This window comes from Cryptomeria japonica, chromosome 9, assembly GCF_030272615.1.
Source record: "Cryptomeria japonica chromosome 9, Sugi_1.0, whole genome shotgun sequence".
NCBI classification, from domain to species: domain Eukaryota; kingdom Viridiplantae; phylum Streptophyta; class Pinopsida; order Cupressales; family Cupressaceae; genus Cryptomeria; species Cryptomeria japonica.
In genome coordinates, this window is record NC_081413.1 from 326403520 (window position 1) to 326475608 (window position 72089).

Consider the following 72089-nt stretch of genomic DNA (forward strand, 5'->3'; position numbering starts at 1 on the left):
AAATGTAATGCCCCACCAGGAAACCCCGAAGGGATTTAGCCATAACTCAAGAATAGAGTGCAAAATTTTATTTTTTTTAAAGTTACAACACATAAGATGCAACAAGATAACAAAGATTCAGATTACATAGCGGAAGACATCAACTAACACCTAAAGAGTTTCCCAACGAGATTACTTAAATTTCACAATTCACTTAACTCACACAATTAATCCAAAAAGCTGAATATCTTAATAACGAGATAATTCATAATCAGGATAATTCCTTTCAAAAGAGGGAAATATAAATCACAAGCGAAGATTCATCATTAAGATCCATTCATAATCTTCATTCAAGCTTTTCATTTAAAATTACAAACCATACATATATCATTCTAATACACTAGGATTTCATCATAACATAAGAGATCTTTCCAAGCATATTTAAATTCCTTAACAACAACTGAGTATAATTCATTACTCTAAGTTACATTCTTTCATATTCCATCATATTGCATTTTAAAAGATGATTACATACATGCATCTATGATAATTCTCATCTAAACCACTTACGCATTCGATCAACATGGCATTCAAGAAAGAACCGCATAAAACATTTAAAGTTAATTCCATTTATCCACTTAACCATTCTAACATAAGCTAATCATACGTGATAAAGCTGATTAAAGGAAACATAAGAGAATACATCACATAACACCATAATGATCTCGGAGTTCACCCCTAAGGGGCTACATCTCTAGGTCTGCTCAACTGCAAGACCCCTTTGATAAATAATAAAGTTAAGAATACAAGAGGTTACACTATACAATCCAGCCATCAAGGTGATACATAAACAATATACAAACGACCGCATCGGTCAATTAATACATAAACGATCCTTGAAAAGAACAGGATCCAGCTAAACATAATCAAAGCTAATACAAAGGTCCAGAAGAGCATCCACGAGGCTGAGCCATCACCACCCAAGGTCTAACATGAAACCGACACTCACAAGGGCATAAACAAAAGGATGACCCAAAAAGGTACTCTTAATAGGACAAAACGACTACACACTAGCGAACGTAGGGACAAGTGTCATCACACAACCTGGTATGGTTACCATGGCAAGTCTTCATAGGTTCTGGCCCCATACACTGGGTCACCCTGGCAACCTAATCCGAGCTTCCAGCCCATCCAAGCCTCATGTGGACCCACACATCCTCTCGTGAAGACAAGGATGGTGGTTTGCCATTTCAGGCCTTCCCACAGCATGTCGAGTCTATGATAGCACTCATCCCATGTGCGAGGCACATTTATCTTAATTAGAGATTACATTCTAATCTACTTAAAGGTTATCACTTATTAGACTCACTTTCGACAGGTTACCCAGCAGCCACTTTGGGCGCGGCCTCCAATCGAAAGCCACTTTCCCATACAACACTAGACTAAACTCAGACGAACTCAAAACCAAGGAATAGACATGGTCAGACGAATGGAGTTCAAGAAGAGAGAAACAATCATCTGGTCAAACACGACTCAAGGGTAATCACTTACTGACGGTACTCTAACTAGAGACCCGACCAACAACGGTCAACCACAATCATCATTCGACTCACACACAAGGAGGATATGATCAAAACAACACTACCACAATACAACAGTCAACTCGAAACAGAGGTCTGAATCAGGTACCCCAAGTCAAGCCATACGACAGGGTCCTATCAAACAAAGCAAAATATGCCATTTCATAATTAAAGGCGAATACAAAAATTAAACTCGCAAGGCAATAATCAGAAAAGACAATATTTCCTCAAATTGATTTAATCATTACAAGTCGATCAAGTTTTCTACAAGATCTAAATCAGATTACAGTTATCTACCTCAACTAGGGATAAGTTGTTCTTGGTTTTCTAACTCTCTAAGGTTCAAAGCATCAAACAGGCAAATTAAGCCATAATGAGTTTTTAAACCAATTCATATTAATAAAATTCAGACAACCATTAATCAACTAAAATAAGATATTTAATCTCCAACAAAACATCATTAACATACTGGTCTAAAACCGACCTCTACAGTTTCATATTATTTCTCAAGCCCAGATGCATTATACGGATTATGGAAATAAAAATGTAGAAAGAGAATCTAAATGGAGATAATCATTTCCAAAGCATATCGTTTCAATTCAAATACCCAACGATGAATATTTCACTCACTTCTCAAATACTCAAATGATATGTTCTAAGATAATATTTAACATCATTAGATAGTAATTACATCGTATTTCAACGATTTTCCAATAACACATTATTTTATATTATTTTTAAACAAAACTGCCTCAATTAGCCAAATGTTCAAATCAGCTAGAAGGTACGATCTAGATTTATAAATCCAGGATCAATAAGACTATAAACAACAATATTCAATTGCGAAAATTCACAATTTCAGAACTTAATCAGGAAGAGAGTAAAAATCATGAAATGAGATTGAATAGTGATTAACCTATAAACTCCGTTATAAAATTAATCAATACCAAATTTACATTTGTCATGATATTGCCTTCTTAATCAAAATTAAGAACAATTAAAACTTAGCATTACAAACAACTCTCATTAAAATGATATTAACACCATATGCATTTTTTTTGAATACTAAAAAAATACATTAAAAAAAATACCATTAAAAAAAAACTATGTTTTAAAACAAAACGCATGTTTTGAAACAAAACGCATTAAAATCAAGAGGCGAGGGCGGGCCGTGCCCTAGCCGCAGCGCCGGGGAACAACTCGTGGGCGGCGCTCACGGTGGTGCCCGCAGGTGCCGCGACGCCCTGTGGCCACCACCGTGAGCCGCGGCCAACACACACGCGGATCACCGAGAGGACGGGGAAGGCGGAGTAAGGGGGACATGCTAGGGAGGGGAGGAGGAGCGGGTGGAGCTCCGCTCCCCGCCCTCCAACCCCAAACCAAGGTTTTAATAACAAACAACACACAGTTCGTAAAAAAACAAAATACGTTTAAAAATTTCGTTTGGACACACAGTTCGTTCGAACAAAAAAACGCACAGTTTAATAATAAAAATAAATGTTTTCATTTTCCATTTAAACACAGTTCGAACTACTAAAAACAAAACGCCCACTACAGAGCTTGCTAATGAATTTCGATTCAATATAAAATTCGGTTTAAACGAACTGGGTTAGATATCATATTTTCTTGATGGTTTTCATTCTTTACAACATCCAAAGGGTTTCAAACACCCAAGAGAAAAGAGGAATTAACCACACCACAATTACACTTCCAGCCAAGCTAATTAATTTACTAAATCAATTCATAAGCATGGCATTCGATGGAGAATCCAAAACCAAGATAGCAAGAAAACATTCAAAACCCCCATTTCCATTTATACAATAACTAAAGTTGAGGAATAAATCCTACCTGATCTCGCGTTCCTGGCAAGATCTGCTGAAGAGCCCCCAATCTCCAGCTACCAAAACCTTCCTTCTCCATCCAAAATCCTCCAATTTCATCTCCCAAAATCTTTTCCAACCAAAAATTCTCCAAAAATGTCCATATCCCCAATTTTCCCCAAATTTTGGGTTATATGGAAGAGTTGACCAAAAATTCCATTTTTGGAATAAAAATTCTTATTTACAAATAATTCTCAACATTTAATCCTTTTCTAATTACAACAACAAATCGACTTGCCTTTTCAATTAAAAATTGATTTTCTCATTTAATCAAATTTAACCTTTCTAATTCCAGAAGCCAACAGAATACAATCAATCTATTGCGATAAAATACAAAACTTTCTTTTTCAACAGCATATATAAAATGCATTTAATATTCAAAATCAGTCATTTAATCGAATTTACTCCCAATTAAAAACGAGCAATCCAATCAACGAAAATCGCATAACGAAATTCTGATTAATCTAGCCCATTAATCTCTAATGCACAAATACATATTTAATCAAAATAATCACTAAGGACTAATTAATCAATTTAACCAAACACACCAAGCACGCAAATCGAGAAAGTCAACCAAACAGATGACTCGCAAACCCAAACAAAAAGGGATTACTGACGACGACTGGCGATGCTCACTGGAGCATGACTAAGGTCAACTAGGGTCTTACGACCACCTAATCCAACTCTAAGGATTAAAAAGGTACACTCAAACCTGCGCATCCAGGTGAAGACGAACCTCGCACTCATGCGGTGTTGTACCTGAAATTTCCTGCAACCAAGAATCATACATGGATACATATATAAAATTTAATGAAAGCGTTAGCCCGATATTAATACCAAGAAATAGGTACACAAAACAACTTGCATACAACTAGTGTGAAACCACATGAACAGCTATGCGTAAAATCAATCATCTGACTGTAACATAATATTACGATAAACTAATCAAGATTAAACCAAGGTTAGAAATAGATTATGGCAGGGGTACTACATCAAATGATGTTGAATCTTGTAATGCCCCGCTAGGAAACCCCTAAGGGTTTAAGTGAAAAACACTCAAATAGAGTGTAAATATTTTCTTTTTCTAATAATAGTTAAGAGTATTACTGATAAGTTACAACCTCAAGATAAACTAGAGTTAGCAAAACTTAGATAGCACAGCGGAAGGCTAAACGATCCTAAGGAGTTTCCCAATGCGATTACATAACCTTACACCTACTCAACTTGCGTCATTTGATCCATTAAACTGGATGTCTAAATTGCGAGATAATGCATAAGACATGATTATATATATGTTCAATAAGTTTACAACATAGAATTTTAGCAAGTGTGCATTTACTTGGGGTGGTTAGGAGGCCATCATGAGGTTATTTACTCAATGCACATTAACACCTAATTATTTAAAGAGGCCTTCCTTAAGGTTCAATGCGATTAATATACAAAGTTCATTCATTTGGGTTTAAGGTATCCATTCGCAATTGATATCATCCTTTAATATTAAAAGTATGGCTAATAAGATGAGATTCGTTCATTAAGGATTAAACTTCCATTAATAGAGTGAGGTTCCCTCATTTGATTTCAAACGTAACCAACTAATGAGTCATAGTTCTTTTATGGAGAATAAAATGTAATTAGCCATAGGGTTCATTCATTGAAGATTTAATAATGCTAATAGAAGAACTAAATTCGTTTAGGTGGAAATGTAAATAGGAACACATGAGAGCATCCTTTAAATTAAAATATAGTTAGCAAGATGAAATTCATCATTACAGGATTAAAATATAAGTTCATAGTGACGTTCTTCCATTAGGATTAAAATATAATTATCTTATTGCATACCACTCCTTTTAGTTAAATGGAGTTAATATGGAAATATACATTTACTAAGATTAAGATATATACAACTATACAAAAGCTTCCCATTTTAGTTCAATTTTTGCAATCATAAGAGATTCTTTTATTAGAGTTATAATTATGGATAAATAGTCGAGTTAACCCAATTTTCAAGTTAATTTTGGTAAGGATTATTTGTTAAGGTTAAAACGTGAAATAGCTAAACAAATTCATCCAATATAGTATAACATAATTAACATGGCGTTACTCATTTACTAAGATAAAAAGGTAAATACCTATATGATGTTCATCCTTTAGATTTCAATCTAGGAATTATAACATTAATTCTAACTTTTTTTTCCATTCACATTCGTTCAATTTACATGGTTAATAACAAGTTTATCCAATGATGTAACCCAACAAGATTCTTTCCACTATTACTACTTTTAATTAACATTATCAAAATACTTTTCCATAATCTTAATTACAATCTTTTATGAACCTGATTACTACACTTGTCAAGATGAATAATTTTATGCACTTTGATTTAAATTCGTTAAATTCCTCACCATACACTTATACAAGAATGCCACCATCCATGATAATTTAAAGCATGAAACAAAGGAAGCTAAAACATTGCATAACACAGATATGATCTCGGAGTTCACCCCTAAAGGGCTACATCTCCGGGTCTGCTCAACTGCAAGACCCCTTTGGTATTATATCGTTAGGAATACATAATTTATAAGTCTTTTACATCTTTGCCTCTTAGGCGAACACAACCAATATACAATAGACATTTCGGACGGAATTTACATAATGATCCCTTCTAAAGCGGATCCAACTGAACACTCCAAAGCAAATACAGGTTCTAATGACTAACGATACTCTGACTAGGGGCGTAACCCAACTATGACCAACACAAGTAGCTAGATGATAGGGTCTAAAACAAATACATCAAGGTTTGCCGCCACTCTAAACAAGGCAAATACGGAACTTAAACTTACAACTTTTTTTTTAAAACGATACGATATCAAAACTTACATGCATCCTACTAGCATATCGTTGAAGTAATAACAAAATATATGAAGATAAATTTAGATTCATATTCCATGAAAACTTCTCATTAGCATGTATTACCAAACGTTAACCAGAGTATAATTATTTCAAATATCTCCATCTAAGACCATATTTAATCTTTGTTCCAAAGAATACTCCCCGATTAGAATTGGTCCCCAAAATTTAATGTTAACTAATATAAATCTAAAAATCCATGATAAAGGAATACCCCTTTTTTTTATCCACAAATTTAAATATATATATATATATATATATATATATATATATATATATATATATATATATATATTTGACATTTAAAATCTAATTTTCAAATAAAATAGGTCTTCCTACAAATATATTACAACTGCTTTTAAACTTCCCCATGACATTTTTTTCTTTCATTTTATAAATATCAATATTATCTATTATCTTATTTTTTTTTTAGCAACAAAAAAAATATATATAAAAAAAATAAAACAACCTTTATTTCTATTTTATTTTTTTGCAAAAACCTAACCTAAGACACAGGTCCCTGCGTCCCACAGTGTGGACATAGGTTTTGTGGCCCACACTGTGGACGTAGCCTGCGGCCCACACTGTGGACGCAGCCTGCAGCCCACACTGTGGATGCAGCCTGCGGCCCACAACGTGGTCGCAGGTTTGCGGGCTACAGCAGCGCCGCGGGGAAGGGGGCGGGTTGAGCTTCGGCTCCCCCCCCTGAAACCCTAAATTTTATATGTTTTTTTTTTTTTCTTGTTTATTTATTTTTTATTTTTTTTAATACAGTCCAGCTCGACTCAAGCAAAAAAATTTTTTTTTTAAAGTCACAAAATGAAATAACTAAAATATCATAAATCCTCCATTAACCATTTATCACAGATCCATTCATTTTCCAGATTTTACCAAAAACTTCATTATGGGAAAAATATATTTCCTCATCAAGAATAAAAACCACAAAATCTATTAAGAAACAAAAGTTTGATTCAAGAACAACCAAGCTTAAAAGAAAGTTGAAACTAAACCTCAAAAACATTCATGGAAATACCCTTTTTTTTTTATTCAACAAAAAAATAAAAGAGTAGATTTGAATCCTACCTCATAACGCATTCCGGGCAAGAATTTTGATGAACAGCTCCACCTGCAACTCAAAGCCAATCTCCCATTTTCCAAAATTTCCCCCATCTCCATTTTTTTTTTCCCAAAAAAAAAGCTCTCTAGAAAGAAACCCCCAAAAACATTTCAAAACTAGGTTAAAAATGAGAAACCCTATTTTTGCCCCAATTTTCAATTTCAAATTTAGGCATTTTTATTTTTAAAATAAAAGAGAATGAAAAATGGAAATCATTCCTTTCCATTATTCAATATTTCTTATTCGTTCTTCTTTTAAAATTAAAAAGCTTCCATTTCTTATTTAACTCTAATTTTAAATTTCTTCATATTACTTTAGCCAACACTTTATATTTTGAACTATTAACAAGGGTGAGGTATCTAAATTAATTTAAACTTCAAAAATCAATCCTTTATACTATATCAATTTTGCAAGTAAAAAGAATAATAATTTTCTTTTAAATAATAAAATTTATCCTTTCTATTCCAAAATGTGAAAATGATGAATTTATTTCTATCTCCCAAATGACTTTAAATCTTTCCTTTCTGAAACGCATAACTCATTAAATTCGTTATTTTAAAATTAGCTATTAAATTAACTCGCTATAACATAATAAAGCGACCTTTTTAATAAATGACTAATCTTATGAAAGAAATCTATTTATTTTAATTCCTCAACTTTTAATGCATAAATGAACACATTATTTCAATTAAAATGCTTTAAGCTTGCTACAATTATAATTAAAGCGATCTCTTTTTAAATTAACGATTATTCATATAAAGAAACTACCTATTTTAAATTTCCAAAATACTAGTGCGTACTTCTACTCATTAAATTGAATTAAATACTTAGGGTAACAAACTCCACTTACCCCACGCAAGGCATGCAAATCGAGGAAGTCCACCAAATCACATGACACGCAACCCAATGCAAGGAAAGCCCCACGAATCCACACATGATGCTCACCTGACCATGGCTAAGGCAAGATGAGAGTTTAATGACCCCCAAATCCAAATTCTAAGGATGGAGGAGGTTTACTCAAACCTGCAAACCCCGAAGGAGATGAACCTTGCTTTAGGCAGTGTCGTACCTGCAATCTTCTGCACCCATGAATCATACAAGCATACATATACATATACATATTCAATGAAGGCGTTAGCTCAAGATTTATCACAAGGGTTAGGAACAATTACGTTTACACAAGAATCAATGCAAAAGCACAATAATAAGTATGCACAATTATTTATATTATCTAAACTACACATTGCATCACGGTTAACCTACCATTCAAGACTGCCACATAGGAAGTCAACCAAGGTCAAATGGGTTTTACAAGTCTGACTAGGGTATGGGCATTACATTCTCCCCCCCTAGGCTCCGACTTACTCCTGGAAGTCGCAAAGCTAAACGGAAGTCATCCAACACGCATTAGCCCTTAAACTCAATTAACAATTATCAATTTGCACAACCAACTATTTTGTCATCATTTTAGAACATTATTTATAAATCCTCTACGAATGTCATTATCCATTAATAGAAGGCATCTAACATCATTCACATCTTAAAATATTCTAGAATTTACACACAATCATAGTAGAGAAACGAGAATTTTTCCCTTTTTTTATTACACCAAATTTAAAGCAATTAAAATATATAAGCACAATTATCATACTCATTTATCAAACACGACAAGAAAATATGCTCTCAAGGTCAATTTCTTTCACCAATTCATCTCTTTCACAAAACTTTATCGCATAGAACCAGCTTCAAATATCAATTTCTACCACCAAGTTAACTTTCGTCAAATAAGAGCAATGTAAGAACTCAATTGATTACACTTTTCAGACATACAAGAACCTTTCCAATGACTATGCCCCATAACATAGTGACAAGTTAATTCCATTTAATCCATGATTACACATAATATCCATCCACAAGACTGGTTTGCACAACACAATAGGCCACATGTGAGCATGTCTAATGCTCGGTCAAAGGTAACATATATGATCCACATCTCTATGCCTGCTCTCAGAATAGATACATGATCAACAAATGTCCAACATCTCACTTGAGGGCTTGATGGTGCTAGGGTACACCATAGTGGTGCTACCTTCCATACAAGTCCCTCATGAATATCCCTTGTTGTGTAAGGTGTTTAGCCTCCAAGAGATAGTCACCACTCATAGGTAGGTAGTGGATCCTAGCTGTTTCATAGCCTCACATACCTCCATCCTCAAGGTTCCCTGCGTCTACTTCCTCGTATACACTCATCCAAGACTGTCTCCTACGTTCTTGGAGAGGAATTCACATTGCAACACAAGACTAGCATACGAAAACAACAAGGATAAACCGGTTTAGCCACCAAAGTACAAAAGAGTAAACATAATATTTGTCAATTCCAACAATAAAACAAGAAAATAATTTCCGGATTTGCAACATCAAATCAAGTAAGATCAAGTTTGCAAGATCATGGCTAAATTGTCAAGGTCAAAGTAAAATAAATTGCTAGCCCACAAGGAAACAATTAAATAAATAAAAGAAAATCATAAGTGCACATTACATCACTACGTGACTAGTAACTAGCCACCAACGAGGAATGAAGGAACAATCATCTAGCTGTCCTAGTAGCTCATCATGTGGTGTGGCCAAGTCACACATCTGCATGGCATGGCAGTGTGCACCTCGACATCACCCCGCATCACGTCGTCACGTGGCATGGCTCTACCCTATGCCTATCGGTAGGCCGCATGGAAATGTCTACTACATCCCGCATCGTGTCTTAGCATGGCATGGCAATACTCCAAGCGGACAAAGCATGCAATGGACGTATCCCGCATGGCAGTGTACCTAGTGGATAAGGCACGTGCCGGTCACACTTCGCATAGCGATGCTCCTCTCAGGATACTTGCCATAAGCCAGAGGTATACATGGCTAAGGTCTACCCACAAGTCTACCAACACTAGTCAGTTGGCAACTTATGTAAGAAAATAACATGCCTCTCATGAAGACAAGGCCACATATGCTCCAAATAAATTCATCAATATGCTCAAGAATTGTCATCTATATGCTCAAAATAAAGGATAGGAATTAGGCTGGCACACATGAACCTCGTAAATTGGTCCATCACAAGGGGAAGTATAGAGTACACCTATGTTACAGTTCATTACAAAACTATACTTTTCCTCAAAATAGGGAAGCTAAAGTCGCTTCGCGTCGACATTACTCGTACGATGTTCATACTATTCAAGGAATGGTGACTTCTACTACTACCCCTTCACATACTGACTTATCAACAACCCGTGGGTTGGCACTCAGTAAGGAAACAAATAAGAAACATCACATAGATAGGTATGGTCTTCCCCATACTCATAAGCAACATATTCCCCATGGTTGATTACTTCACCATCCCATGGGCACACATAGCAAGTACGGGTTCCTTACAACACACACAGAAAAGCACCATTACTGGTTTAGTCACATTTACAGGGAGTACTTTACATTATGCCAACATATACTTAAGGGAAGTTTTAATTATGCTTTACACATGAATCACCAACAAAGTTTACTCTAGATACACATTCTGAAATCCTCAACAATTCAATTTTACACAAAGAAATTACATCATTCTGATACCTTTCTCAAATCTCACTAAGCATTTTCATTCACATTACTAACTATGCAATTTCCCTTTCCAAGATGAAAAACTTTCCCCCTTTCAATTAGAAGCCCAAAGCAACATACAATTTCATATGCGTTATAAGAATTCCTTTAAATCACTGCATTCTAAATAGTATTTCAAAAACAACAAATCCTATATTTTAGACAAGAGGAGGAAGAGGGTTGGAAAATCAACTATTTCCTATGAATACACAAGAATTTCAAGATCACACCATATGCTCGGATATAATTCTATCATTTTAGTTGCACGGTTTTCATTTCGTTATCTTTTTGGAAGGTGCCAAAGCATCCTAACATGACATTTCTACTCATTATTGCTGCACTATAATGTTCTAGTTTTCCGATCAAGAATTCAAGACAATCAAATTTTCTTTTGTAATACAAGTCTTGTTGAGAACAATCACTATTCGTAATACAATACAATACAATAACACATCAAATTTAACATTGAAACTTCATAATACGACACGGAGGTAAATGAAGAGCTATCTACTAGATTTTACACATTTAATGCATACAAATTAACAAGTCTTTCATTTACTCTTTCTTAAACACAATGAGACAATTATCTATATCCAAAGCAAGTTAAATGGTGTGTCACTTAATAGGTCCTAAATCACACTAGTTGATTAAGCACATAAAACAATCTTTCGAGGAGCACACTAATACACTCCTAAAGCTACTACAACATGTCCTCTTTTGGTATTCCTTTCACATCAAGCAATTTTCACAAAATCTCTATGCGCATTTTATTGCACCTTACTTAAGATGGAATTTAATTATATTACTCCTACCAAGTACATGGAGAGTCCTTAATGCAAACATACAATTTTCTATCATTACCCAAAAATTAACTCCCCAAACCAATCCCTTTCACAATTTAAAACACAAAACATTATGAGGCTCACACAAGGGCTCAAGATATATCATCCTTTCTCTTGCAATAAGAAAACTTAAATAAGAGATAACTACACATATCAATTCCTTTTAATTTATTAGAGAGAGAATAGGAAGAGTCATAATCACTCAATTTACTACATAACAAACATTAATATTTACCATACTAGTCTTTCAAGTGGACAATCATTAAAACTGATCAATACCATAAACAAGCACATATCGTACTTTTAGATTCAAGACATTAACAACCAACCCAGATGGATTAGTCAAAAGAGTAAAATAAATCAAGAATGAAAGTACATACAACTCCCTTTCAAAGTAAGAGAAATCGTAGACCAAGACCTCAATAAGCAGACAAAACACCTACAATTATTCCCAAAACACCCACATCAATAAGGTGAAAACAAGGTGTGAACACATGCGTTACACACAAGTAGGGTTTGTTAAATCACACCCTCACATCAAGGAGGACAAGCATACAACCTAAGTGTGAGGCCCTACCCCGACTCAGTTTGACATTTCCAGTTATTTGCATATTGAGACTATTATGGATGCTTTATTTTATGTTTTATGGACTTAGAACTTATATGATTCCATGATTTGGATCACATTGACATATGATGATGCTTTATTTTATGCATGATGATTATGAAACTATAGATATGTTGCTAGAATAGAATTACATTGTTATGGTGAATGTCATTATTGGAATTTGCAGGACTTCATTTTGATGATGGAAAAAATGATGCTTATTGTATGAATGGTTCAGTTTTGAGAATTACGTTAATTGCTTATGTGAAATCGAATTTAATTGAAAGAGATATTGAATTATTGTTGCCAAATGTATGAGTGTTTGATGTGCAATGAAATCCATGTATTTGATTTTGTATAATTGTGATTATTTGGAATTACTAATGTGTTAATTGAGATGCGCAGGAAAATTATCCATGTGACCATGGAATTTATATGGAGAACCAAACCTAGACCAATGTACGTTTGTTAAGCCGGGAGTTGTCTATTTGGAGAGACAACACCCCATTTGTAATGTATTTTATTTGTTAAGTGTATGATGCTTGAGTGTTAAAATTAATTTATATGTATATGTGTAATCCTACAAGAGACAAATTCCATGTGTGATTTTTATATTGTATTTTTATTGTGTCACTTGACACATGTGCTGATTAGTGTCATTGATTTTGACTTGTCTCTTGGAGGGAGTTTTGTTTCTACCAAAGTCATTCAAAAACATGAGTGTGGTCCCAAATTTGCCTTGGGTAGGGAGTCTTGGGAGTGGTCAACTCAAGTTTGACCCGTAGGTAAATTTCAGTTGGGTTTCTAAAGGGTTTAATGGACTCCTAGGGTCAATTTTAAGGCTTTTCCAAAGGTCCAAAGGGTATACCTATGGGTTAGGGGTATTTTGAAACATGTGACTTCTCCCATGTGACTGTTTAGTCACCTCAAAAAGTGGTGTTTCCAAGGTGAACGAAAATTCAACTTAGAAAGTTCCTCCTAGGATAGACAACCCTCCCTTTTGATGTCAAACTCTCTTCCCCATCTTCTCTCACCTTTTCCCTTTCCGGATTTAGTAATGTGTAAGAGTTTGGGAAGAGAAACCAATGGGAAACTCTCACTTCACCCAAGGGGTTGGGAAGTGTGTGAGAGGCCTTCTTAGGCAAGAATTGGAGACTTAGTGAGTAATCACCCACTCTCCATTTTTGGAGATTATGCTTTGTTTTGAAAAATTGGTAGTAGAATAGAATTTTTGGTGGAATTTGGAGAAAAGTTTGTGTGGAATTGGGCAGCTCATCCCCAACTAATTTTAGCATACCTATTGGCAGAATAAGGTTGGTTTTTATCTCCTCTTGTTGATGTTGTTTATGTTAGTTTATGTTGTTTTGTTGAAGGAAAGAGATGCTTGTAAAGAAAGTGTTTTATGAAGTTTTTGTTGAAGTAAAGAATGTGTAGTTTCATTTCCATGTGTTTTGTTTTGTGTTCTTGTTGGTTTTTTGGGAGTGTCCAAGATCTCCTACTCTTGGGAGGGTAGGAAGATCTTGGGGTGGAAGGAGTATGACAGCCTTGGGTGAGAGGCTCTCCTTATGGAGAGTGATCTCAAGGGTGTCCTTTGTGACCCTTGTTGCATAGCCTTGTGTATGCATTTGGGGGTCATAAGGGGAGTAAATATGGCCTTGAGCCTTTTGGGGGGCATAAGGAATGTGGAAGTATTTTGTTGCATTTGTATTGCCATGAGGTGGCTTGTGTTGTATTTGGCTTGCAATCTCCCCATTGGTACTTGGTCCACTTCCACCCATGGAAGAATCATCACGAATGTGGTGAAAGTGTAGCTTGGGATGGGAAATTTGTATGTTGAGTGTCTTCCTATGTTGTTGTGGAGTTTGCTTGTTTGTAACCCGTCTAGTGCTTGGTTCTCTAAGCTCGGGGGTGGCTTCTAGTAAGCCTAGGCTGGGAGGTGAGCTCTCCATGGTCAAAGATGTGTTTTATTGCAGGTTGCATGGGATGGGAAAAGAAGGATTAAAGAACTATGTTGTTGTTTTGTGTTGCAGAAAAGTGTTTAAAAAAAAAAAGAGAAAGGGGATAGATTCAATGTTGTAGTTGTATAAAAGAAGAAATGTGAGCTTTTGTTGTATTTACTTTCAAGAAAAGAAAGTGTTGTATTACATTCAAGTTACTATGAAGAGAAAAACATTGTTGGGTTTTCAAACCCATTTGTATTCATGTTTATTTTGTATCTACATCTGCTAATGAAATGCACATTGTATCTCCTATTTTGGTAGTTTTGCAAAAGAAGAAAGAAATGTGTTAGTTTGCATTTAAAATCTGCATGTTGTACATTAAAAAAAAATGGGGAAAAATATATGCACTTTTGTGTAAACTGAAATTTCAAGTTAGATGTTACTCCATATTTCCTTAAGTTAAATATGTTGTTGTAAATTTAAGTAAAAATAGTCATTTATTTTCCCATTTATTGCAGAAAATGAAAATTGTAGTTATAGTCTATCCTTTCCAAAAGAAGACATTTAGCTTTTAGTTTTAATATTTTGTTGCAAGAATAAAATAAAAAATACATATTAGGAAATCCTTCAAAAGCATTTTGTGGTTATACAAAACAATATTAAACTCACAAAAGTCTATATGAGTTATAGGTTAAAAAAAGGGATCAAATAGCAAAATACATATATATATATATATATATATATATATATATATATATAGATATATATGTAAATACTTATTTAAACATTTTATTTCTCTATCTAGTATTCTGATATTCAGTTATTAAATAAATAAAAAAAGAGAAACAGTGATGTAAATTTCAGAGTTAATAACACAAAATAAAAAGGGAGAAAACTGATTTTATGCTAAGTCTTTCAATATATATATATATATATATATATATATATATATATATATATATATATATATATATATATATATATATATATATATATATATATATATATTCTTTTTATGAGAAATCTGCCAGTTCCAAAAAATAAAACTTTATGTATTTTATTTTTACCAACATATATACTTATAAATATATATACTTATATATATATATATATATATATATATATATATATATGAAATCATTTTAAAAAAAAACCTAATACAAAAAAACCTCCCCACGAAGTATTTTGTTTAAACCAAAAAACAATGTTTTGTTTTAAAAAACAAAGAGCATGTTATGAAGAAGCACGGGGGCCGCAGCCCTTGGGCGGTGGCGCCCACAGCCTACGGCACCCGCAGACTGCGGGCGGCGACGTCCGCAGCTTGCGGGAGCCGCATCCTGCGGGCGGCGCCGTCCGCAGCCCGCGGTGCCCCGCAATGTTCCCTCCACACGCCGCGGCAACAACAAAAGAAAAAAAACGGCGCTCGGTTTTTGGTTTACTCCGCTCGGCTCCTCCTCTCTCCACCCTCCTCTCTTCGGCCCGGCCAAGGGTCGAGTTTGGGCTGTTGCGTCCGAACCTGCACACGCACACACACACCACTCACAAACACAAAAAAAAACAAAAAAACATACACACACAGCTCACACACTCAAGAGAAATAAAGAAATATGAGAATGATGTTTTCTCACACAAGCCCTAACCCTATTTTCGGGTTAGGGCAAACATGTTTAGTTTCTTTTAAAAAAAAAAGAGAGTAGATAAGTGGTGGGAATATTTTTTTAAGGATAACTTAATATAATAAATTTAAAAGCTCCACCCCCTTCTTTAGAATACAATTATAAACTATTGAATAAAATTCAGAAGTAAGTAAATATATATATATATATATATATATATATATATATATATATATATATATATATATATATATATATATATATATATATATATATATATATATATATATATATATATATATATATATATATATATAGATTAATTTTAGTATTTATTTGGCATTAAAATTGTTAGTTTAAAAAAAAATAAGTTTGCATTTTTTTTTAAATATTGGGCAAATGTAGAAGAAATCTTATAAGAAGATTATATTACTTGGTGGATTAGACTCAAAAAAAAAATATATAAACACAATATTATTCGTAGGGCCAAGAGGGCCATTTAAGTCTAAGATTATAAAGTTTTTTTAATTCATGGGGATTTTATTTTAATAAGGTGTTTTAATGACGAGGATAATTAAATTTAGAACCGAGGTGGTTAAGAAAGATAAGGTAAAATTTTAGATCATGCAAATTTGAGATTATTCGTTAGGCATGAGATTTTAATTATTTATTAACGGAGATTAGTGATAACCCTTTGGGAGAAATATTAGCTCCTTGAAGACTTAGTTAACTTTATCCCTAATTGAATTTAATTGCCTGAATCACACAAATGTAGTTAAGACAAAGCAAAGTTGCATTATATTAATTAAGTAAGTCATTAATTAGTAAAGTATTTTTTTAAAAAAAAATTTCTGTTTGTGCCCAAAAGTTGGGCATGACACTAAGATAGACACACACACACCAACTAAGGGCACAAGTGAAACCAGAGATCCCAGTGTTGCAACCTGGCTCTGATACCAAGGGTAATGCCCCGCCAGGAAACCCCTAAGGGTTTAAGTGAAAAACACTCAAATAGAGTGTAAATATTTTTTTTTTATAATAATAGTTAAGAGTATTACTGATAAGTTACAACCTCAAGATAAACTAGAGTTAGAAAAACTTAGATAGCACAACGGAAGGCTAAACGATCCTAAGGAGTTTCCCAACGTGATTGCATAACCTTACACCTACTCAACTTGCGTCATTTGATCCATTAAACTGGATGTCTTAATTCTGAGATAATGCATAAGACATGATTATATATATGTTCAATAAGTTTACAACATAGAATTTTAGGAAGCGTGCATTTACTTGGGGTGGTTAGGAGGCCATCGTGAGGTTATTTACTCAATGCACATTAACACCTAATTATTTAAAGAGGCCTTCCTTAAGGTTCAATGCGATTAATATACAAAGTTCATTCATTTGGGTTTAAGGTATCCATTCACAATTGATATCATCCTTTAATATTAAAAGTATGGCTAATAAGATGAGATTCGTTCATTAAGGATTAAACTTCCATTAATAGAGTGAGGTTCCCACATTTGATTTCAAACGTAACCAACTAATGAGTCATAGTTCTTTTATGGAGGATAAAATGTAATTAGCCATAGGGTTCATTCATTGAAGATTTAATAATGCTAATAGAAGAACTAAATTTGTTTAGGTGGAAATGTAAATAAGAACACATGAGAGCATCCTTTAAATTAAAATATAGTTAGCAAGATGAAATTCATCATTACAGGATTAAAATATAAGTTCATAGTGACGTTCTTCCATTAGGATTAAAATATAATTATCTTATTGCATGCCACTCCTTTTAGTTAAATGGAGTTAATATGGAAATATACATTTACTAAGATTAAGATATATACAACTATACAAAAGCTTCCCATTTTAGTTCAATTTTTGCAATCATAAGAGATTCTTTTATTAGAGTTATAATTATGGATAAATAGTCGAGTTAACCCAATTTTCAAGTTAATTTTGGTAAGGATTATTTGTTTAGGTTAAAACGTGAAATAGCTAAACAAATTCATCCAATATAGTATAACATAATTAACATGGCGTTACTCATTTACTAAGATAAAAAGGTAAATACCTATATGATGTTCATCCTTTAGATTTCAATCTAGGAATTATAACATTAATTCTAACTTTTTTTTCCATTCACATTCGTTCAATTTACATGGTTAATAACAAGTTTATCCAATGATGTAACCCAACAAGATTCTTTCCACTATTACTACTTTTAATTAACATTATCAAAATACTTTTCCATAATCTTAATTACAATCTTTTATGAACCTGATTACTACACTTGTCAAGATGAATAATTTTATGCACTTTGATTTAAATTTGTTAAATTCCTCACCATACACTTATACAAGAATACCACCATCCATGATAATTTAAAGCATGAAACAAAGGAAGCTAAAACATCGCATAACACAGATATGATCTCGGAGTTCACCCCTAAAGGGCTACATCTTTGGGTCTGCTCAACTGCAAAACCCCTTTGGTATTATATCGTTAAGAATACATAATTTATAAGTCTTTTACATCTTTGCCTCTTAGGCGAACACAACCAATATACAATAGACACTTCAGACGGAATTTACATAATGATCCCTTCTAAAGCGGATCCAACTGAACACTCCAAAGCAAATACAGGTTCTAATGACTAACGATACTCTGACTAGGGGCGTAACCCGACTATGACCAACACAAGTAACTAGATGATAGGGTCTGAAACAAATACATCAAGGTTTGCCGCCACTCTAAACAAGACAAATATGGAACTTAAACTTACAACTTTTTTTTAAAAACGATACGATATCAAAACTTACATGCATCCTACTAGCATATCGTTGAAGTAATAACAAAATATACGAAGATAAATTTAGATTCATATTCCATGAAAACTTCTCATTAACATGTATTACCAAACGTTAACCAGAGTATAATTATTTCAAATATCTCCATCTAAGACCATATTTAATCTTTGTTCCAAAGAATACTCCCCGATTAGAATTGGTCCCCAAAATTTAATGTTAACTAATATAAATCTAAAAATCCATGATAAATGAATACCCCTTTTTTTTATCCACAAATTTAAATATACGCAACTATGTATTTAACGAGTATATATATATATATATATTTGACATTTAAAATCTAATTTTCAAATAAAATAGGTCTTCCTACAAATATATTACAACTGCTTTTAAACTTCCCCATGACATTTTTTTCTTTCATTTTATAAATATCAATATTATCTATTATCTTATTTTTTTTTTAGCAACAAAAAAAATATATATAAAAAAAGTAAAAGAACCTTTATTTTTATTTTATTTTTTTGGAAAAACCTAACCTAAGATGCAGGTCCCTGCGTCCCACAGTGTGGAAGCAGGTTCTGTGAGCCACACTGTGGACGCAGCCTGCGGCCCACATTGTGGACGCAGCCTGCGACCCACACTGTGGACGCAGCCTGCGGCCCACATTGTGGACGCAGCCTGTGGCCCACACTGTGGACGCAGCCTGTGGCCCACAACGTGGTCGCAGGTCTACAAGCCACGGCGGTGCCGCAGGGAAGGGGGCGGGTTAAGCTTCGGCTCCCCCCCCCCCAAAACCCTAAATTTTATCTGTTTTTTTTTTTTTCTTATTTATTTATTTATATATTTTTTTTAATACAGTCCAGCTCGACTCAAGCAAAAATTTTATTTTTTTTAAAGTCACAAAATGAAATAACTAAAATATCATAAATCCTCCATTAACCATTTATCACAGATCCATTCATTTTCTAGATTTTACCAAAAACTTCATTATGGGAAAAATATATTTCCTCATCAAGAACAAAAACCACAAAATCTATTAAGAAACAAAAGTTTGATTCAAGAACAACCAAGCTTAAAAGAAAGCTGAAACTAAACCTCAAAAACATTCATGGAAATACCCTTTTTTTTTATTCAACAAAAAAATAAAAGAGTAGATTTGAATCCTACCTCATAACGCATTCCGGTCAAGAATTTTGATGAACAGCTCCACCTGCAACTCAAAGCCAATCTCCCATTTTCCAAAATTTCCCCCATCTCCATTTTTTTTTTCCCAAAAAAAAAGCTCTCTAGAAAGAACCCCCCAAAAACATTTCAAAACTAGGTTAAAAATGAGAAACCCTATTTTTGCCCTAATTTTCAATTTCGAATTTAGGCATTTTTATTTTTAAAATAAAAGAGAATGAAAAATGGAAATCATTCCTTTCCATTATTCAATATTTCTTATTCGTTCTTCTTTTAAAATTAAAAAGCTTCCATTTCTTATTTAACTCTAATTTTAAATTTCTTCATATTACTTTAGCCAACACTTTATACTTTGAACTGTTAACAAGGGTGAGGTATCTAAATTAATTTAAACTTCAAAAATCAATCCTTTATACTATATCAATTTTGCAAGTAAAAAGAATAATAATTTTCTTTTAAATAATAAAATTTATCCTTTCTATTCCAAAATGCGAAAATGATGAATTTATTTCTATCTCCTAAATGACTTTAAATCTTTCCTTTCTGAAACGCATAACTCATTAAATTCGTTATTTTAAAATTAGCTATTAAATTAACTCGCTATAACATAATAAAGCGACCTTTTTAATAAATGACTAATCTTATGAAAGAAATCTATTTATTTTAATTCCTCAACTTTTAATGCATAAATGAACACATTATTTCAATTAAAATGCTTTAAGCTTGCTACAATTATAATTAAAGCGATCTCTTTTTAAATTAACGATTATTCATATAAAGAAACTACCTATTTTAAATTTCCAAAATACTAGTGCATACTTCTACTCATTAAATTGAATTAAATACTTAGGGTAACAAACTCCACTTACCCCGCGCAAGGCACGGAAACTGAGGAAGTCCACCAAATCACATGACACGCAACCCAATGCAAGGAAAGCCCCACGAATCCACACACGATGCTCACCTGACCATGGCTAAGGCAAGATGAGAGTTTAATGACCCCCAAATCCAAATTCTAAGGATGGAGGAGGTTTACTCAAACCTGCAAACCCCGAAGGAGATGAACCTTGCTTTAGGCAGTGTCGTACCTGCAATCTTCTGCACCCATGAATCACGCAAGCATACATATACATATACATATTCAATGAAGGCGTTAGCTCAAGATTTATCACAAGGGTTAGGAACAATTACATTTACACAAGAATCGATGCAAAAGCACAATAATAAGTATGCACAATTATTTATATTATCTAAACTACACATTGCATCACGGTTAACCTACCATTCAATAATGCCACATAGGAAGTCAACCAAGGTCAAATGGGTTTTACAAGTCCGACTAGGGTATGGGCATTACAAATCTAGAATTAATAAAGAAGGACAACAATCAGAATTTTAAATATGGACAACTTTTGATCGGTTTGTTTTTTTACTTTCAGAATTTTATTCAAGGAATTGGTCATATACAATGGTCTAAGGATACACCTATTACAGCCCAAATTAAGAATAGCATAAAGGTTTATAAGAACACATTTACAATTGCAATGAACATGTATTTCAATGAATTCTAGAAGATTAGCATGAGACTAAGATTATCGGATGAAGTGGTGAAACACTTTGTAAAAGACATATGTTTCACTATGACCACTCATTTCTGTCTTATGGAGGAAATAAGCTATGAAGTCAGTTATTACTTACTAATCGGTTATGCCAACAACCTCTTGGTGTCACCTAAGGACATTGAGAAGAAAATATTGGGCACTTATCAAGAAAGGATTGCACTGGCACAACCTAGTAGTGTTAAGGAGAAAAAGAAGAAAGAAGATGAAGGATCTTCTGTGTCTATTGGTACAAGAATAAAAAGGAATATTCAATCCAAGAAGGAACCAAAACCTAAGGTATATGAAAAGAAGCCCACTGTCATGAGGAAAAGAGGCAAACATCTCATCCTTCAAGAGGAATCTAAGGAAACTGAACCTGAAGAAGAATCAAAGAAGATGAAGGTAATTGGTAAGAAATCTAAACCAGTAGGAGAAATTCCCAAACAAAGTACTCCTATTGATGTTGCATCTTTCAAGCAAGAGAGGCATTTTGAGAGGACTATAAAAACATTAAGGAGAAAGGGATTAGATAATGTAAAAGAACATTTTGATTCCTTTGATGAAGGTCATAAACAAGAAGTGGTACAAGAGGTAATCAATTACCTATGTCAATATAACCGATTACCACAAGATATTCAAAAGAACGTTTCTGATTCTTTATATTTAATTCTTGAAAATAAATGGAAGTTGATTATAGATCAGGACCAAGATATTATTGATAGAATTTTTGTTCAATATTTTCTTGAGTTGTCTCGTGAAGAATTATTAGCAATGCTTGCTAAATATAAAGGACAATTTCATTCTAAAACAAGGAGACTGGGACTATTGGACAGTAAGATTCAGACACTTGAATATGATACTCATCGAATTGTACAAGATATTTAAAAGATGAATGAACAATTGAAGGACTATCATAATAAACCTGACCAGACTAAGACTAGAGCTCCATCGGAGCTAGATAATGAAGAAGTAATTTCACCGAATGTAGTCTACCCTATCAAGAATAAGGATAACACAAGTTCTCCACCGGTCATATTCTTTGTGGATGAAACTGAAGAAATTCAGGATACTATTGATACAACTGGTAACAATATTGAACTAGTTAAGGAAACAAAATAGGAACTGGATATTATTGAGAAACAAATAGGAGAGGAAGCATCGGTTACTGAATAAAGTGTGGACTTGCAACTACCACCGGTAAAGGATCACAATGTTGAAAGTCAACTACCACCGGTCACTACAACAACACTATGGGAATAGACAAAGAAAGAAAAAAAAAAGAAGAAGGTAGAAGAGAAAAAGGATGAAGAGGAGAAAGAAAAGGAGAAGAAGAAAACCGATGATGATGATGATGCTGATGGCTCAGTCATCATAAAAGGCCCTATAGATATGGACAATTTGAGTGCATCTGAACTGATGGAGATTGCTACTGTTATGCAATCTAGAGCACAAAAGAAGAGGTTGAAAGAGAAAAGAAAATAAGTATATACTATATAGACTATTGTTGACATTTTTTCAAGTCTCCTATAGGAGAATGATACTGGTAATTTATTTACCCCTATTGCTAAGGTTGGACAGTTAGTTGTTGATGCTAGTGAACAATGTAAATCACCTGAAGAGGTAGATCTTGCCCTAGTAGAAAAAGATTACAGGAAGAAAAGGGGAGAGCAATTAATTTCAGAAATTGACAAAGGAAAGGTCGCTTTATCAGTGAATACAGATCTTTTAAGAATTGGTATAGAAACTGGAGGTAAAATTTTGGCTACTATATCTACAGTATCACTATTTTGTTCTGATTTGAAGAAAAAGAGAGAAGATATAGAGAAGGAACTTGAGAGGATAAGTGATGCATATATACTAGTACAAGATTCCGCTTTAAATTTATGATTTTGAATAGGTGAAGTGGATAAGATCCTTGAAAGAGATAAAGAATCAACTAATTCCAAATTTTAAAATCCTACAGAGGGCATACACAGATTCTGAAGTAGTTTTGTCTACCCCGGAGATGTGCACTGTTGATGCTATGGAATAATTTGCTACACAAATTTTGACAAATGTTGAAATCACTGAGACACTGTTAGAAACATGGGATAATGGCCTTGAATAGTTAAAGTTTCATTTTAGTGACATTTTCTCAAGAATTGCATTGTAAAGACTTTAAAACTCTTATATTTATCTATATATGCAATTTTTTATGACAAATTTTGATGTAATATATGTATTTTACTTTTCTATTTGGCATTGTTGTCAAGGGGGAGTAGTTTGTATGTACTATTAAGGGGGAGTCTATACATTTTTGTAAGCACACTTAGTTGTCAAAAAATATCTAAGTGTTGCCATCAATGCCAAAGGGGGAGAATGTTGGCTTGATGATGATTTCTGTAGCTGTTGACTTTATGTATTGTCATTGATGGCACACATATGTTTTGATTGTCATAGTCATCTTTGTACTTTGTATTGTAAACTGGTATCATATGTATAGAGTAAGTCTAACTCGTATGAAGGTGTCTAAACCGGTATATGTAGACAACCAGTATATGTAGTTAAGACAATCGGTTTTGGTCAATTCCACTATTACCAGTTTCAAGATGCAACAGAGAGAGACAAGGAGGTTCATGGAGATAATCATTCTGTGAGTTTGAAGCGGTCAACACTCAACCAGTATCGGTGTTCTAATCGGTTTCCTAGATTGTGTGATGAATTATCACTGGTCGTGATGTGTTACCACCAACCAACATTTTTTGCGGTGATTTGTGATGTGTTAAGGAAGTCTGTCTAGATTCACTGAACCTAGGAAATTGTGTTAAGGTTTAGGAGCCGACATGAAATCTAATGTCTATAAAAAGGCATTATGATGAGTTATTTTCATATAGGAGATGCAACTTATGTTATGAGTTAGAGTTGATGCCATTTGTTGAAGGAGTTGCAGAGTATGTCAATGATATAGTAATGAGTGAATAGAAAAGGATATAAACAAGCAAAATGTGTTATTCCTAGATCATACCACTTGTTGTTTTCTAATCACTACAATAGTTTAAATCCCCTAACTAGGTAAGCTCTAACAAGCTTCATTGTAGAAATCCTCTAACAAGGTGATTCAATAACTTGGATCTAAATCCTCCACTGAGGTTACCTTTAACTAGGTATATCTCCTAATAGGGCTTGGGATCTTTAACAAGATCTGCTCTCAATAGAGTATTTGTAGACCTTAATCGATTAGTTACCTATTTCTACAGCTAGTTAACTTGTGAGTTCCATCTCACTGCGGTTTTTCCTAGTTGGGTTTTCCACATATAAATACTTGTGTTATGGTGAATGTTTTACTTGTTGTGAATTCAATATAACACTTTGGATTACATGCAAAGTCATAAGTAAACTGATTAAATGTTTTTACAGGTTTGGGATTAAAGTGTTATTATTTTTGCTATCATTGATTCACCCCCTTCTCTCAGTGCTTTATAATTTAATCATAATGACACAGTCAAGGCAGGGAGATCCAATGAAGGAAAACCCAAACATACATCTTAGAACATAAGCCATGCAAATCATACCGGTAACCGGTAACAAGGTGCCAAAAACAAGTGATAACAACACAAAACACATAACTGGTAAATAATGTGAATGAATCTTATTACAATCTAAAGAATTGTACATGCCACATGTTGGATCACGGTCTAGGATACAAACAATGCTTACAATGTAATTGCAAGATCCACAGATCATCTACACATCAAGTCAGCCTTCCATAATAGTCTATCAGTTCTATCCTAATCTGGACCTCAGCCTTCCAACCTCAATCCTACTAGATCAGAATCTTGCCGGTTCTACATCTTCACTCAATCTCAAAGCTCTGTCTTCAATAATTTGACTTCTCTATCCTCAAATGATTCACAAGCTTCCATTTATACCATTTATAAATAATTACAACTCAATCAAGTCGACCCAAAGACCAATCGGTTCATGAAACGTGCAATGATAACATGTTGGCTTAAATCACTAAGAACAATCTCCAAATCATAAAACAATGCATGGACTTCTGAGAATACTGGCCAAAACCCAAAGTAACACCTCTAACAATCAGCAAGTCATGGATATCAACCACAACCCGAAATCATCTTCGCTCAACATACAACTAGGCTAACCAATAAGAACATATCAATCGGGACAATACCGAAATCCACATCTCACCGAAAATAAAGCCAAATGATATGAAACTCAAACATGATAAAGACCAAGAACACAAGGGAATAAACCCAAAACCACAATGCTAGACACTCAAACATGAAGAAATACCATGCTCTCAAGCAATTCTACTGAAAACCGCTCAATCGGTAAGAACTAGACCGATGCTCCTGCATCAAATTCTTGGGGTTAATTGAAAAGTGAGTCCCATCACTTGATCTAGTTCGACGGTCAGTCAATAGGTACTTGCAACTTCCTCAGGGGATTCGATGATCTAACCACATCTTCTGGTTGCCTCTCCATGATGATCTACCGATCCAAACTGCAGTCTACCTCAATCGGCGATCTGTTCAAGTGTCCACCCACTAAATACCTCAAGCTCAAGCTCTAGAATTGACAGTCTACTTGAAAACCTTTCTCTGCCTCACGTTCGATGATTTGAACAAGTCCACAAGTTTCCTCAATCTTCTCTCTAGCCAACCGATGCACAAACAACACTCTATCCAACAACAGGTTCATGAACCAGCTCTGATACCATTTGACGCATTCAAGGCAGGGAGATCCAATGAAGGACAACCCAACCTTGCAGCTTAGAGCATAAACCATGCAAAGCATACCGGTAACTAGTAACAAGGTGCTAGAAATAGCAGAAAGAACAACCAGTAACAACATAGAACACATAACTGGTAAACAATGTGAATGAATCTTATTACAATCTAAAAAATTATACATGCCACATGCTGGATCGTGGTCCAAGATACAAATAATGCTTACAATGCAATAAAAGATCCACAGATCATCTACACATCAAGTCAGCCTCCAGTTATAGTTTGGCGGTTCTATCCTAATCTGGACCTCAGCCTCCTGGCCTCAATCCTACCAGATCAAAATCTCACCGGTTCTACATCTTCGATCAATCTCAAAGCTCTATCTTCAATCTTCTAAATTCTCTCTCCTCAAATGATTCACAAGATTCTATTTATACCATCTAAAAATACTTACAACTCAACCAAGTTGGCCCAAAGACCAACCGGTTCATGAAATGTGCAATGGTAACATGTCAGCTCAAATCACTAAGAACAATCTCCAAATCATAAAATGATTCACAGATTTCCGGGAATACTGACTAAGACCCAAAGAAATACTTATAATGATCCGCAAGTCATGGAGACCAACCACAACCCGAAATCATCTTTTCTCAACATACAACTAGGCTAACTGGTAAGAACATATCAACTGTGACAATACCGGAATCCACATCTCACCGAAAATAAAGCCAAATGCTATGAAACTCAAACATGATAAAGATCATGAACACAAGGGAATAAACCCAAAACCACAATGCGAAACACTCAAACATGAAGAAATGCCATGCTCTCAAGCAATTCCACTGAAAATTGCTCAACCAGTAAGAACTAGACTAGTACTCCTACATCAGTTAAGAGAAAATTCTCTTGTAGAAATATATATCATTTACTTGATATTGATACAGAGATATTGAAAATGTATGTTGAATAATCTAGTACAATTAGTAAGAGGCCATTGTATAGGTTTTTAAAGGAAATAATTGAGAAGTATTATAAAAATCATAATACACTTGGTTAAGCACAACTATTATCAAGGATACTTTTGATGATCTAAAAGAGTCATTACAATTATTGCTTGTAAATTTCACAAAAAAGAGGAAGAGACACCTAGAAAAAGATATTGTTCAAAATGTTGCAAAAATGTTGAGTACAATTGACAAGAAATATTGATTATTTGATAAGAGAATTTCAAGAAGAGTGATGTCGACCTCTATTTTAAATCCATAAATGCAAACAAAGTGTCAAATCTCTTCACTTTCAAGTGAAATGTCTTGAGTAAAAAACTCTAACAAGATATTGGAAAAGAAGAAAGGATTCGGATGATAGTACTACAAAAGACAATTGATAATTGATGTGTAGGGCTTCTAATTTTGATAAAATTGAAGATGGTGTTATAAGTTTGATCTCATATTTTTGGCATGATCATACTCATCCTTCATCAAGTAGTAGATATGTACTCAAACATAGTACCATAACAAATGATTATGAATTGCATATAAAATATTGGTTAGACATAACATATTATGAGATGTATGTTATATTATTTTATGTGAATCCTCATATAAATATTGGGGAAACAATTTTTGAAAAGTTAAGGCCATCTTATGTCCAACCAAACAAAGTTTTGAAACTAGTTATTTTCATCACCATATTTAATTTTGATATGTCCAATCACGTATATTGAAAGATCATATAAGAAAGTGATTTTTTTGAAAATGTACCTCCAAAAAGGGTAAACCAATTCATAGCATCCATTTTTATGTAATAAAAATGATGATAATGCAAATGATCCAATGGAATGCATAAATAGACTTTGTGAAACACGTGGAAATTTAGTTGAATTGTGTTTGAGAAATTAAGATACTGACATGACAAAGATGGTAAATTACAAGAGTTACAAGTACATAAAGTATCAAACTAAACTTGGAAAGGCATCCACAAGGTTATATTTTGTAGAAGAGGAATTACCCATGGGAACATTTATGATTTTTTTTGTAAATTGATACAACCATACATATCATTTATTTCTTACTAAGTGATGAGCTAAAGAGTTTTAATTGTTAAGAGATACTTTTCCACTTGGAACAATTTTATCAGCAGTGGAATTTGCAAAAAAATACTCGTTTACCCATCAAAGGGAGATTCAAATGTAGTATTACTATTTAGAGTAGGTCAATGTATGTTATCAACATGAACAATTGGATTTGGATAGTGTTGAGAATACATATCTACAATGAGTCATTAATAAAGGATATCACTTTTGTATTAGTGATGATAAATAACATGACACATCTTTTGTAGAACATTTCTTGAAGAATTTATTTGAAGATTTTGAAAGAAGGGGTGTGAAAATTGAGAAATATTTTGTATGGTTAGATGGCTATACATCATAATTCAAATTGTCAAGACCATTTTATGCACTTTTGTAGATATCATCAACATGATAATATATCACACATTTGGAATTTATTTGAGAGTGGACATGGAAAGGGTGAAAATTGTGGTGTAGGAGTTTGAATCAAATGTTCTCTACAAAAATATTCAATGAATTATTACAGAGATGGTATAAATAATTTGTTACACATTTGAGTCTTTGTTTTCATTGATGTCAAACTTGTTGGTAGTCTAGTCCGAATGTTGGTTTGGAAGTCATATAATCTACTGATGTATGGAGTATATCATTGATCTAGTTGTTGGCTTGTTGGTGGTCTAGATGTTGGTCCGAAAGTGACATGATGCAGAAGTATGTGACCTAGCAATATTTTGATTAAGTCTTCAGTATTGGTTGAATCAGGATGTCTACCTTTAAGGGACATGATGCAGAAGTATATATAGATTATGTGGAGTATGTTGATTTTCTTTCGGAAATGTGTGGATATGCTGTGGAAACTAACTATAATAATTTTAGATGGGTAGTATTAATGATATGTTGTGTTTCCAGTGGATTTATGTTCATTCAAAAATTGTATGACAATCTCTAGCGACCATTTTGGTGAATGGTATCTTTGTTTAGTAGTGTATGGTTGTAATAGATATGTCTCAGATGTATTTGTGGATTCAAGTAGAATTATTTTAGTAGATTGATCTTCTTACATTTCAATATTTTAGTTGGATAGATGTTTCACTATCAGACTTATCTATGTCTATGATCATAGTTTGTGCAGTTTCAAAAGGTTGTAGAGGAATGAACTTCATTCCTCATCTTTCTAGTACTCTATGGATGTTGTGATTCATTGGAATTTGTTCCTAGCATGTTGTGCTTCTTTTGTGGTTGTCTGCATACCTTATTTTTGGGGTTCAGATTAATTGTTTGGGTGAGACAGATTGGTATGAGCCGACTTGTGTTTTTTTTGTCTATGTAGTTGCATGTAGAACCATTTTAGAGATAATTGGAAGGTATGTCGACATGGTGTGAATCAAAACATGATTCTTTTTCCTTCCACATGTAATGTTTTGGGTCAATGATGTATATACATGCTACATCCTTAAGCCAGCCTAACAAAGATTATTGATGATTTGGTGGATATATAAAGTACAAATCAATTAGGTTATAAGGTGTAAGAAAGTGTGTGAAAAAGAGTGTGTGGAAGTGTATGGAATAAAGTGAAGTATGATTTGAATGTGATGCGAGTTTAAGGTGATACAAAAGTCCGGATTTGTTATAGTGTAGAGATGAAAGTTGGATTATATGAGTATTAAGTTGTGAGCTATTATTTGCATATTGATATATGTTATCCTCATTTGCAGTTCATTCTATTATTCTTGTTTTATCTAGATAGATGTTTTGTATTTTTCCTTGAAGAATTGATCTTCAGTTGTGCAAGTATGTCTTTTATATATTGCCTTAAGGTTGTGTGCCTTAGCCTACAAGTCTAGAGTAGTGAGCTCCCTAGCCTATGGCCTAAATATTTGTAAACACTTATTACATATATTGTGAGTTTGATTCTCAATATGATTTTCCCAGTTTTGGTTTTCCACATAAAAATATTGGTGTTCTTTTGTGGATGTCTTTGTTGTTTTAGTTATTTACCTTCATGCATATGTGATGAATGAATGTTATGGAATTAATGTTCTTAATTAGATCATGTTTTAGTATATGTTGACTCACTCTACCCCTCCTCTCAGCATCTAATAGTTTTCAACATGATTCTCATGATGTTGTTGAATGGTGTAAGAATTGTTGGCATTATAACAGACAATGGGAGATTGTTGGCATTTCAATAAGGATATTGAGAAGGTTGTTGATGATTATGGATATAACTGATTAAGGATGATTTACTATCTTAATATTATTATTTTGTCATTGATGTCAAGATATTGATTTTATAAATCAGTATGACATTGCCATATCTTGAGAAGTATGATTTGATGAGTATAAAGATGTCGATAAAAGACAAAAAGAATATGATGAATAAGGGGATGAATAAGTTATTCAATGGGCAACTATTACCGAGTTAGACAATGATGATATCATGATGTTTAGATTGTTTTGATATCATACATATGTTATTGATTGAAAGGTTAATACTATACTATGTTACCGAGCAAAGAACCTAGTCGGTAAACCCTAAGGTTATCACTATCGGTTAATGAAGGTGAAATGTCTACCGAGTGAAGTTTAGTATTTACCGAGTTGTAACCGAGCTGTAATAGAATGCATTAAATGTAACAGAATGCATTATTTAATGAGGAAGTTGATGAGCTGGCTATGATTAAATGATTGGTATGCTGTGAATGAAGTTTGTTAAAGAATCTATGGCAAAGGAAAATCAGCATGAAGATCTACAGTGCATATTGAACTGCAATACCCTAGCACAAGTTCCAAGAAATGTATGCAAGTTCCAAGGCAGGGTAAAAAGTTTTTAGATTGAAGGATACATTGAACCTGGTCAAAGTTTGAAGATTTGATGGCTATGATTGATCATGGAAAATGTGATCAAGGAGATTAAGCGGTTGGCTAATTATTTATAAATAGGGAACTGTTGATAAACAATGGATGCGAGCAAGTGTATGCATAGGGATGCTACATAGTGATTACTGAGCATAGAAGCTTGAAGACCTATTTTGAATAATAGAGTATAGAGCCCAGCAGATGGACAAGATTAGTTCTATGTCTAAATTGTATTGAGCAAATAAGAATCTGCTTTAGCATTTTAGATGTGAAGTTGCAGATAGATTTTATTACTGTTATTTTGTGAAGTGATAGAAAATCTCTTAACCAAGTGTGTTATCACTATTTAAAAAATGGGTTTTCTTTCCCCATAATCGACTAAGTTTTTGAAATTTTGAGTTAGACACTATCAACTGCTTCAAGCTCTGTGTTAGGTCTTAAGGGTTTAGGGTTTCAATTTTTAAATTGTTCAATGTTTTATCAAAAAACCTTTTGGTTTCTATTCCTTCGTTACTTTATCCACTTAAGTAATGGGTCTTGTGGTCGTAAGAGGTGTCCCCCCATGTCTTTTGCCTAAGCGATCATTTGAATTAATTGTAAAAATTCATGCCTTATGTCTTTTCTTCCTAATGTTATCGGGCCCAGTAAGTTGTGCGCAGCTCTTAGATGGATCTATGGTTTTTGCTATTTCGTTAGGTGAAGTTGTGCATGGTTTAAGACTCACGAAATGGCGAAAGGGAAATGCATTCTAAATGGTGCATTTGGTCTAGTTTAAAATGGTTTCATCTCGTTCAAGATCTAACGGCTGGCGTTATTTCACAGCCGGAACTTGGAAGTGCGTCTGGTGGGACCCTGTAGCGAAGACTTTCCAAGCAACTAAAAGGTGATCAAGTCCAATTTGATTCAACAGTTCGTGTTGTTTCGTAGGATGAAGATGCTCGACAGTTAGCTTTCACAAAGTAGCAAAATGATGTGGCGCTCCAAGCAAGCAGTCCAATCGATCAAGATGGCGAGTAAGATGATGGCATGTGGTAGAGGGTCAACATAGTCAGCAAGTCAGATTTAAGGATTAAATGGTGGGTCCCAGAGGTGAGTCATGCCGCGGGATAAGAAATGACCTGGCAGATACAGGTGTCAAGGATGAGGTGGAATCCCATGTTTTCTCTCAGCAAATGAAAGGTTGACATGTCAGTTTAGAAGGTGACTAGATGCCAGGTGGATGGAGTTTGAGTTAGAGGGCCCACATCTACCAAATTCAGTTAAGTTGTTAAGCACTGAGCAAGTCGAATATAATCCAATGGCCCGCATGAATTTGCAATGGTAAAGTGCTCATGTTTTATGTCTTGCGAAATAGCAAAAAGGTTTTTGGGCCTCGAAGATGGATAAAGCATGAAGTTAAAAAAAGATCAACTCTGATTCAATCTGATGGCCCGCGTTGTTTCACAGCTGCGAACCAACCAAAGGATATGCTTCGCGAAATAGTGAAAGGAAAAAGGGTTCATCCAGGTGTAATGCTATATGGTGACGTGTCCATGGACACATGGTTTTAGAAGAAGATTGAGGGCCCACCAAGGTGTAACCGGTGGTTATAAGGGAAAGACACGTGGCTGATGTTGAACTAAACTCAAAGAGTTTTCCACAGCTAATGGTTGACTGCCATGTGGTATTCAGTAACCAATGACAGCGAGGCCTAAGTGAAACAAGCATAAAGGTATCCCTTAAAGGATGGTCATCTCCGATTTGATCCAATGCTTTGCATTATTTCGTGGCCCAAAGTTGAAAGCTGTTTAAGCTATGCAAAATAGTGAAAGACCGTTAGCAGTTAGGATAAAGGCGTGGTTAATAAAGAAGTTGACGGTCTCGGTAAAAGTTAAATGTCGAGTGGTTAAAGTTCCATCTAACACCTGGCACAGCTTCGCAAAGGAAAAGTGCTCAAAGGATAAAGCCCACGAAATGGCGAAAAAGAGGTAGGGCCTGGCGTGAAGCCAAAGCTGTTAAGTCAGTGTAAAGGCCAATTAAGTTTCTTTTGATCAGACGGTTGGCATGATTTCATTTAACAAAATAGGCCGAAGGTTATTCTTTGTGAAACAATGAAAGAGAAAAAGGAGAGAATGTGCAAGTATGTTGTGACCCATTGGAGCGAAAAATTTGAATTCTCTCACAAATTCAATTCTGAAGGGATGGTTGAAGCATGTGGTATCAATGTCGCAGTTAAGAGCCTAGGTACCATATATGATCTCGTATCAACCGAATGAAGGTATCATTTTAAAGAATTGTTGCAGAAGAGCGGTTACAGAGCTAATTCCTTCAGATACAGAGCAAGTTCATTCAGTTGTAGAGCAGATTTCTTCAAGCTAAAAATAGGTTTTCTTGTACTCTTGCTTGGTAATTTATTAGCAGTGTGTGTTAATTGAGGTCTTGATTTTGTCACAGAACCAGTTGGGGATAATAGTTTAATTGCTTTCATACTTTGAGATGGCACCTAAGAGGGAATTTTTAGGGAAATTTAATTACCAGGAAAGGGCCATTTGTGATGATTTTCTTGAGTAGTTGACATTGTCAACTAATCAGGCATCGAAGGTGAAAGAATTAGTGCCAAGAGATCCTCGTTTGAAAATAGGAGAGGGGTTATATGATAAGGGCAATTGGCTGAGAGATCCATAGGTTAGGTTGTCTGGGTTGGGGTTGTTCAAAGTTGGATTTGGCATGAGAAATTCCCCAGCCCCGCAGAATAGCATCTGGGAGCTAGATGTTGGAAAATTGGTAGTTCCAGGAGTATTCATGGATATGGATCTCCTAACTCAGATTGCACATAATTATTCTCTAGTCACAAGGAGCATTAGGGATATAAATGGGAAAGCCCTCATTGAAATCAATAATGAGGAATTCAGAAGTGCTTTTGGGCTTAATGAGTTTACCAATTTTCTGGAACCCATTAACTTCAAATCATCAGCTCAAGTATACAGTGCATAGAGGAACCACCTTAGAAATGGGACTCTTAAGGAATTTTTTGTGAAGATAGGTGGGTTGACAGTTGTAGGACCCAACACTAAAGAGCCCTTCTCATTAAGTTTGTTCACCCTTAGGGCTAAGGGAGTGTATTGGTCACTTTGCCAGATTTTGGGAGAGGATGCTGAGGCAAATATGTCTAATCATTACATGCAAATGATTGCTCAGATTTTGAATCCTTCTCTTGCAGTAACCTTTGATTATGCTTCTTTTATTACTGATGCTATCCATGGAGGGTTGATAGGAATAAAGAATGGGAAGGTTGATAGGCCTTTCAGATGGTATTCACTCCTCGTGAATTTGTTTTTGTTCAAAGGTTGTGATTAGTTTGCAAGTCGAATGGACCATGTAAAAGAGAAGGATGGAGAAAAGATGCTAGTGCAACTATGGAGTACAGTGTTGTCCTAGGACAGAGATGATGCCAGTTTCTTGAAATTTGATAAATATTTTGCATCAAAGATTAGGACTCTCCCCTACTCAGAAAACCCAAGAATCCCCAAGGTTCTTTTGGAATTTATTAGACCAAAGGAATTTGCAGAAAATATAACAATTCTTCATAATTCAGGTGATATTTACTTATACCCTATTTCCATAGTTTTCAGAATATTTGGTTTCAGAGGCACTCCCTTTTTATTTCCCTATCAAGTCCCTCTCAAAGTGGGAACTGTAGAAATCCTCAGACAAATTGGTAGTGTGCAAGAAGTGGAGCTGATAGGCAGAGGTAAAGGGACTATTTTCCCTACGGTTACCATAGCCCACCAATTTGTAATAACCAAGAGACGTTGGAATTGTTTTGAGGATTTTCTCAAACCCTATCATTTGTCAACTGCATTATCCAGGTGTGTCGATCCAGAAGATTTCTTTAATGGAATGTTTAGAAAGAGAGAAGTGTGCAGAGGTAGACCCCATCAGTTTCAGTTTCCTAAAGACCTCATTAGAAATGAGTTTGATCTAGGTGAGCAGGAGTTGAGGAAGGAAAAATGGGTGGCTTATAAAAAGGCCTTAGATTTTGTACATAAATTTGATGCCAGCTATGACCCATTGTCTAGCTTTTTCCCTTTTGAGGAGAAAATAAAGTTTCTAATTCTTTTCTTTGATTATGTAATGCAAACTCTGAAAGAAAAGAGGGAGGTTGTGGTTAAAAACAACCCTAAAAAGGCAAGACTGGTTTCAAGTAGGTCTGCCCCTACGAGAGCAATCCCTCCCGGTGACTATACATTGCACAAGAAGTCTAATTATAGTATGTTGATGCCTACAACAGGGGAGCCCTCTACCTCCAAAGGAAAGAGGAAGATACAAGATGTCATTGACATCCAAGAGATCCCAAAGAAGCAGAGAGTAGGAAAAGAGATACCATTTGATACACCCTTTTACTCTCCATCCCAATCCCCTATTCATATAGGAGATGAACAAACAGCAACTGATCAACTGATACAGTTAGGTAGCCTGGGAGAAATAGCCTATACAAATGATGAAGTGGAAGAAGGAATGCCAGAAGAGTCCCCTGTTGCTAAGATGAACATCACTACCAATGAGTTTAAGGGCTAGGAGTGGGATCCTAAGATCAAGTAGGCCAGTGATGACTTCTTGGCTGACAATAACTTTGTTACATCAGGAGCATTTATGCAATTTGTATGGAAGCAAAATATTGGCAAATACAATGCAAGATGTGAGAAGAGAAAAGGTGAGCAACCTCACAAAGATCCAGCTCTGGTGGAGGAGAAAATAAAGAAAGAAATGATAGATGAGTTTAAAACCATCACTCCTGAGCAAGGAAGAGATATGGTGGCACAAGTTGGAGTACTCATTCTTCCTGAGTGGGACATAGTAGATGCCTTGGTATTGGAGGCAGTGAGGAAAGAAACTAAACCCATGGAGGGAATGACTTTTAGCAAAGGCAATGCTACATTGGTCATGTGGTCCCTCAAAAGAGATGAAAATAGGAGAAATAAGGACACCCCAGGGTCAAGTTACCTTGGTGGAATGATAGTAAAAAGAGTGCAAAGCACAGGGGTGGTGGAAGCTGCTAGCACTGTGCTAGAGACTACAAAATTTAGTGTTGCAGTAGCAGAAAGGGAAGCTAAGGAAAAAGTAGACCTCCAAGTCAAGTTGGAGACAATTTTGAAGGCTTACAACAGTGCTAATGAAGAGGTAAGAGGTAAAGATAACATCATTACTAAGCTGCAAAGCCAGTTGACAAGACAGTACCATCAAGGTGAGTCTTCAACACTGATGATCTCCTCTTCTCCTACAAGACCTCCATCTACTAGCCCCATCATTGAGTTCCCACCATCTCCAACACCTATTAGCTCCCAAATGATTGAGGTTACTCCCCAAGGATTGGAGAATTTAAAATAGGCTCAGGCCTTGTATGCAAAGAAGTATGAAGAAAGAGTAAGGGCTACCATTTCAAGTTTTGTAGACACCATAAGTGCCTCACTATTGTACAACAACATAAGCAGGATTTTGGATATGTGGAATCAGCTTAATGGAGATAAGGCCATTTTGATGCCTATTTTTGACAAGTGGAAGCCTAGAGAGCAGGACTTGGAGCTCATTTTTGTATCTTATGATGAAGTAGGGGTCGATCCTATCATCAAATCCACTTGTGATACCACCAAAGATCTAGTAAAATTGGTAGAAGGGATAGACAATGCTGACAGGAAGATCAACTTGTACAAGAAAGAGTACACTAATCAGGTTTTTGAATTGCTCCCAGGAGTTTTTGTTAGCCCAGATCAACTGAAGGACAAACAAGTATGGCTTAAGGAATTAGAGGCCAAACTGTCAGCCAGAATAAAAGGAATTGTTGATTTAGATGATGCTTCATTTTTTGTTGTAACAATTCAGGAGATAGAGAAAATCAAATCTCATTATGGTTTTCTCAATTCAGAGGTCAACAAGATGAGAAATTCCTGGAAGAGGTTAACCAAGGCAAAGGAAAAAGTGATTAACTTCACGTGGCTAACTGATGATGTGTACAATGAGTGGACAAGAAAATATGCCATCCAGGATGTAGAGTAGTTAGAGAGAACTCCTGAATAGTTAGAAGAGGTTATAACCAGATAGCAAGGAGAAGAAGTTGCAGAGGTCGAAAAGGACTTTTAACTATTTTTTGTAAAAGATCTTTGTAACTTCTTCTTGGGAAGAAATGATTGTAACAAATTCTCCTAGGAAAGTCCGAAGCTATGTGCATCCATATTGTTATAAATGGATACTAGGACTAGTAAAAAAGATGATCGCAAAGAATTGTAAGTAAACACTGCAGAAATTTATCTGAGCTTTTCTAAGCTTAATGGAGAATATTCGAAAGTTTGCGTAATGCTTTCTTGAAGATAATATCAATATACAGACCATCAGTTTTGAGTAAAAAATTTGTGTCATCTTCAAATGTGTTTTCAATTGTTTACTATTTCATTCTGAATAATCCAGGGTTATTTTGTTTGAATAGGGGTTGTAAGGAAACTTTCAGTAGATGTGCTTGTTAGCTTTTCTCTTTAGGGGGGAAATTAAATATGTGGGGATCACTTCTACCAGTAAATTCCTTGTGAGATGTTTGAATCTTGATGAGCATAGTTTAATTTGGTGTGCATAAATTCTTATATGTGTTAGGCACGTTAGGCCCAATATGGAAAGCTAATGTACTGAGAGGGGAGGGGTGAATCAGTACTCCAAAAATTTTCCTCAATAATAACCTTACTGTTATGCATAAACAGAATAGTGCAGTAACATAAAATAAAGTTAAAACAAATAGATAACAATCATACATGATTCACGCCATAACACATATATTTTGGTTACGCAGAAACTCTTGGTTAGAGAGAAAAACTGTGGTGGGGATGACACCCACAACTTTAGTACTGCAATAATAAAGATTGCTCGGTTAGAGCTACATTTAGCTATTTCTGATAGCTTACCCTATTAGGAGTATCAAGATCTATTAGATCTACCTTACTAAAGGATTTTACAACACTATATAAATGCTACACCTGGTTAGAGGATTTACAATTTATAGACTTGGTTAGAGTCTTTTACCCTATTAAAGGTTTCTCTTACAACTTCACAATTTTACAATAAAATCATTACAAATATCTGCAACTTTACATCTGAAATGTTATAGCAGATTCTATGTGCTCAAAATAAGATTACCTAGCTTGTAGCATGCCTTGGTAACCCATATTGTAACTCGGTAAACCCTTCTGTTTACTCTGTTCTTCGACTGTTCACTGATAACCTTCTCGATGACCTCTATGTGTCTCTATAACAATCTTCCTTCATGCATACACACACATATCTCACATCTGTCTATTTTCTAGCCCTAAAATCATGTTGTATAAATAGATCTCTTACAGTGCTGATCTAATTCATTGCTTTGATCTTACAAAAAGATTCTTTGAATGAATAACTAAACAAAATATTTCATTGGTTAGATTGACCTTGTAATCATACACAATCTCCTAGTGAAATTTCCAATGTAAAACGGTTAGATGTGCCTCGATCTTGTAACACGTTTTCATGTGCATGACCAGGTTCAACGTATCTAGTAAAATGTTTCATTCGATGAATATCAACTCGACGAGTTAACTTTACTGCTCGGTAGCCATGAAACATTACTCGGTAAACAACTCGGTGAATATTGCATTCTGTGACTACTTTCTTCTGTAACCGACTAGACTATTCATACCAACTTTTCTGTGTGTATCGATTGCATGATTTGGTAATACTAACTGACTAGAAGATAGTATGACTTTGGATATGAAACTAATGGAAATTTGATAAGTAGTAACAATCTCCCCTTTTGACATTAGTTGAGATGTTTGACAAAAACTACTTTCAAAGTCATAACTCAAAACCTATATACTTGCAAAATGACTATACTTGACAATATATACAATAGTCAATGAAGTACTATATGCAGATATACTCCCCTTATCATTATTCTATACATAACTCTAAATTTTGCATGTTCGGTTCTGTTCTATGCTAGTGTGCTCTGAATGCTCTATATATTCTTCTTGGTATACTCCCCTTGTATACAATACTCAAAATTGTGTTATCAAAACTATATTACTCTCCAAATATAGAATTACTCCCCCTTTGCTGGGTATTACTTTCCTCTATGTAGTATCATAATATTACTCCCCCCTTTTGACAAACATCAAAAACTCAATTTCCATCCGGAGGCAGTAATTGATCAAAAATAGACCTATACCTGGTCCGGGCGTCAGTGAGGGCCACTGAGAGTGAATCCTTTACACTTTGCATTAATGAATTTTGTGCTTGAATATCAGATAAGAGTGATATTAAGCCATGAATAGTGCTTCCCTCTTGTGTAGTTGATACGCATGTACCTCTATTGATCTATTCCTGTACTGATGAGAGATGAGAAGGAATAATGTCTGAAGGGTCATTATATCCATCCTTATTTTATGCTCTTCATTCCTCAGTTCTAACTATTGAGCCATGAGTTGTTGAAGCTTTGTATAGAAATTTTGAACTAAATTAGGCTTGGTGGTCAACTTAGATGAGAGATCGGTGATCTCTTTCTAAATTGCATCAGTTTTATTTTTGACATCTTTAATGAATAAGGAAAATGTACACAGTTTCTGGAATAAATAAAGAATATGCTTGAGTTAAGGGGACAACTCAGTAATGAATTTGACAAGTTTTACCTTGCCAAAAGCAATCGATTTATGTACTTCCTCTATCATTTTAGCAATTAGCTCTTTATCCTTGAGCTTACTTAAGTACTCAGATGCATCAACTCTAGATGTTTCAATCTGATTTAGGAGTTCATCTAGTTGAATATGGATGGCTGCATCGAGTGACACTGTTGCTGAAGGTAGCATTTTTGTGAGTAGTGTCCTAACCTTTTGAAGTACTTTATTCTTTTTCTATATGGCCAGTTGCTTCTCCTATTTAGCCTTTTCTTTGCATAGTTCACCGAATTCAGTGAGTGCTTGCCCTTTCAATTTGGAGATGTCTACATTGGGCAACACGATCGGTTTAGATAAGTCAAATTTGAAACCATGCTTTCTCACCTTCTTCTCTTTTCCTTTAGTCGGTGACACTAAGACAAGTGCTTGTGAGGCTTGCTGACCCTTGGTGGGTTGCTCGGTAGATGCAATACTTTGGTTGGTTCCTGTAGCCGTTGTAGTGTCTTTGGGTGGCTTGGTGCTAGGGGTCTTAGCTGTAACATTTGCAGTGCTTGTCTATGCTTGAGATGTCTGATCTTTGGTTGCATCTCCTACAGCTTCAGATTTGTTACCTTCGGTGCCTTACTCGGTGTCCTTGGGAGCTTCGGTTGAGATAGGTGGCTTCACTGGCAGATAAGGCTGAACTTGTTCTAAGACAGATTCACTAGAGACAAGTTTTGCATAAGTAGTGCCTTCAATCATTTCCTGCTCCGGTGTTGCTTCATCCATTACATCTTCATCAATTTGAATAGTGTCAACTGGGTCTGGACCTTCCTCGGTGACATCTGGATCTTGCTCAGTGACATCAACAATTTCAATTTGAGGTTGTTCACTGACATCCTTTTGTTTGAAAATCTCCTACCACTTGGTTTTTGTCTCATTCTCCACATCAATGTATAGCCCATTCATCAATTTTAAGGCTCTTTGTTTCACAAGAAATTTAGAATTGTATGTGATCAAATGCTCCTTGATTTCTATTATGGACATGTCAGGAAATAGATGGACTAGACTTCTTTCTCTTATTTGTCTCTCTGAGTCCATTGCATATTTCCATCTGTTATCAATATGTAAGTATAGTTCACTTGGAAGTGACTTTGCTAGTTCTAATGGAGCTAGCCGAAACTTCAGAAGTGTATAGATGACAACTTCTTCAATCTGTCACTTCTCATCATTATTCCTAGTCTCATACTTAACATATCTAAATCCTGCAAATCCACCATATTCATTAAGATTGGCACAAAAAATTTCAACATTGTGAATATTTACCTTTTTGCTTTTCACAATCTGGAATTTATTTGCATCATCAGACTCTGTATCACTAGACTCTTTTGCCAAAATGAGTCTCTGAGTAGATTTCTTATAGGACTTGGTTACCTTTGGTGTAGTAACACTCTTTTTCTTCTTACTTGGTGATGCAGCTGATGCTCTGGTGTTGGGTCTCTTTGTTGGTGGAGTCAGTAGGGCCTTTGTGATGTCCTATTTCTTTCTTTTCAGAACTTTACCCTTTGGCAACTCTGTGCTCAATGTTATTGCAGCCTCTTGAGCTTTTGATTCCTCTTCAGTAATGGCAAGATTGCCTTTTACAGGTGTAGAGGAGGATTCTTCTCCTAATTTCTCAAATAAAACCTTTATCATTTTTGTAGCTTTTCTTGTAGCCTTAGGTACTACAATGCTCATTTTTACTTTCTCCTTCACCTCTTCATAGGTTCCATACCTTAGTTTGGTTGCATACCTTGACAATGATAAATAGGCATCAATTTGTTGTTGTGTTATATCATAATCAATCTCATAACCCATTGGTTGCAATGATTGAGTCCTCGGTTCAATAGCATTCACATAACAATAATCAGTATCAACCTCAAAACATATATTGTCCTTGTATTTTTCTACCAGCTGTGGTGGAATCCTGTACCTATTGTGCATTTTCTCTTGGAATTTGCTGAAGTAATCATCCATGATATCATTAAAGTTATCTCCTAACTTCTTGATGAAGTCATTGATCTGATGGGTGATAGGTCAGTGTAGCTCCCATACTACTTTACCGACTGAGGGAAAGAACTTCTCAAAGTAGAAAAACATACATAAAAGTAGTGAACTAAACTTTAGTGTATTTGCCAAGTTGTTCTTCTTCGCCTTCCTTATTGTGTTCAAGTTCTCAAACAAGTTCTTTAGTAGTACTTCACACAAGTCTACTTTCATTCCCTTCTTCACTATTTTGTAGGCCAAGTCAACTGCAGCACATGGTACATTGTTTTCCCTTGCAGATTGGAAGAAATAGTAACCAATAACTCTAATTGCAAACTTGAGTTCTGCATTAGTGACATTATTCAATTTTAGTCCTTGGTAATCAGATTCTACTCCGGTTAGACTGATTAGCTCCTTTTGTGATATCATTTTCTGTGCTTGTGCATGATCGTAGACGGGATAGCTGGTGATCAGGTGAATGATTTCTTTAGTGATCTTAAACGGTTGCTCTTGTAGCCACATGAAATCATCATGTACTCTGCTCAAGATAAACTTAACCCACTGGGGTTTGAACACATGAGGATAGACTAGGGCTTCAATTAATCCCTTGATTTTGAGACGCTCAAATTTGCTATCCAGTTTTCCATTAGTGCAAAGTTCATCATATGTGTCACTAATCTCTACATGACCGAGTTCCTCAACATCGCATTTGGTGAAGAATCTAACATCTTCTACTAACAAGACTCGATCCAGAATGAGTGAAAATGCAATTTTGTCATCTAGTTCTGAGGCAACTTTGGGAGTTAGAGAATATTTCAGCGAGGGCTTCTCCACATTTTGGACAACTACGGGGTCTTGGATCTTGGGCACCATGGTAGGTTTTGGGTAATATTTGACAAATTATCCTTAGGGTTTACAAACGACTGACGCTTCAGACTCGGTAGACAATAGCAATTTGACTAGATCAGAAATCAGCTAAACAGTGTGAATCGATTGATGTAAATACCTCAAAATTCACTCTGAATGAAGTTTGATCACTTTGATTCACTCTGCTCTGCTTCTCGAAAACTTGGGTGAATGAAAATGACCGTGAAAACACTTTTAAGTACTCAAAAATACCTTATCGGGCTCCGTGAAAGTTAGGTCAAGATATTAAATGCACTCGGTTCACCTTTTACCAATTTACACCTTTTTTCTGTTTTAACCGAGTAACTAACTTTCTTTTATTAACCGAATTGACAGGTTTCCTGTATACACCGACTTGACAAGTTTCCTATATAGTATATAAACTGACTAATTGCATCTTAACTATGTAGATTTTGAATTTTGTACATAATAGAATAGGAACTGTTATGATTTAACCTTTAGAGAGTGCAGTCCCTTCATACCTTTTCTTGACTAATTTGAAATAGGTGCACCTAACTTGATAGGTAAGGTGCTTTCTTCATTTGACATCATTTCTTTGTTTTTCCAAATCATCTTGAATTTTTCTTTTATCTCTTCAGTGTCTATTCTCGGTTGATCTTTGCAATCTCCAGCTAAATGTCCAACTTTGTGACAATGAAAACATGCCATATCAGGATTTCTCCATGATCTCTGGTTGTTCATTCCAAATCTTATAAAATAGTTGGCACTAATATGTCCATATCTTCCACAACATTCACACCATATCCTCGTATTGTAGTCCCATGGTACTACTGCATATTGTCGGTAAGGATCTATGTGAGTTCGGTAACCTCTAGTGTTTGCTCAGTGTGGATACTTCATGTAGTTCTTTTGCTTAAACCAACACTTCTCAATACTATGTCCATATCTATTGCAGTTTCTACACAACCCTTTGAATTTTGCCTTATGATAGTTGTTAACAAACTTTGTCCTACATTGATTAGATGTGTGACCATATTTATTGCAATTGTAACAATATCCATTGGACTTAGTGATATTCAGTTGCTTACCTTTTCTGATTTGGCATATGTTGGCAGTATGACCTTGATTTCCACAGTAGTAGCAAATAGGCTTCTTCCTTTTGATGTTATTCCTTTTTCCAACTTGCTTTGATGATTCTCCTCTCTCGGTAGTATGAATTCCTTTCTCGGTTGATTATTTTCCATTGTAACTGAGTCCTCCATCTTTGTAGGGTCTTCTTGTATTCAGTTGCTCATCCAACATCTTTGATGCTTCATAACTTTTCTCCAATGATTCTTTGGATTTCTTCTCTGTTTCAAGTTCACCAGTCAACCTTGATACTTCAAGTTTCAATGATTGATTTTCATCATTCTTCAAAATTGCTTCATGATGTGCATAACCTAGTTGATCTATCATATTTTGTTGAATACCAGTTAACCTTATGATTTCATCATCCTTATCAGATACTAGAACTTCAAGCTATTGTTTCTCTCTTTTTAGATCTCTTGCTTTATCCTCAACTATCCTTAATGTATCTAGATTTTCAGTCATCTGTGTACTAAAATGTTAATGCTCTCTTTTCATTGCTTTCAATTGATTATCCAATGCTTTGTTCTTTTCTTTCAACATTACAATCATTTCTTCAGTCTCTTCAGATATACTGTTCTCAGATGATGTCTCGATTTGTTCCACTAGCTCTTGAGAATCCTGCAAGTCATCAGATAATCTTCTCCTTACTTTTAGAGATTTTTGCATTTGCCTTTGTATGTCTGCAATCACTTGATTTGCATTATCCAGCTCTTCTTGTAGATACACAATCCTCTGAGATTGTTTGTAGCCTTCCATTGCTAAGATCTTTCTCTTTAGGTAGTTAAACCCTTTTCCAAGATTCAAGCTCTGATACCAATTGTTAGGCCCAATATGGAAAGCTAATGTACTGAGAGGGGAGGGGTGAATCAGTACTCCAAAACTTTTCCTCAATAATAACCTTACTGTTATGCATAAACAGAATAGTGCAGTAACATAAAATAAAGTTAAAACAAATAGATAACAATCATACATGATTCACTCCATAACACATATATTTTGGTTACGCAGAAATTCTTGGTTAGAGAGAAAAACTACAGTGGGGATGGCACCCACAACTTCACTATTGCAATAATAAAGATTGCTCGGTTAGAGCTACATTTAGCTATTTCTGATAGCTTACCCTGTTAGGAGTATCAAGATCTGTTAGATCTACCTTACTAAAGGATTTTACAACACTATATAAATGCTGCACCTGGTTAGAGGATTTACAATTTATAGACTTGGTTAGAGTCTTTTACCCTGTTAAAGGTTTCTCTTACAACTTCATGATTTTACAATAAAATCATTACAAATATCTGCAACTTTACATCTGAAATGTTATAGTAGATTCTATGTGCTCAGTGTTTTCTTCAAAATTAAATTCCCTTTAACATCCTTAAAATAATATGATTAAACTCGGTGCAGAAGAGACATCAAAGATAAGGAAATTCTCAAGACAACATATGACAAGGTTTGATTGAACCTTCTACACTTCGGACTTATTCAGAGCCCAGGTGGGTATACCTTTGTGAATTGAATTCACACGTTCAAACATAAACCCATAGCAAACCAGTCCAGAAAACCAGTGGATCTATTCACCTTGAAATCAAATGAAAACAAAGAATGAAAATTATACTTAAATTCAGCACTTCGATCAACAAAACATGCAATAAAAAACTTCATTCAATACCAGTGCCTTATCCAAGGTCACAGAGTCATCTAAACTCAAATAATACTCCTCAAACAAAACATCTTTATGCATCTTGTTGGCTTGGTTTCTATTAATCCTTGTATATGCCTGACACCTACAATAATTTATGCATTCCAAATTAAGCTATGATAATCAAAATTCAAAGTCTCTTCCAAAGAGTTTACTGGTATGAGTGATCCCTGCATCTTTAATTTCCCTCCTAAAGAGAAAAGCTAACGAACACTTCTACTAAAATTGCTTTGCAATTCCATTCAAACAGAACAACCCTAGATTATTCAGAATGAAAATAGTAAACAAATTGTAAACACACTTGAAGACAACACAAAGCTTCACTCAAAACTGATGGTCTGTATATTGATATTTAGTTCAAGAAATATTACAAGAAGTTTTTGAATATTCTCCATAAGACTTAGAAAAGCTCAAATAAATTTCTGCAGTGTTTTCTTACAATTCTTTGTGATCTCTCTTTCCTCTAGTCTTGGTATCCATTTATAACAACATGGTTGCACAAAGCTTCGGACTTCTCGAGGAGAGTTTGTTACAATCATTTCTTTCAAAATAAAGAGGTTACAAGCTTTTCACAAAAACAGTTACAAGCTCTTTTCGGTCTCTATAGTTTCTTCAACAGGCTGTTCGGTTGCAACCTCTTCTACCTTTTTAGGGGTGCTTTCCAACTGTTTCGGATCATGGGTGGCATATTTAGTTGTCCACTCATCATACACCTCTTCTGTCGGCCATGAGAAATTAGTCACTTTATCCTTAGTTTTAGTCAACCTTTTCCAAGAATTTCTCATTTTGTTGACTTCTGAATTAAGAAAACCATAATGTGACTTAATTTTCTCTATCTCTTGTATTGTCAAAACAAAGAAAGAAGCATCATCTAGATCAATAATTCCCTTAACTCTTGTTGACAATTTAGTTTCTATCTCCTTAAGCCACATTTGTTTGACCTTTAATTGATCTGGGCTAGCAAAAACTCTTGGGAGCAACTCAAAAACTTGATCAGTGTACTCCTTTTTGCACAAATTTACCTTCCTATCAACATTATCCACTTCTGCTACTAATTGTACTAAGACTTTAGCGACATCAAAAGTGGATTTAATGATGGGATTGGCCCTTGCTTCATCGTAGGATACACACACAAACTCTAAATCTTGCTCCCTAGGCCTCCATTTGTCAAAAATAGGTGTCAAAATGGCCTTGTCTCTCTTGAGCTCATTCCATATATCCATAATTTTACCTACATTATTGTAGAGCAATGAGGCATTTATTGTATCTGCAAAACTAGAAATTGTAGCTCTTACTCTCTCCTCATACTTCTTTGCATATAAGGCCTGAGCCTATTTCAAGTTTTCTAATTCTTGAGGAGTAATTTCAACCATTTGAGAGCTGGAGGGTGCTGGAGATGGTGGAAACTCAATGATAGGGCTCATAGGTGGAGGTCTTGCAGGAGAAGAAGAGATCATCAGTGTTGAAGACTCACCTTGATAGTATTGTCTAGTCAACTGGCTCTGCAGCTTGGCAATTATGCTATCCTTACCTCTTACCTCCTCCTTGGCATTGTTATAGGCCTTCAAAACTATTTCCAACTTAACTTGCAGGGCCTCTTTCTCTTTGGCTTCCTTCTCTACTACTACAACACTAAATTTTGCAGTCTCTAACATAGTGCTAGCAGCCTCCACTACCCTTGTACTCTGCACTCTCTTCACCATCATCCCACCAAGGTAACTTGACCCTGGGGTGTCTTTGCTATTCTTACTCTCATTTCTCTTGAGACACCACATGAAAAGTGCAGCATTGTCCTTATTGAAAGTAATCCCCTCCATGGGTTTAGTCTCTTTTCTCATAGCATCTAGTACCAGGGCATTTGCTATATCCCATTCGGGTAAAATAAGCACTCCAGCTTGTGCTACCATATCTCTTCCCTGCTCAGGGGTGATGGTTTTGAATTCTTCCATCATCTCTTGCTTTATTTCCTCTTCTACCAGGGCTGGATCTTTATTGGGCTGCTCAGCCTTTCTCTTTTCACATCTAGCATTATATTTATCTATGTGTTGTTTCCATATAAACTGCATAAATGCTTCTGATGTGACAAAATTGTTAGCAGCTAAGAAGGCATTACTTGCCTGCTTTATCTCAGGATCCCACTCCTGGCCTTTGAGTTCAGTGGTAGTGATATCCATTTCAGCAGCAATCGGTTCTTCTGGCATTCCTTCCTCCACTTCATCATAAGTGTAAGGAATTTCCCCTAGACTACCTAACTATAGGAGTTGCTCAACTGCTGCTTGCTCATTTCCTATATGGATAGGGGATTGGGATGGGGAATACAAAGGTGTATCTGATTGTACTTCTTTCCCCACCCTTTTCTTCTTTGGGCTTTCTTGGATGTCAATGACATCTTGCATCTTCCTCTTTCCTTTGGAGGTAGAGGGGTCCCCTGTTGTAGGCATCAACACACTATAACTAGATTTCTTATGCAATGTATAATCACCAAGAGGGATTACTTTGCTAGAAGCTGACCTACTTAAGATCATTCTCACCTTTATTAGGGTTGCTTTTGATTACAGCTTCCCTCTTCTCCTTCAGGGTCTGCATCACATCTTCAAAGCAAACAATCAAAAACTTTATTTTCTCCTCTACTGGGAAAAATCTAGACAATGGGTCATAGCTGGCATCAAACTGATGCACAAAATCCAAGGCTTTCTTATAAGCCACCCACTTTTCTTTCCTCAGCTCCTTCTCATCTTGATCAAACTCATTTCTGATGAGGTCTTCAAGAAACTAGAATTGATGAGGTCTACCTCTACATGCTGCCTTCTTTCTAAACATACCATTGAAGAAGTCTTTTGGATCAGCACACCTAGACACTAGAGTGGAAAAATGATAAGGCTTGAGGAAATCCTCAAAGCAATTCCAACCTCCCTTTGTTATTACAAATTGGTGGGCTATGGTAGCTGTAGAGAAAATAGTCCCTTTACCCCTGCCTGTCAACTCTGCCTCTTGTAAACCACCAATTTGTCTAAGGATCTCTGCAATTCCCACTTTGAGAGGGACCTGATAAGGTAGCAAAAATGGGGTGCCTCTGAAACCAAACACTCTGAAAATTGTTGAGACTGGATACAAGTAAATGTCACCCTAGTTATGAACAATTTTTATGTTCTCTACGAATTCTTTTGGTCTTATGAATCCAGAAGAACTTTGGGGATTCTTGGGTTCTCAGAGCAGAGGAGAGTCCTTATCTTGGATGCAAAATATTTATCAAACTTCAAAAAACTGGCATCCTCTCTATGCCATGACAACACAGTACTCCATAATTGTACTGGCATTTTTTCTCCTTCTTTCTCCTTAACAAGGTCTAGTCCACTGGCAAAGGAATCACCACCTCTGAAGAGAAAAAGATGCATCAAGAGTGAGTACCATCCGAAAGGTCTATCCACCTTTCCATTCTTGATTCCTGTTAACCCTCCATGAATAGCATCAGCAATGAAAGAGGCATAATCAAATGTAATTGCAAGACAATGATTCAAAATCTGAGCAATCATTAATAGGTAATGATTTGGCATATTTGCTTCAACATCTTCTCTCAAAACTTGGTAAAGTTCCCAATACATTCCTTTAGCCCTCAGGGTGAACATACTTAATGAAAAGGGCTCTTGTGTGTTGGGTCCTACAACTCTTAACCGTCCTATCTTCACAAAAAACTCCTTGAGAGGCCCGTTCCTGAGATGACTCCTTTGTGCACCATAAATCTGGGCTAATGATGTGAAATTTATAGGTTCTAGAAAAGTGATGAACTCATTAAGCCCAAAAGATTTCCTAAATTCTTCAGCATTAATCTCAACAAGGGTTTTCCCATTTATATCCCAAATGCTTCTTGTGATTGGATCATAGTTGAGCGCAATTTGGGTCAACAGATCTATGTCCATAAATACCCCTGGGACTACTAATTTTCCGACATCTAATTCCCAGATACTATTTTGCGGGGCAAGAGAATTTCTCATTCCGAATCCAATTTTAAACAACCCCAACCCAGACAATCCAACCTGTGGGTCTCTCAACTAGCTACCCTTGTCATATAGTCCTTCTCCTATTTTTAAACGGGGAGCCTTGGGCACTAATTCTTTTGCCTTTGATGCCTGATTAGTTGACAATGTCAACTATTCTAAAAAATCATCACAGACACTCCTTTCTGAATAGTTAACTTTGCCAGAAAATTCTCTTTTAGGAGCCATTTTGAAAATGTAAGAAATGAATACCACTCTTAAACAATTCTGTGATGAATCAATTATCTTTTCTAAAACACTACACAAGAATTGCTACACAAGAATACGAGAGAACTTGTTCTTCGCTTGAAGGAATTTGCTCTGCAACTGAACCGACTTGCTCTGTACCTGAAGAAAGTAACTCTACATCCGCTCTTCTGCAAAAATCTTTAAAAGATATCTTCACCCGGTTGATAGGAAATCAAATATTGTACTCAGGGCCTTAACTACAACATTGATTCTGCATGCTTTGGCCATCCCTTCAAAATTGAATTCATACGAGAATTCATATTTTTTGCTCTAACGGGTCACAACGTTCCTATGTAGTGTTTCATTTTGCTCTTTCGCAACTTCGTGAAGCATAACTATCGGGCAACTTGGTCCTGCGAAATAGCGCCAACCGTTCTATCAAAAGAACCTTGATCGAGCGTTAGATTAACTAACAACTTTGGCTCCGCACCGGGTCTCGCTTCTTTATTGGCTATATGATACCATGTGGCACCCAACCATTGGCCTTGAAATTTCCTTTGCATTTGACTTAACGCTAGCCGCATGTCTTTCCTTTATACCGCTGGTTCCACCTTGGCGGGCCCACACTTTCTTCTTAGACCACGTGTTGCCGGACACGTGGATGGCTCTCATTCACTCTCGCTATTTCATGGGGTATAAAGAATGAGCATCTTACCCTTGCGAAATAGCACGGGCCGTCGGATCATCTTTTAAGTTGATCGGCATTTAATCATCTGAAAAGGCTTTCAGTAGGGGTGGGCCCGCTGACTCACTGTGAACACCTGGCATCCAGTCACCTTCAAAGCTGACTTGTCACTTTGTTATATGCTGAAAGAAAACCACGAGGCCCCAACAAACTCTTAACAGCTGTATCCTCCAAGACCACCATCATAACACGTGGATGGCTCTCATTCACTCTCACTATTTCGTGGGGTATAAAGAATGAGCATCTTACCCTTGCGAAATAGCGCAGGCCGTCGGATCATCTTTTAAGTTGATCAACATTTAATCATCTGAAAAGGCTTTCGGGAGGGGTGGGCCCGCTGACTCACTGTGAACACCTAGCATCCAGTCACCTTCAGAGCTGACTTGTCACTTTGTTATATGCCAAAAGAAAACCATGGGGCGCCAACAAACTCTGAACAACTGTATCCTCCAGGACCACCATCATGACATGTGGACGGCTCTCATTCACTCTCGCTATTTCACGGGGTATAATTAATGAGCATCTTACCCTTGCGAAATAGCATGGGCCATCGGATCATCTTTTAAGTTGATCGACATTTAATCATCTAAAAAGGCTTTCGGGAGGGGTGGGCCCACTGACTCACTGTGAACACCTGACGTCCAGTCACCTTCAGAGCTGACTTGTTACTTTGTTATTTGCCGAGAGAAAGCCACTAGGATCCAGTAAATTATTGACAGCTATACCCGCCAGGTCATCTCCTAACTACGACCTGACTCACCTCTGGGGCCCGCCTTTTAGCCTTTAATCCTAACCCACTGACTGTTGTAACTTTTGCCGCGTTTTCACCATTTTACTCGCTATCATCAACTAGCTGGACCGTCTATGTGGCATGCCATGTCATTTTCACAACTTCACTGGTTTTAAATTATGTGCAACTTCACCCAGTGAAATAACGCGAGCGATGGATCCACCCGCGAGATGCACACCAGTTACTGGGCTCGACAACTTTAGGAGAAAAACATATGAGGCATAAATTTTTCAATTAATTAACATGACCACCTAGGCAAACAACAAGGGGGAAGACTTCCTATGACCCCACAACCCATTAGTTAAGTGAATAAAGTAACGAAAGATTAGAAACCAGAGGGTTTAGAACAAACACAAGAGGATCTAAAATCAAAAACCCTTAAACCCTTGAGGTCTAGAACAAAGTTGAAGCATTTGAAACTGCACCCTATTCAAAATTTCAACAAACCATAGCCAATCATGGGAAAAGAAAAGCCCATTTTAATCAGTGATAACACTTAGAATAAGATTACCTAGCTTGTAGCATGCCTCGGTAACCCATATTGTAACTCGGTAAACCCTTCTGTTTACTCTGTTCTTTGACTATTCACTGATAACCTTCTCGGTGACCTCTTCGTGTCTGTAACAATCTTCCTTCATGCATACACACACATATCTCACATCTATCTTTTTTCTAACCCTAAAATCATGCTATATAAATAGATCTCTTATAGCGGTGATCTAATTCATTGCTTCGATCTTACAAAAAGATTCTTCAAATGAATAACTAAACAAAATATTTCATTGGTCAGATTGAGCTTGTAATCATACACAATCTCCTAGTACAATTTCCAATGTAAAATGGTTAGATGTGCCTCGATCTTGTAACACATTTTCATGTGCATGACCAGGTTCAATGTATCTGGTAAAACATTTCACTCGGTGAATATCAACTCGGTGAGTTAACTTTACTGCTCAGTAGCCATGAAACATTACTCGGTGAATACTGCGTTTTGTGACTGCTTTCTTCTGTAACCGACTAGACTGTTCATACCAACTTTTCCTGTGTGTACCGACTGCATGATTTGGTAATACTAACCGACTAGAATATAGTATGACTTTGGATATGAAACTAATGGCAATTTGATAAGTAGTAACAAGGCATATATAGGGATCTACATAAACTGACTAATGGGACATGTATAGATATTTGACTGTGGGAGTATTGTTTGAACTTAGATCACTCTGTGACCTTGGATAAGGCACTGGTATAGATCAAGGTTGTCTATTACATGTTTTGTAGGTCAAATACTGAATATGAGTACAGTTTTCATTCCTTTGTTTCAGTAAGTTTTAAGGTGATTAGATCCACTAGTTTTTTGGACTAGTTTGTTGTGGATTTATCTTTTGAAGTGTGAATTTAGTTCATGAAGGTATACCCACCTAGACTCTGAGTAGGTCTAAAGTGTAGAAGGTTAAATCAAACCTTGTCATATGTTGTCCTAAGAGTTTCCTTCCCTTTAATATCTCTTCTGCATAGAGTTATCATATTATTATAAGAATATTGAAGTGAATCAGATTTTGAAGACAACAAAAGTGGCGACTTTGCTGGGGAGTAAATGAATTGTTAAAAGTCTCTGGTTAAGAAAGATTTAATTCATATTGTGGTGACCCAGATGGGATAAGTCACATTAAGAATCCAAAAGTAGATTTTGTGCTTAAATTTGTAATGAAAGTCATTGTGTCTGTGGAATTGCAGTCTTTCATTATAAGCTTGTTTTCATAATTCTCATATTCTTGTGGGTGGCAACTCCGTTGTCTTGGAACCAGTCCTTGTGAATTATAAATCATTCTAAAAGGAGAACAAGCATAATGCATGGAGGAAAAAACACTAGATCATTCATGAAGAAGCATCCTCATGAAACTTTGCAGGAAGGTTTGCCAGAGCAGTCACGAAGAGGCCAGAAGAGATCAGTGTTACACGAGCCATCAAATGCTGCTTGGGTACAAAAAAAAATACTAAGATGCATGATCAACCTATTTATGCAAAATCTAATTCTTCTTCCAGAGATTCTGAACATGATATACTAGGTTTCCATTCTAGATTGTTTGGGAATATTGATAATGCACATGCCTTAAATCAAGATTTATCCCATGTTAGTGTCTCTGCAAGAGATTGGACTAGTTCAAATGCAATTAGACACTCTATGCCTAGAACAGTCGATGGAAACATTAGTTTGATTGACATAGATCAAGTCAATTTATCTGACTCTAAGGAGGTTTTCCCTGATGAAGATAAAGTGTAACAAAATATTGAAGATTTGAATAGGAGAGTTCACCATTTAATTGCCCTAAGAACCCAAAAAGAAGCAAATAAGGAGAAGGAAGTCAAAGCTAAATTAATGGAGAGAGATAGGATTCTTAGACAAATAGCTGACCTTGAACTGCTAGCTAAAGAAAAAGAAAAGAGTGATGAATAGGGCCCTATGATCAGAGAAATTCTAATCCCCAAAGCCAAGCAAGCATATAGGTCAGTAGTCCAACCAAACAGGGAAGTTCATAGTGATTCTCAACTTCCTAGGACTAATGAGGATAAAGGAAAACATAAATGGGTAGATGATGGAATCAGATCTAAAAGTGCAGAGGAGATTTCTCATAGGTTGTCAGCACATGAGAGAGAAATGGAAAGAATGAGGAAAGAAAAAGAGGATCTCCAAATGGAACTAGAGAAAGCTGAATTGGAAGCAGCAAATTAGGAAGTGAAGAAAAAAATTAGCTACTTAAAAGCTCCCCCTGTTATGTTTCCATCAGAAGATCTTAATAAGCCTGATCCTCAGCAAATTTCCCTTCCCCCAATTAAAATTCAACCTACAGTGCCTGTTAATATAGCATCAGTGAGTCAAATCCCTATGAACGACTAGCTTACCCAAATATCTCAGTCTCCAACTCCAAAAGTTAGAATGACAATGGGAAACAATAATGTTATTCCCCCTTTTCAAAGGAGACCTATCAATTTAGAGCAATATAGACAATTGTTCTTTGATGGGATCCCAGGATATCCCAATCATGTTCCTACTGAGTTAAGGGATAGACTCCATAAGTTTGCTAGAAACAATGCAATTAGTGCTAAAGAACACCTAAAATCTTTTGGGGACCTAATACATGATTATGAGATAGTGGATGAAGATGTCATCATGAAACTGTTTGTTCAGTCCCTGGTTGATGATGCAAGAGATTGGTACAGAGGTCTTCCAGTTAATAGCATTGGGTCATGGGAAAATTTTAAAAATTGTTTTCAATAGCAGTATGGTGACAAGACTAATGTGAGTTTCATGCTAAATGAGTTCAACAGTATTAGAAAATCTGAAAATGAAATGGTCACTGATTTCAATGCTAGATTCCAAAAGGCCATGCATAGATTGTATCAAGTGATGAGGCTAGATGATAACATGTGTCTGAATACCTATTACAATGCATTTGACTCAAAGATGGCTTATATCCTGAGGGACAAAAATCCACATAACTTGAGAGATTCTTTTAGAATTTTCATTAATGTAGAAAGTAATAGAAAAGCATCTAGGAAGTTAGGAAGAAGAACAGATGGTAGGTTATGGCAAGAAACAAAATAGCAACCTAGCAAAACAGCTAAGGAAGAAGACAAGATAGAGAAGTTGGTCATTGCTATGAAGGATTTGACTGCCAAGGTAAACAAAAATGATAAACCTCATTATAACTAGCAGGATAGGCCCCCTAGATTGCATTACATGCCATATAATACCAATTGGAAAGATGACAAACATCAAAATGAGAAGCCCAAAATTGCTCAGAATTGGGACACTCCAGATCCTTTGAAAGGGAAAACTGTCCATAATATAGAAAATACTCCTTGGTGTATTGCTTGTGATGGACCACATTCTCCTCATCAATGTCCAGTAGCTCAAGCCCTTGAAGAATCCATGAGACAAGAAGCTGAGCCTGACATCAATATGTTCAAAACCATTATAGAAAGTGATGAGGAGTCTATACAAAGTGAATACAGTGATGTGCTAGATAATGAAAGGTTTGTTCAAGAACAACTAACCTTGGATTGGCATCCTACATTGAATGTGGTAACAATTGAGGATGAAGAAGTTCATCTTAGAAGGCCTAGTGAGGAAGAAGTTAAAAGTCTCACTAGAGCTGCCATTGCCAAAGTAAAACACAACTATAACTTGAGAAGCACCAAGAAGGACACTGACCAGGGTGAACCTGGTTCCATGTTCATAAAAGATATCACTCAAAAGGGGGCAGCAAGTAGTGCTACTACTATTCTTAAGATTGGTCAAGAAAAGAAGGAACGGGTCAAAGATGTACCCAAGAGTGTAGATACTGGTGATATACAAGGAGCTGCCACAGTAAAAAAGGCAAGTCAGCTCAAGACAGAAAGAGTTAGAGCTAAGATTGGTCAAGAAAAGAAGGAATAGGTCAAATATGTACCCAAGAGTGTAGATACTAGTGATATACAAGGAGCTGCCACAGTAAAAAAGGCAAGTCAGCTCAGGATAGAAAGAGTTAGAGCTAATACTGAAATAAGCAATAGTTCTACATTTGACATGGCTCAAGCTCTTACAGAAAGAGTTAGAGCTAATACTGAAATAAGCAATAGTTCTACATAGGTAAAAAAAAATGATAAACCTCATTATAACTGGCAGGATAGGCCCCCTAGATTGCATTACATGCCATATAATACCAATTGGAAAGATGGCAAACCTCAAAATGAGAAGCCCGAAATTGCTCAGAATCAGGACACTCCAGATCCCTTGAAAGGGGAAACTATCCATAATATAGAAAATACTCCTTGGTGTATTGCTTGTGATGGACCACATTCTCCTCATCAATGTGCAGTATCTTAAGCCCTTGAAGAATCCATGAGACAAGAAGCTGAGCCTGACATCAATATGTTCGAAACCATTATAGAAAGTGATGAGGAGTCTATACAAAGTGAATACAGTGATGTGCTAGATAATGAAAGGTTTGTTCAAGAACAACTAACCTTGGATTGGCATCCTACATTGAATGTAGTAACAATTGAGGATGAAGAAGTTCATCTTAGAAGGCCTAGTGAGGAAGAAGTTAAAAGTCTCACTAAAGCTGCCATTGCCAAAGTAAAACACAACTATAACTTGAGAAGCACCAAGAAGGACACTGACCAGGGTGAACCTGGTTCCATGTTCATAAAAGAGATCACTCAAAAGGGGGCAGCAAGTAGTGCTACTACTATTCTTAAGATTGGTCAAGAAAAGAAGGAACAGGTCAAAGATGTACCCAAGAGTGTAGATACTAGTGATATACAAGGAGCTGCCACAGTAAAAAAGGCAAGTCAGCTCAAGATAGAAAGAGTAAGAGCTAAGATTGGTCAAGAAAAGAAGGAATAGGTCAAATATGTACCCAAGAGTGCAGATACTAGTGATATACAAGGAGCTGCCACAGTAAAAAAGGCAAGTCAGCTCAAGACAGAAAGAGTTAGAGCTAATGCTGAAATAAGCAATAGTTCTACATTTGACATGGCTCAAGCTCTTATAGAAAGAGTTAGAGCTAATACTGAAATAAGCAATAGTTCTACATAGGTAAAAAAAAATGATAAACCTCATTATAATTGGCAGGATAGGCCCCCTAGATTGCATTACATGCCATATAATACCAATTGGAAAGATGGAAAACCTCAAAATGAGAAGCCCAAAATTGCTCATAATCAGGACACTCCAGATACCTTGAAAGGGAAAACTGTCCATAATATAGAAAATACTCCTTGGTGTATTTCTTGTGATGGACCACATTCTCCTCATCAATGTGTAGTAGCTCAAGCCCTTGAAGAATCCATGAGACAAGAAGCTGAGCCTGACATCAATATGTTCAAAACCATTATAGAAAGTGATGAGGAGTCTATACAAAGTGAATACAGTGATGTGCTGGATAATGAAAGGTTTGTTCAAGAACAACTAACCTTGGATTGGCATCCTACATTGAATGTGGTAACAATTGAGGATGAAGAAGTTCATCTTAGAAGGCCTAGTGAGGAAGAAGTTAAAAGTCTCACTAAAGCTGCCATTGCCAAAGTAAAACACAACTATAACTTGAGAAGCACCAAGAAGGACATTGACCAGGGTGAACCTAGTTCCATGTTCATAAAAGAGATCACTCAAAAGGGGGCAGCAAGTAGTGCTACTACTGTTCTTAAGATTGGTCAAGAAAAGAAGGAACAGGTCAAAGATGGACCCAAGAGTGCAGATACTGGTGATATACAAATAGCTGCCACAACAAAAAAGGCAAGTCAGCTCAAGATAGAAAGAGTTAGAGCTAATACTGAAATAAGAAATAGTTCTACATTTGACATGGCTCAAGATCTTACTCAAATGAAGGTCACTATCCCATTAGTAGAATTACTGAAGATTAAAGAACATAGGGATGCAGCTTTGTCTTTATTTTCTAGTATACCTAATAGTGACATAGTCTTACCCATTGGTTCAGCTAGAATTGGAAAGGATCAAGAATTCCAAACCCTAGATGTTTATGTTGGGACCACTATCACTCAGGAGCCTTCACAAGTCGATCCTTTCTATGTCACTTTGTTAGTAAACAATCGGTTGATAAAAAACTGCATGATAGATTCAGGGGCTGCTACCAATGTTATGCCCTATGGTGTTATGAAAGAATTAGGACTATTAGTAACCACTATGTATGATAATGCTATGCTATGGACAATGGGGAAGTACCTATGATAGGTACAATGAAAGATGTAGAAGTAACAATAGCAGCATTCCCTAAGGCAACTTATAAAATGGATGTTATTGTTACCGATACCAAGCCCCATTATGGTATGTTACTGTCCATGCAATGGGCAGTAGCAGTAGGAGGAAATGTTCAACTAGATTTATCTTATGTCACCATTCCAATTAATGGAAATCAGGTTAAGTTGTACAAAGAGCCACATGCTCCTAGGGTAGTTGAAAATGTAGACCCTAATATGCTCAATTGTATGATTGATGTAGATCTTGATAATTTTAGACTTCAACCGATTTTACCCCAGTTGAAGAATACTGACCCCATTGTGGTCAAATTAGAAGCACAATAGTATGGTTTATGGTAGATGTATTTTGATGGAGATTGCTCCAAAGAAGGATCTGGAGCAGGGGTTCTTTTTGTATCCCCATCTTGATAATTTTAGACTTCAACCGATTTTACCGTAGTTGAAGAATATTGACCCCATTGTGGTCGAATCAGAAGCACAATAGTATGGTTTATGGCAAATGTATTTTGATGGAGCTTTCTCCAAAGAAGGATCTGGAGTAGGGGTTCTTTTTGTATCCCCATCAGGTATAACCTTTAAGTATTCTTTCTTATTGGCTTTCCAGTGCATGAATAATACTGCAGAGTATGAAGCCTTATTGTTGGGCTTGAAGTTGCAAAAAGGCATGGAATCCAGCTGTTGACATTGTTAGGGGATTCAAAATTGGTTGTTTCTCAGGTAAGATCCAAATATGCATCCAAGAATGATAGATTAAAGAGATATAAACATGCAGTTTGGGATGTTGTTGAGCATTTTAGTGCATTTTCTATTAATTGGATAGAGAGATCAAAGAATATTATGGCAAATTTCCTAGCTAATGTTGCATTAAAAAATGATGATGCAACCCTAACTGACATTTCCACTATGGAAATAAAATCTAGGCCTGCCATCCCTAATAATGTGTATAATTGGCAAGTTTTTGCTGATGATGAAGATATTCTTAGGTTCATCCAATGTGTTGATGATTATGATGGACAGAAGATTGACTGCAATGCATTGGTGGAGGTGGTTGACAATAGGGAAACAGTGTTTGGAAATGATTTGGTCCAGTTGGAAACCAATGAAATACCTAAAGGGCTAGTAGAGCTGGAGAGCATGTTCAGTTATAATGATAGTCACTTACATGAGCAGTCTACCACCAAGTTGGAAGAATTGGAGGTAAACTTGGGGACTAAATCATCCCCTAAGTTAGTATACATTGGGAAGAAATTACCCCCTTATGTTAGGACTAACCTTATTAATTTATTGAAAAAATATAAACATGTTTTTTCTTGGTCTTATGAAGACCTAAAGGCATATAGACAAGATCTTTTTCAGCATGAAATTTCTTTACTTCCACATGCTAAGTCTTTCAGATAGAAACAGAGACCTATTAATCCCTTGTTAGAAACTAAGATGCAGCAAGAGTTGACTATGTTAAGAGAAGGGGGGATTATCAAACCTATAAGGCATTCTTCATGGGTCTCCAATCTGGTCCCAGTAAAAAAGAAAAATGGGGACATTAGATTGTGTGTGGATTTTAGAAATTTAAATGTTGCTTCTTTAAAGGACAATTACTCTTCTCCCAATATGGAAGCTATGTTGCAAAGAGTAACAGGTTGTGATCTTTTATCCATGATGGATGGTTTTTTAGGATACAATCAAGTGTTAGTGAAGGAATTTGAACAGTTCAAAATTGCTTTCACTACTCCATGGGGGACATATGTTTATGTAAGAATGCCATTCATATTGAAAAATGTTGGAGCTACATTCTAGAGAGCCATGGATGTAGCCTTTAAAGAATTCATTAATATCATCATGGTGGTCTATCAAGATGATCTAACTTGTTTCTCCAAAAGGGTTGATGATCATTGTGGACATTTGGAAAAGGTGTTCAATAAAGCCTTGGAATTTGGTGTGTCATTAAATCCCAAGAAATGTCATTTGCTACTGGGACACATTGTTTCCAAGGAAGGGGTAAGGATAGACCCTAAAAGAATTGAAGCAATAAACAAGCTCCCTGAACCAAAGAATATAAAAGGTATCCAATCCTTTCTAGGCAAAGTAAATTTTGTTAGGAGATTCATTGCAAACTTTGTAGAGATAGTGTAGCCCATTGTCAAGTTGCTCAAGAAGGATACCAAATTTTGTTGGGATCAAGCAGCCTCAAGGGCTTTTGCTAAAATTAAAAGGGCCATTCAAGAAGCACCAGTATTGAAGTCTCCTGATTACAGTAAGCCCTTTTTTCTATTTTCTTTTGCTTCATATCATATAGTAGCTGCAGTATTGTTACAAAAGGATAATGAGGGATATGAACATCCCATAGCTTTCTATAGCAAGTCTTTGCAAGCAGCAAAATTAAAATATGAAACCATGGAGAAACAAGCTTATGCTTTGGTTAAAGCTATCAAGGCTTTTAGACCATATTTGGTAAATGCAAATATTATTGCTTATGTCCCACATGCTGCAGTTAAGGATATTCTATCCCAGTCTGAGGTTACAAGGAAAATATGCAGATGGATTAATAGAATCCAGGAATTTGACTTGGAAATAAAGATCACCAAGTTGGTGAGAGGTTTAGGTCTGGCTAAGCTCATGACTAAGTCTAATCTTCTGAATGTTGAAATACATAATGTTGAAGTCAAAAGTACTTCAGTCACTAGCATTGAGAGACAACTTTGGTACTCAGAGATAGTCTGATTCCTAAGAGATGCTGAATTCTCAGAAGGAATGACACATAATCAGAAAAGAACTCTAAAACTCAAGTCACAAAAATATGTGCTCATTCAAGGTGATCTGTTCTAGAGAAAAAGAGATGGAGAATTGCTGATGTGTTTGGATGAATTCTACGCTAAACGAGTGCTGATTGAAATGCATGATGGAGTATGTGGGGGTCATTACTCTGCTAAGACCACTGCTGGTAAGATAATCAGGGTTGGATACTATTGGCCTACCTTATTCAAAGATACTCATGCACATGTCCATAAATGTGACCCATGTCAGAAGTTTTCATCCAAGCTAAAGTATGAAGAAGCCCTACCCTTAAATCCAGTCACAGTGGAAGCCCCTTTTGTCCAGTGGGGCATTGATTTTATTAGAGAGATTGTTAAAAGATCAAGAAGAGGTCATAGATGGATCATAGTAGCCACTGACTACTTCACTAAATGGATAGAAGCTAATCTTACAAGAAGAGCTACAAGTAAGGTTGTCATTGATTTCCTAATGGATAATGTAATAACTAGATTTGGAATACCTGCAAAATTGGTGATGGATAATGCCATGAGTTTCAGGTTAGAAGAGTTTGTAGGATTTTGTACCAGTCATGGAATACTTATGTCTTACTCTTCACCCTATCACCCCTAGGGGAATGGACAAGCAGAATCCAACAATAAAAGCCTTTTGAACATCATCAAGAAAATCCTAGAAGAAAACAAGAGATCTTGGGATAAAAAATTGAAGTTAGCTTTGTGGGCAGATAGAATAACAGTCAAGAAGGCCATTGGAATGTCACATTTTGAACTGGTTTATGATACTCAAGTCAGATTGCCAGTGAATAATCTTCTTCCATTTTATAAATTCTTGCAAGATGAGGACATGGAGCCATCTGAACCTATGGAAAATAGAATGATCCAAATTGTGGAGGTGGAAGAGCTCAGAACTCTAGCTCATAAAAGAAATCAGAAGATCCAATTGCAGTCCAAGTACCTTTTTGATAAAAGGACATCATTATGGAAGTTTCAAATTGATGATATTGTTCTTCAGTGGAATGCAAAAGGACAGGACAAGAGAAAGCATAAAAAATTTGAATCATTATGGATTGGCCCTTTTGTGGTCTGTGACTTAAATGGGAAGGATTCATATTTTGTGAAAAACATGAACGATGAAGTATAGGAATTTCCAGTGCATGGACAATTCCTGAAACATTATTTCTCTTGATGTCCATGCATAGTAGGTCCTTTGTTTGTATATATTTTGTTTCCTTCCTATTGTTTTGTTTGGGTTTGTGTTTTGGGTCTGTTTCTCCTGAGTTTCTAAGTTTTATTGTGTTGACCTTGCGATCAACCATCCCCAGTTAGAGCCGTTGTTATCACTGTTTAAAAAATGGGTTTTCTTTCCCCATAATTGGCTAAGTTTTTGAAATTTTGAGTTAGACACTATCAACTACTTCAAGCTCTATGTTAGGTCTTAAGGGTTTAGGGTTTCAATTTTTAAATTATTCAATGTTTTATCAAAAAACCCTCTGGTTTCTATTCCTTCGTTACTTTATCCACTTAAGTAATGGGTCTTGGGGTCATAAGAGGTGTCCCCCCATGTCTTTTTCCTAGGCAGTCATTTGAATTAATTGTAAAAATTCATGCCTTGTGTCTTTTCTTCCTAATGTTATCGGGCCCAGTAAGTTGTGCGCAACTCTTAGATGGATCTATGATTTTCACTATTTCATTAGGCGAAGTTGCGCGTGATTTAAGACTCATGAAATGGCAAAAGGGAAATGCATTCTCAATGGCGCATTTGGTCTGGTTTAAAATGGTTTCATCTCATTCAAGATCTAATGGTTGGCGTTACTTCGCAGCTGGAACTTGCAAGTGAAATACCTTTCGCAAAATGGTGAAAGCGTCTGGTGGGACCCTGCAGCGAAAACTTTCCAAGCGACTAAAAGGTGATCAAGTCCTATTCGATCTAACGGTTCGCGTTGTTTTGCAGGATGAAGATGCTCGACAGTTAGCTTTCATGAAGTAGAGAACTGATGTGGCGCTCCAAGCAGGCAGTCCAATCGGTCGAGATGGCGAGTAAGATGATGGCATGTGGCAGAGGGTCAACATAGTCAGCAAGTCAGATTTAAGGATTAAACGGTGGGTCCCAGAGGTGAGTCATGCCGCAGGATAAGAAATGACCTGGCAGATATAGGTGTCAAGGATGAGGTGGAATCTCGTGTTTTCTCTCAGCAAATGAAAGGTTGAGATGTCAGTTTAGAAGGTGACTAGATGCCAGGTGGATGGAGTTTGAGGTAGAGGGCCCACATCTACCAAATTCAGTTAAGTTGTTAAGCACCGAGCAAGTCGAATATAATCCAATGGCCCGCGTGAATTCACAATGGTAAAGTGCTCGTGTTTATGCCTTGCGAAACAGCGAAAAGGTTTTTGGGCCCCAAAGACGGATAAAGCATGAAGTTAAAAAAAGATCAACTCTGATTCAATCTAATGACCCACGTTGTTTCGCAGCTGCAAACCAACCAAAGGATATGCTCTGCGAAATAGCGAAAGGAAAAAGGGCTCATCCAGGTGTAATGCTATATGGTGACGTGTCCATGGACATGTGGTTTTAGAAGAAGATTGAGGGCACACTAAGGTGTAACCAGCGGTTATAAGGGAAAGACACATGGCTGACGTTAAACTAAACTCAGAGAGTTTTCCACAGCTAATGGTTGACTGCCATGTGGTATTCAGTAACCAATGATAGAGTGGCCTAAGTGAAGCAATCATAAAGGTATCCCTTAAAGGATGGTCATCTCTAATTTGATCCAATGCTTCGCATTGTTTCATGGCCCAAAGTAGAAAGTTGTTTAAGGTATGCAAAATAGCAAAAGACCGTTAGTAGTCAGGATAAAGGCGCGGTTAATAAAGAAGTTGATGGTCTCGGTAAGAGTTAAATACCATGTAGTTAAAGTTCCATCTAACACCTGGCGTGGCTTCGTGAAGGAAAAGTGCTCGGAGGATAAAGCCCACAAAATGGCGAAAAAGAGGTAGGGCCTGACGTGAAGCCAAAGTTGTTAAGTCAGTGTAAAGGATGATTAAGTTTCTTTTGATCAGACGGTTGGTGTGATTTTGTTTAATGAAATTGCCCGAAGGTTATGCTTTGCGAAACAGCGAAAGAGTGAAGGGAAAGAATGTGCAGGTATGTTGTGACCCGTTGGAGCGAAAAATTCAAATTCTCTCATGAATTCAATTTTGAAGGGACGGCCAAAGCATGCGGTATCAATGTCGCAGTTAAGATCCTGGGTACCATATATGATCTTGTATCAATCGGATGAAGGTATCATTTTAAAGAATTGTTGCAGAAGAGCGGTTACAGAGATAATTCCTTCAGATACAGAGCAAGTTCATTCAGTTGTAGAGTGGATTTCTTCAAGCTAAAAACAGGTTTTCTTGTACTCTTGCTTGGTAATTTCTTAGCAGTGTGTGTTAATTGAGGTCTTGATTTTGTCACAGAACCAATTGGGGATAATAGTTTAATTGCTTGCATACTTTGAGATGGCACCTAAGAGGGATTTTTCAGGGAAAGTTAATTACCAGGAAAGGGCCATTTGTGATGATTTTCTTGAGCAGTTGACATTGTCAACTAATCAAGCATCAAAGGTGAAAGAATTAGTGCCAAGAGCTCCTCATTTGAAAATAGGAGAGGGGTTATATGATAAGGGTAACTGGCTGAGAGATCCATAGGTTGGGTTGTCTGGGTTGGGATTGTTCAAAGTTGGATTTGGCATGAGAAATTCCCCAGCCCTGCAGAATATCATTTGGGAGTTAGATGTTGGAAAATTGGTAGTTCCAGGAGTATTCATGGATATGGATCTCCTAACTCAGATCGCACATAATTATGATCTAGTCACAAGGAGCATTAGGGATATAAATGGGAAAACCCTCATTGAAATCAATAATGAGGAATTTAGAAGTGCTTTTGGGCTTAATGAGTTTACCAATTTTCTGGAACCCATTAACTTCAAATCATTAGCTCAAGTATACAGTGCATAGAGGAACCACCTTAGAAATGGGACTCTTAAGGAACTTTTTGTGAAGATACGTGGGTTGACAGTTGTAGGACCCAACACTGAAGAGCCCTTCTCATTGAGTCTGTTCACCCTTAGGGCTAAGGGAGTGTATTGGTCACTTTGCCAGATTTTGGGAGAGGATGCTGAGGCAAATATGCCTAATGATTACATGCTAATGATTGCTCAGATTTTGAATCCTTCTCTTGAAGTAACCTTTGATTATGCTTCTTTTATTACTGATGCTATCCATGGAGGGTTGATAGGAATAAAGAATGGGAAGGTTGATAGGCCTTTCAGATGGTATTCACTCCTCATGCATCTGTTTTTGTTTAAAGGTGGTGATTATTTTGCAAGTGGAATGGACCTTGTAAAAGAGAAGGATGGAGAAAAGATGTCAGTGCAACTATGGAGTACAGTGTTGTCTTGGGACAAAGATGATGCCAGTTTCTTAAAATTTGATAAATATTTTGCATCAAAGATTAGGACTCTCCTCTGTTCAGAAAACCCAAGAATCCCCAAAGTTCTTTTGGAATTTATTAGACCAAAGGAATTTGTAGAAAATATAACGATTGTTCATAATTGGGATGATAATTACTTATACCCCATTTCCATAGATTTCAGAATATTTGGTTTCAGAGGCACTCCCTTTTTATTGCCCTATCAAGTCCCTCTCAAAGTGGGAACTACAGAAATCCTCAGCCAAATTAGTAGTGTGCAAGAAGCAGAGCTGATAGGCAGAGGTAAAGGGACCATTTTCCCTACGGTTACCATAGCCCACCAATTTGTAATAACCAAGGGAGGTTGGAATTATTTTGAGGATTTTCTCAAACCTTATCATTTGTCAACTGCAATATCTAGGTGTGCCGATCTAGAAGATTTCTTTAATGGCATGTTTAGAAAGAGAGAAGTGTGCAGAGGTAGACCCCATCAGTTTCAGTTTCCTAAAGACCTCATTAGAAATGAGTTTGATCTAGATGAGCAGGAGCTAAGGAAGGAAAAATGGGTGGCTTATAAAAAGGCCTTAGATTTTGTACATCAATTTGATGCCAGCTATGACCCATTGTTAGCTTTTTCCCTTTTGAGGAGAAAATAAAGTTTCTAATTATTTTCTTTGAGGATGTAATGCAAACTCTGAAAGAAAAGAGGGAGGTTGTGGTTAAAAACAACCCTGAAACGGCAAGAATGGTTTCAAGTAGGTCTGCCCCTACTAGAGGAATCCTTCCTAGTGACTATACATTGCACAAGAAGTCTAATTATAGTGTGTTGATGCCTACAATAGGGGAGCACTCTACCTCCAAAGGAAAGAGGAAGATACAAGATGTCATTGACATCCAAGAGAGCCCAAAGAGGCAAAGAGTAGGAAAAGAGATACAATCTAATACACCCTTGTACTCTCCATCCCAATCCCCTATTCATATAGGAGATGAACAGGTAGCAGCTGAGCAGCTGATACAGTTAGGTAGCCTAGGAGAAATAGCCTACACATATGATGAAGTGGAAGAAGGAATGCCAGAAGAGCCCCCTGCTACTGAGATGAACATCACTACCAATGAGTTTAAGGGCCAGGAGTGGGATCCTGAGATCAAGCAGGCCAGTGATGACTTCTTGGTTGACAATAACTTTGTTACATCAGGAGCATTTATGCATTTTGTATGGAAGCAAAATATTGACAAATACAATGCAAGATGTGAGAAGAGAAAAGGTGAGCAGCCTCACAAAGATCCAGCTCTGGTGGAGGAGGAAATAAAGCAAGAAATGATAGATGAGTTTAAAACCATCACTCCTGAGCAAGGAAGAGATATGGTAGCACAAGCTGGAGTACTCATTCTCCCTGAGTGGGACATAGCAGATGCCTTGGTATTGGAGGTAGTGAAGAAAGAAACTAAACCCATGGAGGGAATCACTTTTAGCAAAGACAATGCTGCATTGGTCATGTGGTCCCTCAAAAGAGATGAAAATAGGAGAAATAAGGACACCCTAGGGTCAAGTTACCTTGGTGGAATGATAGTAAAAAGAGTGCAAAAAACTGGGGTGGTGGAAGCTGCTAGCACTGTGCTAGAGACTACAAAATTTAGTGTTGTAGTAGCAGAAAGGGAAGCTAAGGAAAAAGCAGACCTCCAAGTCAAGTTGGAGACAATTTTGAAGGCTTACAACAGTGCTAAGGAAGAGATAAGAGGTAAAGATAGCATCATTGCTAAGCTGCAAAGCCAGTTGACAGGACAGTACCATCAAGGTGAGTCTTCAACACTGATGATCTCCTCTTCTCCTACAAGACCTCCACCTACCAGCCCCATCATTGAGTTCCCACCATCTCCAGAACCTTCTAGCTCCCAAATGATTGAGATTACTCCCCAAGAACTGGAGAATTTAAAATAGGCAAATGTTTACTGTTTCATTTTGAATAATCCAGGGTTATTTTGTTTGAATAGGGGTTGTAAGGCAACTTTCAGTAGATGTGCTTGTTAGCTTTTCTCTTTAGGGGGGAAATTAAATATGCAGGGATCACTTCTACCAATAAATTCCTTGTGAGATGTTTGAATCTTGATGAGCATAGTTTAATTTGGTGTGCATAAATTCTTATATGTGTCAGGCATATATAGGGATCTACAGAAACTGACTAATGGGATATGTATAGATATTTGACTGTGGGAGTATTGTTTGAACTTAGATGACTCTGTGACCTTGGATAAGGCACTGGTATAGATCGAGGTTGTCTATTACATGTTTTGCAGGTCAAATACTGAATATGAGTATAGTTTTCATTCCTTTGTTTCAGTAAGTTTTAAGGTGATTAGATCCACTGGTTTTCTAGACTGGTTTGCTGTGGATTTATCTTTTGAAGTGTGAATTTAGTTCACAAAGGTATACCCGCCTGGACTCTGAGTAGGTCCAAAGTGTAGAAGGTTAAATCAAACCTTGTCATATGTTTTCTTAAGAGTTTCCTTCCCTTTAATATATCTTCTGCACAGAGTTATATATTATTATAAGAATATTGAAGTGAATCAGATTTTGAAGACAACAAAGTGGACTTAACAGTCTTATTTGTAAAACCCTCTAGCAAGGTGACATTCTGATTGAGTGTTTGAAATCCTTTAACAAGGTCACTTCTAACAAGGTGAAGATCCTAGCAGATCTGAGGGAAATCCCTTAACTGGGGTCACATCTACCAATGTGTTTGTAATCTTTAATAAGATTTGCTTTTAACCGAGCATACTCTAGAAGAGTATATTTCTTAGTGGGTCCAAAATCCCATAGTGGTTTTTCCCTATTTGGGTTTCCACGTTAAATCTAGTGTTATGAGGTTTATGATGTTTATATGCTTTTGAGTTTGCATGTTTAACAGTTTTGGTTATATTACTGAAGTATATGTTACCGAGGTTGAATCTGATGTTTTAATGGAAGATTAAGTTTGTATGATTCACCCCCCCCCCCCCTCTCATCTTATCAGCTTGGCATCTATACTTAACATTAAGTATCAGAACTATCAATTGGTATCAGAGCTTTGGACTCCAGAAGAAAAGTTTAAAGGTACTTGAGGAAAAGATCCAAAGATGTATAAGAGGGATGCACCGAAGCTGAACAAGTCAAGTTTCTCTACATGGCAGAAAAGGATGAAGTTGCACCTATCAAGAGTTGGAGAATATGTTGAATATTATCTAGAGAATGATTTCATCACACCGAGCACCTATCCATTGACAATGGAAGAGATAAAGGAAAAGCAAGAACATATCCAAGCAATGATTGGAATAACATCTGCATTGACCGACTTAGAGTTTAATGATCTAGAAGGTTGCAATGATACGAAGGCAATGTGGGACAAGCTCATATCTATGTATGGAGGTGATGAACATGTTCAAAGAGAAAAAGTGGATAGTCTAAGAGGGAAAATTGAATCTATGAGGATGAATGAAGGTGAGAACATAACCTAGTATAGTACAAAACTAAAGGAGATTGTCAATCAAATCAAAGGAGTAGGTGGAACTATTGAAGAGAAGGATATAACAAGTAAGTTGTTAAGAACCCTTCTACCAGCTTATGCAATCTGAGTCTCTGCAATCAATGAATTGAGATCTGTACCTAATATGTCAGTTTCTTTAGATGCTACTATTGGTAAGCTACATGCATTTGAGTTAAGTAACTTTGATAATAGTGGGTCATCGGTAAATAAAGTTGAATTTGCATTTAGTTCTTTTCATCTTGATGAATCTAATGATTAGAATGAAAGAAAGTATAAGTACTCTGACGGAGATCATAGTGGAGCAAGTGAAAGATTTCGTAAGAACATGGAGGAAGTACACAAACTATATGAGGAAATCAGAAAGCAAGAAGAGTTTGAAGCACTATTAGCTAGAAGGTTACCGAGAGGCAAAGGTAAGTTTAAAGGAAAACTACCTTTGAAATGTTTCAATTGTGATAAGATAGGACATATGGCTTCTAACTTTCCTGACAAAGATTCTACTGAAAAGAGAGATTACCGATATGATAGACAAAAAGATAATCATTACAGAGGAGACCAAGACTTCAGAAGAAGAGATAGAAAGCCATTCTTAATAGCTGATGAGGAATCCAATGATGATAAATTAGATGAAATTGATACAGAGGAAGTAGTTTATGTGGCTATCAAAGATGGATCAGATGAAGAAAAGTATGAACAAAAATCCCTAATATCTCACATAAATATTAATGATTCTTGGATCATAGATAGTGGATGCTCACATCACATGACTGGTGATAAACACAAGTTTGTTATGTTAGAAGATTATGATGGAGGCTATGTAAGATTTGGTAATGATGCACCATGTCCAGTAAAAGGTAAAGGATCTATAACACTTCTTGATAATGCAAGATGCAATGATGTTTATTGGGTTGAAGGTTTGAAATACAATTTGTTGAGTGTAGCACAGCTAAACAATACAAGATACTGAATTGAATTTCAGAAAGGAATTGTCAAAGTTCATGACAAGAATGGAAAGTTAGCTACTACTAGGACACAAACAAAAGGTAACACATTTCACCTTGACTCAACTCGGAATAAGTGTTTGCATACAAAGATAGATGATACCTGGTTATGGCATAAAAGGTTTTGTCATGTAAATTTTGATAATTTGATCAAAATAAGTAAGAAGCACCGAGTAAGAGGTCTATCGAGTTTGGAAAAACCTGAGAATGCTATGTGTCGAGGATGCCAGATGGGTAAGATGACAAGATCAATCTTTACAAGTAAGTCTTACACTTATAAGGGAATTTTAGATCTTGTGCACACCGATCTTTGTGGTCTTATGAAAGTTCAAAGTTATTATGGTGATAAATATTTCATATTATTTGTGGATGATTACTCAAGGATGATGTCAATAATGTTTTTAAAAGAAAAATCATAAGCTTTTCAAATGTTTAAATGGTACAAGGCAAGAGTTGAAAATGAAACAAGAAGGCAACTAAAATGTCTTAGATCAGATAGAGGAGGAGAGTTCACATCTGATGAGTTCAACTTATTCTGCAATGATCATGGTATTAAAAGACAAGTCTCTGCACGGAGAACTCCACAAAAAAATGGAATAGCTGAGAGAAGAAACAGATCTATTGTGGATTGTGCCAGAACCCTAATGATTGAAAAGAAAGTGCCACAAACATTTTGGAGAGAAGCAATAAGCACAGCAGTTTACACCTTGAACCGAGTACAACTGAAGAAAGGAACTTTGAAGACACCATATGAAATCTGGTATGACAAGAAACCTAATGTAAGTTATTTCAAAATATTTGGAAGTAGATGCTATGTACACAAAGATGATAGAAATGGCAAGTTTGATCAGAAAAGTGAAGAAGGAACATTTCTTGGTTATTCTTCTAGAAGCAAAGCATTTAAATGTTTGATCAAATCATCTAACAAAATAATAGAAAGTGCAAATGTGAAAATTGATGAATTTGCAGAAAGAAATGATGAAGGAAATTCCAAGGAACCAAAAGACTACGATGAATTTGTCTATGTTCAACCGACAAGTCTTACCGAGAAAACTGTTGAAGAAAATGAAGAGAATATCTAGTTACCAAGTGATGAAGAAGATCATACAAAGCCTACCAAGCCTATATTAGCCAAGTATGTCAGAAGACATCATGCACCAAGTTAGATTATAGGAGATAAGGATGATCCAGTGATGACAAGGAACAAACTAAGACATAACACATGTCTGATATCTGAATTTGAGCCGAGAATAGTGAAAGAGGCATTTAACAGTGAAGATTGGATAAATGCTATGACAAAAGAGATTAATCAAATCAAGAAGATTGACACATGGACACTAATCCCAAGACCGAAGGACAAAAATGTAATCGGTACAAAGTGGATTTTCAGAAACAAGCTAAATGAAAAAGGAGAGGTCATTCGAAATAAAGCAAGACTAGTTTTCAAAGGTTATGCCCAAGAAGAAGGAATTGATTATGGTGAAACTTTTGCACCTATGGCTAGACTTGAAGAAGTAAGAACATTGTTGGAATATGTTTCTTACAAGAATTTCAAGGTATATCAAATGGATGTCAAATCTGCATTTTTGAATGGAGTATTAGAAGAAGAAGTTTTTATTGAACAACCTGAAGGATTTGTTGAAAACAAGAATGAATATCAAGTATGTAAATTGACCAAAGCTTTATATGGTTTGAAACAAGCACCTAGAGCATGGTATGAAAGATTGCACTCTTATTTGATTAAGATTGGTTTTATAAGAACAAGTGAAAACAACAATATGTACATGAAGAATGATGAAAATGGAATACTAATCTTAGCCATATTTGTTGATGATATTATATTTTGTGGAAATGACTCTTTATGCAAGAACTTTGGAAATGAAATGAGCAAAGAATTTGAGATGTCATTAATCGGTGAGATAAAGTATTTTATAGGTTTACAGATACTGCAAATGAAAAATGAGATTTTCATTACTCAATCCAAGTACATAAAGGAAATCTTGAAGAAATTTGGAATGGAGGATTCAAAACCAGTAAGTACTCCCATGACTACCAACTGTAAACTATCAAAGAATGATGAATCTACATCTGTTGAT